The sequence below is a fragment of the Carassius auratus genome, chromosome 31, assembly GCF_003368295.1.
Source record: "Carassius auratus strain Wakin chromosome 31, ASM336829v1, whole genome shotgun sequence".
Classification (NCBI taxonomy): Eukaryota; Metazoa; Chordata; class Actinopteri; order Cypriniformes; family Cyprinidae; genus Carassius; species Carassius auratus.
In genome coordinates this window covers 2,413,663-2,485,751 of record NC_039273.1, presented here as the reverse complement: position 1 = coordinate 2,485,751, position 72,089 = coordinate 2,413,663, and the positions used below count along the sequence as shown (strand labels likewise).

Sequence of the window (72,089 nt, the reverse complement as noted above, 5' to 3'; positions counted from 1 at the left end):
TTTTGTCACGTGATGTAACAGCCATATTAGATACAGAAATTATTTAATTATTCCCAACCTTCCTTACAAACATGAGCATAGTTCGGGTTTTTTTTTTTACTCTTATGGTTAAATCATGCACTTCTGGTCTCAAATTGTAGTATCTTGTGATATGTTTGAACTTTTGTCATGATGTCTCTTAATAAAGAGATAGTAAATGGTTTAACTTTATCTATATGATGGATAAACTAATTTTTGATAATTCCTAAATATAACATACAACAAATACAACATCGCATACTTTTACTTGTAGTAGATGTGTTGGGGAATCTGGCTATTAATAGGTAACATTTAATTATATTTTGCTAAAATGAACCAAATTAACAAATTGACTTGAAAAATTGTTAATTAACTTTGCTAAACAAGATTTAAAGACACCAAAAAAAAAAAAAAAAAAAAAAAGATTTGATCCTCCATCACTAGTGGTTTCATTACAAACATGAAATGACATCCAAAATCCATTGTACTTTTTAAATATTATTTTTATATTTTCAAGGTTATTATAAAAAATAAATGATTTAATATTGATTCTTCTGTAGAAGTTGTTTCATAACTCATTTATAAAATTTGATGAATAAGTTTAAGGTGATTCAATCCGAAAAAGAAAATGTACAGCGAGACTTTCGATTTCATGTTGATTGCTCTTGAAATGAGATCTCTTTCATATCTCATAAATATAAAGTTGGATATATAGCATATCTAACTTTATCCATACTCACTAAATATACTCACATAAAGCGATTTGAACTATATAATCACAACTACTTGATTGTTTATTTTCTTGCAAAATGCATTATACAATTACATTATCTTTCAGCTCTCTCTCTCTATATATATATATATATATATATATCAAATCTCAATGACTTGTTTGTTTGAATCACAAAATGTATCTACTGTATATTATCACCCAGCTCTAATCTGCTTAATGCGACTATAAGGCATGAAGATATTTAGATGATATAAACATTACCATCATGATTTTCTGTAAAGCTGCTTTTGAGACATTGTGAAAAGTGCTATGCAAATAAATTTGACTTGACTTGACATGTTTCTTAGACAGCGCTGAGATTAAATGAACAGCAAACGGAGTACTTTACTGAATTCTCTTGCTTCTCAAAGGACTGTCTGTGAAAAAGAGCCCAGAAATCTCACATGCATCTCCTCTAGAATTAAAGAAAAGTGCTCAGTGTTTCAATCTGTGTTCAGATTTGTCAAGATAGCAAATGCATGCAAAACTCATCAGACCAGATGATCAGAGCCATCCGCCATATCTACCATAAATCACCATTTGCATCTAGTTTTATTTCTTCTTGTACATCATTTTAGGAGAAACATCTAAAACAATTCAAGGGTTTAATGAAACATAAAAATCTGAGAAATGAAGAGCAACCTTTGAGCAACAAGAAATGCCTTCAGGGACTCCAAAGCAATCACAGACAGCCTGTTTAGTGCTGGTTAATTACCATCGAAAATCGACTGCGTTCCACTGAATGGCATGAAAATGAATTATTGTTAATGTACTTGTATATATATTGTTTGTGCATCTGCCATAAAGCACAGCGGGCGACATACGGACCATTGACGGAGCAACAAAGCAGAGCAGCTCTCTCTCTCCAGAAAAAAACACATGCATGTCTTATGCAACTCATCAAAGAATCCCATGTGAGACATTCTAACATGTATTTACTGCCATATCCTCTGACAAATGCCAACTCATCCACCAAAGCTAAATTACCATGGTAACATGCTACTGGACGACCAACATTAAGAAAAATGATCAAACTGCACTCTGAAGCCAAATTCACATCCTGTCAGTCAAAACTGACAGATTTCACATCCATTAATGCATCATGCAACATTTACCAACACAAATTATAATATCTGCAACAACTGGGGTGAAAAGACAGATGATATATTTGTGAATTACAGTCTGTACAGAGAACAACTCATTTGCAACTATCTGCAAAAAGTGCAGAAAGCACAATGACGCAAATAACATTTATGAATCATAAATCATTTTCATAAATTAGAACTCAAAACATTTCCTTCACAGACATTAAAATCTAAAAGCAGCAGTCTCACCATGTCTTTCTGCCGCTACATGCTAAATATCAATAATGTATCATGCACAATGTTTTGGGGGCTCAGTTGCATGCAACAACAACAACAAAAACATTTTCCATATTCAAATAAAGACTCATTCTCAAGGATCTGAGTAACAGTAATACAGCCTGACAGAGTAAAGACAGTAATTATTGAATTATTGTTGTGGTGCTCCAAAAAAAATAATAATTTGAAAAGCCACTTGACCTGCATGTAATTACAGTCACCTGAAAAAACAAACAGCTTTTCATTTAATTCCACTGCTGTATGCATGCTTCACTACTGACGACACAGGGAATAATGACAGAGGCAAATTTGGCACAAGTTGAGACACTGCGTTCATTCTAATAATACCTTCTTCATTTCAAAGGTATAGAGCCTTGTGGATAACATATTGAGAGTGAATTGAATGGAAAATTAGGTTTAAAGGCAAATATTCTCAAATCAACATTCCTGTGTGTTAATCCAGCCGTTCTGATGCATGTGCTGTCGGTGCAAAACACGCTCTGCATCTGAAGCTTTTATAATGCAAACAAGTGAGCCATTGTATTGGCAAACAATCTGCTCTTGCTACATTCTCATGTGGATTTGCAACTTTTCATGATCCCATCAATGTATAAAATCAAATCTAGCTCATTTTCTCATAAAATATTCTGAAATATTCTAAATTGCGTCACATTACAGGAGAAAAATTAGTCCATTGGTGCCTCTAAACTACTCACTTCTGATGTAGTTCCCATTCAGACAATACATACATACACGTGCTAGTCATATAATAAGAAAATCATTGAAACGTTTGTTTCACTAATTCCATTCAAAAAGTGAAACTTGTGGATTATATTCATTCATTACACACAGACTGATATATTTCAAATGTTTATTTCTTTTAATTTTGATGATTATAACAGACAGCTAAGGAAAATCCCAAATTCAGTATCTCTGAAAATTAGAATATTGTGAAAAGGTTCAATATTGAAGACACCTGGTGCCACACTCTAATCAGTTAATTAACTCAAAACACTTGCAAATGCCTTTAAATGGTCTCTCAGTCTAGTTCTGTAGGCTACACAATCATGGGGAAGACTGCTGACCTGACAATTGTCCAAAAGACGACCATTGACACCTTGCACAAAGAGGGCAGGACACAAAATGTCATTCCAAAAGAGGCTGGCTGTTCACAGAGCTTTGTGTCCAAGCACATTAATAGAGAGGCGAAGGGAAGGAAAAGTTGTGGTAGAAAAAAGTTTACAAGCAATAGGGATAACCGCACCCTGGAGAAGATTGTGAGACAAAACTCATTCAAAAATGTGGGGGAGATTCACAAAGAGTGGACTGCAGCTGGAGTCAGTGCTTCAAGAACCACTACACACAGACGTATGCAAGACATGGGTTTCAGCTGTCGCATTCCTTGTGTCTATTAATAATTTGCATAGAAATTATTCTTTATGCTGGAATGAACAAACCCAGATGATCACCAGCATGCTTTGTGCTTGAATGCAAAAAAATAAAAAAAATATCTATACTTTTGTTTATTTTTTCTGGATCATAAAACTTAGCATGTTTCCAGTTTTAAATGAAAAACCAAATCCCAGCATTTTAATGTGATCTCAGACATTTTCTGATTCTTTCAAGGTGGCCAACACAATGGAAATACGTTTTGCTGAGCAGGAACAAATTAAAGGGGAACGCTGGATGCAAATGTCATGTTGACTTTCAAAAAGCTAACAAAGCCTTTAGATATATAAGGATTTAATCAAGATTTAATTTATTTAACTTTATGAAAAGACAAAGCTGTTATCAGTGCTAAATGTTAACCAAACTATTCAGTTCTGCTGTGAGACTTCACAACATTCATATCGCCCACTCTGCTTCACAACAACAGTGAGAAAGCAGCCGTTGTTTAACGGGGAACTGGGTGAAAAGCCCACGGGGAACACGGGGGGTCGCATTCCTTTGGCATGAGCCGGATCTCGGAGCAGGTGTGGGATCATAACACAGCGTATATTTTAAGCAAAGGTCTGCGGCAGAGGCACCTAAAGCAGGTGTGAAACTGCAGCGGCGCTCCCTGAACTCCACCACCAGACTGAGATCAATTAAAAGGGCCTGATGGTCCGCCTTCCAGGAGTCATAAAACCTCTCTCATTTGTAACACATATCTGTCATTTCCACCGCCCCTCAAGCAACATACATCAACTTCCCCCACCCTCACACTCCCGCTGCGCTAAGGTTTATATTCAGACTCAGTAAAAGGTAATCAATGTTGTCCGTGGCATGTCTCTTCTTCCACACGATCTATCAAAGAGGCCCGCGTGTCGGGGGCCCTGAGTCTAAGGCCCCGAAGGCGACGCAGCTGTTTGCGAGACATACATCACGATGAATCTATAACACATTAGTTCATGTGAGTTCGCAGCATGTATGTGCTTTTATGGAAAAGCGCTGCTGACAGGCCTCTGCAGTCGCATTATGTGCGGCGCGGTGGTGCATGAGATCGCATATCAACACACCTGTCAATAGCACTCAGCAAATACATAGGAATGCAATGACACTCATATATATATATACAGCCACAGAGTGAAAGGTGAAAGCAGCCGATAATTAACATCACGCTGTTTATAATTGCGCGATGCATTAAAAATTTACGTGATAATTAAAAGTTGCAAGGTGGAATGCGCTGACGCAACTCAGGTTTCATTAGCGGCGGATAATCCGAAGGGTGTGACGCGTTAAGGCATCTCTGGACATACATCAGTCGCTTAATTGGATAATCTAAATCACTGATTGGATATCGAGTTCCAACACGGGCTCCAAGGGGCCCAGTGGGGAGCTGGGTAAATGACAACAATCAGCGAGAACAGAGCCGAGACGCTTGAGGATTAAACTGAGATCATGTCGGCACACAACGAGGGGCAAACAGCCACCGGTTCATGAACGAGAGAGGAAATACTGTCAACTTTCACACAGGGCCTCGCTTGCTACACTGAGTTTTTCCCACACACGTAGAAGACATGAAAGTCTTGTGCTCGCTCAGGAGACAAACCTTTAGAGATGTCGACTTATCGATATGGATAGATACCACACGGTCAAAGCTGCCTTGCTCTTCCTAGAAGCTACAAGATAAAGAAAGTGTGTAAACATGCATTCGGGAATGTATTTATTAAGCAATCCAAATGCATGCAAAATCAAGAACAGGAATCATGGATGCAAACATAGCCTGCAACTAACAGCGCCATGTTTTACATTTTGAAAAAAATTATTGCATTGAACAATGATTCAGTCATGACGTGGCCAATCAGCCAAAATTAACATAATTAAACATTCCATGCATCAGTAAGTTTATGCATTAGATGTTTAATGCGTGTAAGCATGCATGCATGCATTAACCAGACACGGGAAGTTAATTACTGACTAAATATAAACAGAAAGAGGTGTTCTCATTGTGATATTCATTAAACACTCAATTATCTACCAAAACAAAGCATGGGGAAATTCAGTTCATCAAAGGCTGTGCTAAATCAACTTACTGTTTTGGTGATATGCCGAAATGCCATTTTGGAGGGTTTCTAAACATCATAAATCCTCTAACGCACAAAAGAATCAATTTCCATTGAGTCAAGCACATGAGATCATCACTTGTATATATATATATTGCAGAAATCATTCCTTCTTTAAATTCTGAAGTGATTCTAAATAATGTTACACAAGCCTATAATATATGCACTAGTCAATACTAAGAAATACAGAAATGTAATTTTTCAGAATATGCACATGATGCTGGTTGAGATTTGTAGCCCTTTTAGGCAAAATGTTATTGGCAATACTCAAAATGATCTACCAAACCAATAAATCCAACCAATAATTAATCATTTCCGATTAAAATTCTGATCAATAGGTGACACGTCAGTAACACTCAGAGGAGCCAAGCCTCGGTTCACTCAAGCACATCAAGACTGAAGTTCCCTTGATAATCCTACAACACACTGTTCAAGTTTCAATACTGGCGTGATAATAAAATACTGCCAAGATGAGTTACAGTGGTGGAAAAACACAGCCCATGGTCTCTGTAAAATATGCATCATCAATAAAAAGGCACAGAGAAACTCTATTTCAGATACAGAGAGTGCATCCAGGTTAAATGTGACAAGATTAATCATCATATTTATCATTTGTGTGTATTCTTCCATCACAAAAAAAAGATAGATAGATTATAAAATAGTATAATAATATTGGACATAAAAGGTCCCATCTGTATTCACCCTATATATATATATATATATATATATATATATATATATATATATATATATATATATATATATATTGGTATATACAGTTGGAAAATAACCAGCAAGTTGACACAGACACCATGTTTTGAATGATCTGCCAAACTAATCCTATAAATCACTGCCATAATCAATCATCTCGGTCTATATCAGCGGATTTTGAAACTGAACCATAAATGACATCTCAATAACACGTCAGCCGGTGTCTGTACAATATCTAGGCAACTCTTTTCAACTTTTCGTTCAGGTAAATACACGTATCGATGATATCTGAATACAAATGATGCATTACAGATTAAACGGATTATTGATTCAGACACAAACTACCGGCAACAAGTTGCGCTTAACCCTTTCTGTATATGATATTATCTGCCTTACAGACACATCTCCAGCCATGTCACACATCTCAATAGATGCTCTATCTAAGAGTTGGACACATTCAGTGGCTATAAGTCTCTGTAAAAGCATAAGTTTGTGGAGAGGAGCACTACCTGAATCGCAGTCTCACTGAAGCCTCTGCTGTGGATTTTACGCACCGTGTTGCGCGTAATTGATGATGTTTCTCTATAAAGGTACGATCCTCAATGCGGCGCGATGTGAGCACTGGGGACAGACGCGGTGCGATGCGATGCGTTGCGATGCCTGCTCTGCTCTCCCCTCCGTGCGTGATGTGATGAGAGTCTCTTCTGTCTCCAGCGCGCGCGTCTGACAGCAGCGCGCAGCCTCGTGCGGCGATGAGCAGAACTGACTGAATAAGAGCAGGACTGAGAGTTCACGTACTGCTGCGTGCACACTTGTGTTAACACTCTACATATGCATTATGAAAGAAATGTTTCACTTGGTTTTATTGCATAAAATGGATCTTATTCATATCCTTTATCTCCGTTGGCACATGCATTGTTTACTGACAAGATGTTTATATTGCTTCTTTTTGCACAATAGTGCTCATGTAAACCAGAAAGGGGGGGGGGCATCAAAAAAGCTCTTCTGATTCTGTCGACTTTGCATTTTTTCTAACTGTCACAAAAATGCATAGTATAAACTTCAGTCAAAAGTCAAAAGCAGTACACTTCTCATGCTACACACGATTCTAATAAAAGTAAGCAAAAAAAAAAAAAAAAAAAAGGTTATTGCGACTATGTTACAATTCTGACTTTATTTCTTTGATTTTATAACTTGCAATTTCTAGTTTGTATCAGGCAAATATGGGGGGGGGGGTCTGAACTGCGAGATGTAAATGCGCAATTGAGAGGAAAAAACTCACATTTGTGAGATAAAAAGTTGCAATTATGAAATTTTCTCTCACAATTTCGAGTTTTTATTACGCAATTCTGCGTGTTCTGAGAAAGTCGCAAGAATTTATTTATTTATTTTTTTCAGTGGCGGAAACAGGCTTCCATACAAATGCAACAGTGTACGATAAAGGTAAATCGCATTCTTTTTTAAAAAATCATTTAGTTGCTTACTGAAGTTTTGACCATTCCGAGCCACTGTTTCTAAATTGATAGCTACAGTAAAATTGATAGGAAGGTATACTACTCATATTATATGTAAGTTATGGCAAAAGTAGTAAGATTAATATGACTAGTAAGACAGTATGTGGTTCCGAATTCAGCAAGTCATTAACGTGCCATAACTACAATAATCCAGAATCAATTTAATGACAGCGCCACCTGATGGAAACATTTAGTAGTTTAAGTAATTTGTCAAAGTAAGCATTGCTAAGACACGGTTCCTATTAGCACCCTTATCATGGAATTATATATGGACTATTAAAAAAATATTTCCACAGCTTTTGGCCAGCATTGTCTGAAGGCGATCTGACCCACATTTGGTGAAGATTTGATGAATGCAGCAGAAGAAGATGGAAAAAATTGGGTTCGCGATATATAATTAAATATGGCGGACATGCAACATACTCTATTGCAGATGAGCAAACACTCTCAGCCTGGGTGGTGGACAACATGAACAAATACAAATAGCCTAATAAATTACTAATGTAAACATGTATATTTAGGATACTAAAAATAAGTAGCAAAAAAAATATATATAATAGAAATAAATATGGAAGAATTTTGTCTCCTTTTTAAAGTTGAAAAAGCTTATTTGCTGTCCTAGCCATGCACTTTATAATTTGCAATTCAAAAACCAACTGTTCGTAAAAAGAGGGTTCCTTGTTGATGCAAAGAACCAGTGAAGAACCTTTATTTGTACTGCTGTAGTACATTAAATAAACAGAAAGGCAGTGAAAGGGGGAAGGATATCACAGACGCGACATTAGATTTCCTTTTCCCCCCGACACGAGCATCACGGCATAACAAGGCCAGCAGATAGAGCTCGCAGTGGCATCATTTACTGTGTGTCAGGGGTTAAGTACCCAGCTGAGGAGGTCTCGATCAATATCTCACCTAGCGGTGAACCCACAGAGGCAGGCAGGCACTGAGTGAAAGGTGAAATGCTTTAGTGCGTCACAGCCAGAAAAACCAACAACAGTCCCTTGAGATTTTATCTCGCACAATGTTCCTGTGTAGTCGAGTACTCGCTTTTAGAAATGTGGCAGAACCAACAGACCTTATTTTGGGTTGCACGGCTAGCATCATATTCACAAAAATAAGGCAGTGAGGGACTGAAGTACAGTGCGTTTGATGGATTGCACTGGTGTTTAGCAGCATGCAGAATGTTCGGCTGATAAAAAAAAAAAAAAACTTTCAGTAGATGAAACTCCATAAAACGGTTTTGAAAGTTGTGAAATATGTGTTGAACATTCCCTGAACAAACCGGTAAACAGTATTAACATAATATTATATGGAAAGCATCTGCTGTGTACAAACATCCATGTTTTAAAAACATTCTGAATCATAAACATCTTAAAGGCACATTTTAATATCTATTTGATATCTGATAGGAAACGTCCTGTAGACGTATTGCAGATGAGCGAACACTCTTACGTCTTGCAGATGACGTCAAACAGACATCTCCGTGATGTATGTGTGTTATCAGGATATCTTGAGTAAAACAGCTCTGTTTTGAATGAAAAGCGATGCAACATGTTTTAAAGATTTTTTTGCATGTAAACTCAATACGTAAACATGTAATGAAATTCTGTCATTAATTCTACAGTAAAAGTACCGTCACATTTATCGTGATGGAGAACCATCAAATTCAAACTTTGGATAGAAGTTTCAATATGCATAAGAACAACCGAGAAATAAAATATGATAGATTTTAAGCAAATAAATTCTTACAAAAAGAGTAAAAACTCAGTATTTGAGATCCATTTGCTGCATATCCAAGAAAGGATTAGCTACATGCCAGAGTTTCTCTTTTTGTGTTCTACGGAAATAAATAACAGACTACAGGCTTGGAACAACATGAGGATGAGTGAATAATGACCGAATTTTCATCTTAGCATTAATAAATATAGCAACATTGTTCCGTATTGGACTGTTTGTTCTGACTGACAACATTTATGGGAATATAATTGCATACAGCTTTTCTGTCTTACTCAGAACCTCACTTTTATTGAAGTACAGCCCTTTGACACGTGACAACTAGCCCCAGTCAATCTCTGTATCTGGGGAAGTCTATAAAACTAATTCTAGTACAGACAGTAATCTAGTGTAAAAATCTCTTAGATTGGTGTTGCTAGAGTGTCTCTCTCTCTCTATCTCTCTCTCTCTCTCTCTCTCTCTCTCTCTCTCTCCATCCTCCTCCATCGCTGAATGTTAGAAGTTAGTTACAGCCCTGTTTTACTCATTACACACCTTGACTTACGGATGTGGTTCATCCATCGTCGTCTTGCATGAATTCATCTGTCATTTTTCATCCCTCTCTTTCTCTGAAGCCCTAAACATCTTGTCTTGGGAATCGCTGACTATAGAAATAGCTTTTGAATATTACATGTATATATATTTTTGTTTGCTGGATGTTGTAGCCGTGGAGTCTGTAATCCCTCAAACTAAGTAGCGTATGAAATTCAGTAAACCTGCATAAACATGACCAGCAGAGAAACACAAATAACTCTCGTAGTGATCAGAGACTGGGTCTAAATCTGTTTCTGTTTGGGATGTACTCCACCAGAAAAAAAATGTGGATTTAACACTTGACTTAAACAAGTTCAAGTAAATAAAAAATAATGAAAAATAAAGAAAGAAAGAAAGAAAGAAAGAAAGAAAGAAAGAAAGAAAGAAAGAAAGAAAGAAAGAAAGAAAGAAAGAAATTCTAGACCGAAATATTTCGTTTTTGATTTTTATGAGCAGTGAACAAAAATATACTGCTGTATTTTTCATCTTATTTTATTTTTAAAAAATGCAGTTAGGAACATGGTTCCTTAAAATGTTGTGCATTGTGAAGTCAGTTCATTTTAGTCAAATGATTTGTTCCAAATAAACAACAAACTGTTCAAACAAATGATTCACAAATCATTTTAACCCCTGTGTTTTCTAGTTTGAAGTAAAATGATTAGTTACTGTAAATCCTGATGTTCAACACTTTGTTTTCAGCTCAGTTTTAGAAAGATTCATGTTACATGTCACATTAAAAGTTAACTTGAATGCTGCCACCTTAATTTGTGCTAGATGAATTACAGATTAAATATGCATTTTAATGCACTTTTTAAATATGCATTAAAAATCAATGGTAAAGGTTTGGTGTAAACCTAAATAATTTTACTAAAAAGTAGATTGGCTGCCGTTTAACTACTTCAAATTATAAGAAGCTTGGTAAATAGTTTCCAGTTTCCCAACACTGCTTCCGATGCAGAACCAGTGTCTGAACCTGAATTTACATCCACTTTCTAAGAGAAACTGTGACAAGAAGAAGAAAAAACTTCTTTTCGTAGAGTGCTGCTTTGCCTTTTTAAAGTCTGAACAAAAGGAGAGAGAAATATGGTAAATCCCTCGACATCTTGTAGAAACTGTGTTATTCATCGACATGATGTCCTCAAAGTCAGCAGTGACAAGAAGCGACAGGTCTGGACTGATGAAACAAAAGGACCATGGGGATCAGGGACTGAATGGTCCGAAAGGTTCTTGTGCACGTCTGAGGTCCAATCAAGCAGCCACAGCAGAGATCCTGAAAACACTGCGAAATGAATATGCTTTCAATTTTAAAACTATAAAAATTATAAATAAGTGTAAAAACCACCTACTTGCCCAAAGACAGAATCCATGGAAGAGTTTGTGTGCTTCATTTCTTGCAGAGCTAGGAAATCTGCCAGACCAATCTTAATCGACACTGGAAGCTGCATGTTGATGCAGAATACTCACATAAACGGACAAATCAGCCATAACCTTGTGGGGGGAAAATAAATAAAGATTTTTGAAATTGAAAATAAAATAGTTTAAAAAAAAAAATAAAAAAAAAAATTTCTGTCTTTCTACTTTATAAAGAAATTTTAAATAAACGTGTCACTTGCCATTGTTTGTAATTATTTGCAAAAAAAAAATAAAAATAATAATAATATAGATTCATAACGATATTTTCTTGTGGTTCCTTAAACAATACTGTTATGAGCTCTGAACAATTTTAGCATAATGCATGATTTGTAAATTAGCACATTTTGATGTTTGCATCTCATAACTAGCTCATATCTGTGGCTTTTTTGATGAAGTAAACTTGCTCGGTAGCGCACCTGGTACAGCATTGAACTCGCGATAGGAAACACCATAAATTAGCTCAAAGACGTGTAGAAGCAAGATAAAATGGCATTGGTTTCTACAGCAGATGTGTTTTATGTCACATTTGATTTTGTTTAACACTGTCTTTCAGTTTTAGGGTCAGGTTTGTTGTAGATGGAGTGTTTAATTTTTAGAATTTTTTTTAAAACCTTTTAGCATCTCTTATTTCATTCAGATGATACAACATTGCTAGATTCACTTTGATCTGTTTCGTATAAAACCGAACATGCTTTTAGCAGCACATTTTGAAAACGTGCAAGAAGCGGCGGAATGTCATTTTTCAGATATGTCACCACATTCATGTTTTTTTTTTTTTTTACAACAAGCCTTGTTTATTAAAAATGCTTAATTTAATTTCTTCATTAACAACAGGAATCTATTACTATGGACTGTGAGCTAACTTTGAATAGCCTATTTTATAATCACATATACAAACTGCATTAGAAGTATAAGAAATTAAATATTAGTAGGGCATCAACATGACAAGCCGGCTGAAATGGGACATCTTTTGCAGTGAAGGCACATCAACGCATCAAGCACTTTTGCTGTAGACATCTCCCTTAATTATAACAGCCGCTATCTAGTTTTGTCATGCCGCATGTCCGCTCTTGACAGTATGTTAGATTATTAAAGGAGAAGTGTTTTTTCTTAACATGCAGAGACAATTTAAAGAAAGACATATGTTGACACTGAGTAGTGTTAGCGGCCTGACATAGAAAGTAGACACTTGTATAATAATGATGCTAACTAATATGCTAATGCTATAACATTTCATTTTAGCCCAGAGTTCGTCCAAAATGAAATCAAAAACAGTAAAATCATATTAATGCCACTGTTAGACTAAAGGACAGAGATTTCGTTTTAACTTTCTTTGATAGCACAATTGATGATCCCATTAGCATTTAGCAGCAATGCATTGGCTGTCAGATTCTAAATGTGCATATTTTCCACTGAGCTGCCTGCATTTACTTTGTCTTTCCTGTCATAGATTAACTGAAGCAAGGATCGTGCAAACTTAAATCAGTTCAACCAATGCAAGCACTCTGAAAAAGTGACTGAAAATTGGTGCGTAACCTGAAGTAGACATTTTCCAGTGCATTGAGGATTAACGAACATTGAGTAATTAGTCTATTAGAGAACTGTCACAAACAATGAGCAGACTGCATCAATATATCTGGGAAAACCATATAAATATAAAACACTTTTAAGAGAGTGGCAAGAATATCAATCTGGGATCAAAAAGCTCCATCTGTTCATGTTGACTTACCTCAGGATTATCTAAATCAAATCAGGAAGAGATGGACTCTGCAAAAATATAAAGTAAAAGAGTTATTTTGTTTTAAAGTGTGTCATTTAAGCTACACATTCTACAGTAGCAGTTGCTGTTATTGTAGTCAGAATATGGAGTAGAAGAAAAAAAGATGACATAGGTTCAAGATGCTCATTCAGTAGGTTAGAAAAGCTCATGTGCTGTCATTTTAAGATTAAGACTGAATATGAGGCTTAAATATATGCTGCTAGCATCATCAGAAGAAATTGCATCCATGCAATTGCATGCAAACTATTCACATGAATGGCATGCATAAAAAAAAATAATATTAAAAATACATGCAAAATATTCATTTAAATAAACAAACTAACTAATAAACACATTCAGTTCAATGCATTTTAAAGTGATTTAATGTAATGCCAAGATCACCTTTTAAGCATTTGCTCTCTCTGATTTAGTGGTTGCTTATCTTTTGTTTATTCACCAAAAAGTCATCAAAAGCTCTGAGGATTTACCACATCAACATATTGTTTTAACAGTCAGCCTGTTACAATTTTTGGGTTAATGTTGCCCTCTGGAAATCTTTCACAAATGTTTGTTCCGTCAAAGCTGGCCGAGATAAAACCTTCTCTACAATGAAAAAAAGAGAGAGAGAGAGAAATGTCAAAAATGAAGAGCTTTCAGGGGAGACTACTGTTGAATCATCCTAAAAACCCCTTATTAAAGTCAACATGAAATCTAAACGAACTCTTATTTGCTTAACAAAGATTCATTGTATTGTTGTACACGATTTATCAGTGCAATTATTCCAATGATACTCTGTTTGAATGGATTACTTATCACAAATAGTAATTCCCAATTAATAAAATCAAGTCCAACCTTGCTTTGCACTTGGAAATGTCAAATTGCAGAGATAAACTGGACTGTGAACATTGTTTCTTGTTGAATTCAAGCAGCAGTCAAACTTTTACATTATTGAATATAATAAAACTCTCCAGAGCAACACGCTCTGAGAAAACATCAGCACAGTCTCAAACGTGTGTATATGTGTGTGTGTGTGTGTGAGAGATGATACTCTGAAACAATGCAAGCCGGAGGCTTGTCAGAGATATCTACAGTTTGACAGACACAGACAGGAAGTTCCACCTCTATCGTTGTTCAAGATCTGTTTGAGTGTATCTCAAACATTAGAAAGCTTTGCTATCTCCTGTCGTTCCCCACAGCATCCACACTGACACGACAGCTCAAGTCAAGAAAGGAGGAGCTTCAACAATTCTGCCAAATTCAGCTTTATCACCTTAAAGATGCTGCAACTCTTTCCAGAAGGAACCACATCATGCAATCAGGATCAGAAATTATGCAATTTACAAATATTTCATGTCTTTGGAGTATATGTGTTCAATGACTGTGCAGACAATGTATGACTTGTGCACTCAAACTTTACATTATAGAGATTAGGACTGAAAATATGGCATAAAGGTGAAATGTGTGATACCTGCGTAACCAGCAGTGGCGAAAAAAATAAATAATTGCATGCATGCAATTGCATGCTAAATATTAATATGCATGTATATTGTATGCATAAATAAGTTAAATAGACAAAAACTGCTTAATGTATACACACATAAATAAATGCACTTAAACTGGTGCATGAGAACATATTTAAACATGAAAAATTCCAGTATCACACAATTCTTTATGCGTAATGCATTTTATAGGTAAACATAATGTATGTTGTAAAAATGCATTACGTCTTTTCATAAATTATTCTAGCTGAAATTAAAATGCATTATAGTATTTGAAGGTTTGTTTGTCATTTGTAATGAATTATACTTTCTAAAGGTGTAACAAGGAATAATGTTTTAGTTGTAATTATGCACAAAATCTAGTATAGTGATATAGTGCATTATGCGGTGCATTACAAGGCATAATCAATACGTTTAAAATATTTGTATAATGCATTACATATAAAGGCTTTAAGTGTAATCAATATATAGTTTTTTTTTTTTTTCACTGACTGTACTGACTGTATCATTAAATGGTATGAGACATTACTACATTAAAATGACAGTCAGTACATTATCACAATTTTTGGGTTAATATTGCTCTCTGGAAGTTGTTCAAGAATGTTGTTTTACACCCAAGAGACAGTTTTGTACCTTTTTATTTATTTTATTTTATTTTATTTTATTTTATTTTATTTTATTTTATTTTATTTATTGTAGCTGTTAGATATTTTTACAATTGGCTTCTTTTTTTAAATGAGAGTGAATAATTTATAAAACCATTACAAAATATTTTATTTATTTATTTAGTGTGTGTGTGTGTGTTTTGCATTGAATTAAACATAACTTAATGTGTTCAATTCTATGCAAAAATGTATGTCATAATGCTCAAGCCATTTATGTATGTGCATTTATATAGTAAGACCAAAAAAAATGCTTATATTGTCCATTAAAATCTAGTGCAGACCACACACTCAGGGTGAGAACACACTTGATTTTTATTTATTTTTTCTGTTTATATAATAAGGCAAATTAGATCTTGGAAAGTCAATGAGTCATTTTCTAACAATCCAGCATCTAAAAATAGGTTTACTTATTTAACGCATTAATCTTCATGAGACACTGTACAGCCTATGTAATACAGTTATTTTAGTCACATAACATTAGAAGGCAGTTGCATTATGGCATGCACATTTGTGGCCGAACACAAAAGGCAATTTTCTGTGCTTTTCAGACTACTTATACATAACAACTTTTCACCCCGTGTGCACTCACATCATTAGGATATGCTGGAGAGAGTGTGCATGGCAAAACCAATATTGCTTTGTTATATATCTATCTATCTATATTAGGTGCAGTGAGCAGCTGTTTACAGTGTTATTTCAGTCAAGCACCCCTTACAAAACATGAGCTTCAGTGGACCTCATGAGTTTAGAGTCACAACTACAATATGCCTGTCAAAGGCATCAAAGGTTAATGCACGGCATGCATGGAGAGTGTTTACCTCCTCGTGTCGATGCTTAATTGCTATTTAATAGTCTGACAGCTATTGTACATTGCACCTATTGAGAACACAGACGGGGAGGGGTGCACTGAAATAAACCAGTTATTAATGCAATAAATTGGTTTCTTTGGGGGATGAATTGAACAAAGGCAATCAACCAAATGCTTGCAACTAAAGAGACGTTTCAAATCTTGCATGTAAGCACGATAAAAAGTCGCACAGATGCTGATTGTTGTACAATTAAGCTTTTTTTTTTATTAACTAGTGAGTGCTTGGCATGCAAATCTGTAAACTGCCCTCTATACCTCTGTATTAATTTACCATTGGCTTCATTTGAGCTTCTGCACTATTTTGTGTGGGAAAAAAACTGAAGATGCATTAATTCAGAACAAACTGATCGTTGAGCTGAAAACAAAATGCAAAGCATCTTCTAATCTAAATAAATATAGTGGACAAAAGTAATGTTTCCAATTTTTGATAATAAGAAAGCATAAGAAATTTATAGGCAATTTTTTAAAAGGTTTGTCATTAATAAACAGGAAAACAACAAGGGGAAGAAAGTACATTTGTGCATTAAGTAGACACTTTTATCCAAAACTACTTAAATTGCATTGCTAGTGCTAGTGCGTTGCTAGTGCACACTGTACGATATTTACATTTAGTTATACATAGTATCAATTATTCACTGTCCCTTATTACTTAAGAAATAATGATTAGTGTATTGCATTCATCCTGTAGTTCAGATTTAGCTCAAAGTGATCACGTCAACAGCACTGAAGCACATGACATCGCTGCAGGACAAACACACTTTCACTGTTTGACCCTGGAGTCACGCCGCGGTCCAACAAGTCAATCATGTGTGTTATACACACACCTCATGAGACTAGCGTATGATTGTATGCATCAAGGATGAGCAGGATGGCTTGACAGAATCTTAAATCATTACCGTAGATAGATTTTTTTTCCTTCAGAGTAACATGATAAAGAACAGTTTACACTGATTTATTCCAGACGAGCAGGAGATTAAAATGCTACATTTTCTGGCAGAACACTTTTCCTTTTCCCTCAGGATTAGGTTTTGCTAAATGAATGCACTTGCATGCTGCTCTAAAATATTGGAATAGCTGTTTTTTATTATTTTATTTTTTTTACAAAAACACTAAGCCTTATATGTATTTCTCTAAATGATAATCATCCGCATATTTGTAGTCAACCAGAAACAAAAGCTGTTATCTTTTTGAGACACTCTCATGAAAAATAAAAAAAAGATTAATAGTATTTAATGTGTGCTTGTAGTGTACTTCAAATCTTAAAAAAGTATAGTTTTAAACACCTGTACTTGCAGATAATATAATATCAATGAAATTAAAACCCACTTAAGAGTATTTAAAAAGCACGCTTTCATAATTATATCTCTGAAAATGTTTAATTTAAAAAGGGCACTTTTTTAAAGTTTTATTTTAAAGTTACTGTATATGTAAATCACAAATAAAGTGTTTTCATGTTAAAATTACATTCATTTTAATGTGTTGCATATTAACATATTAAAGCACATGCAACATTTTAACTGTATTGTGTTTTTTGCATATTAGATTTAAAGTAAATATATTTTAAATGCAAGTTAAACATTAAAATAAATTACATGAAAGTTTCAATAGAAATGGCTTTAAAAATTATATGTAAGTTTTCCATAAATGTTTCAGCAGTATTTTAACAATATTTCAAAGTAATTATGAACAAAAATGTCCTATTAGTATGTCTTAAAGCACTCTAAAGATCAGCTGATTGCATTTAATGTACGTTTTAAGTATAATGCTTTTTCATATAATTGCAAATAACATGCAATTAATAGAATGAAAACATCACATGCAGTTCGCACTAAAATACACTGTATTCTTTTAAAGTAGTCTTTTTAGTATAAATCATAATTACAAAATATTACACCTTATTACTGCTGATTCATGGTGTTTGCTAAGACAAGCGTGACTTTTACAAATATTGGAATTGGTATTTAGAGCAGGTGAAAATCCCACAGAACCAGAAGATCTAGAGACTTGAGGGTGCAGGACTCTTTTGACCCAGACCAGCAAAAAAACTAAACAAAACCAAAAACACCCACAGCACCCTGGTGAGTTTCACCAAGGCTTTTTCTTCAGAAAATGCTAGAATCCAGTTGTTCTCCTGCAGCGTTAATTCACAAAAGTACAGTCAGCAAACTGTGGGAGTTTCGACTGAAGTCTCTGGTTTTTGCAAACCTTGCCGAGGATGGATAAATCTCAGGTGGTTTTATATTTGGCATAGGTTCATTCTGTGCTCAGATTCAGAGAGATTACTCACAGAGTCCTGTGGGTCGAGTCCTGCTGCACGAGAAGCCTTCACACCGGCCGTGCCTCGATAAGACAGACGTATCATCTACAGCAAAACTGAGCGATGGAAAAATACCTGTTGTCTTTTATGGAAGCAACAGCGTGTGTGCGGGACGTCCCGGGAGAAGCGCAGCCTTGAATGCATAATGGATTGTTTCTTCTCAATGCAACATTTTTATGAACAGATGTAGTTAACGTCCACGCAGTCAGCAGCATGTGTTCGATGCGCTTGATTCTAGGACATCTGAAAGTCAGCTTGAGATAAACAGAACAGATTGTGCATGAAGAGATGCAGGTTACACACATGCACACGCATTAAAGACATGACAAGACCTGTTTAAAACCGTCCTATACATGATTAGTTAAAGGTGAAGTGTGCAATGAATAAACATTAGGTAAACATTCTTAAATCAAGATGCACTTACATGAGAAACAAAATAACATGAAATATTAAGTATAGTAAGTAAATGTATCACGTTTTTGCTTAAAACCATTAAGTCCCATTAGCAGATTTTTTATTTATTTAAAATAGTACAAATTTGAGTCTGATGTTATGTAAATATGCACAGTCACTAAAAAGTTTTCAATTGGTAAGATTGAATGTTTCTGAAAAAACAAAACAAAAAAAACAGTATATATATATATATATATGTATTAATTTAGTCAAATGTTCTGCACATTATTACTGTTTGACATAAGAAAGACGTTTTCATTTCACACTGCTCGTGAAGTCTTCATCTGATTGAATTCACTGGATTATGTTGTTCGAGATATTTCATTGCCATCAATTTCAGGACGTCAGAGATTGGCTGGTTAGCATGGTCCAGTTAGCCCATTGATGGTAGATGTTATTATCATTCTGTGTGTAAAAAGAATTACATGGATGTAACAAAGCAAAAAATAAAATTCAGACTCATTCATTGCTTTTGGTACTGAAGGGGAATAAAGTTACTTACTGAATGTTTCAGCACAAAGCGTCTGGATTTTATTCCCGCGGTTGGATGAGTCAGTGTAGCAAACCTAAGAGGCTTAGCCAGATTCACAGCTCGAAACGCTTAGAGACTCCCACTCTCCAAAATACAGGAGAAATTATTAATGTCCTCTGATTATTTGAATCTTTTACACAGAATATGGACAGTTTTTTTGCATTAAGAGACTTCTGCTTCCCAGCAGCCTTCATTTATTGCATTCATAGCCTTACTGTATCTCAAACAGTAGAGCATGATGCTAGCAACACCAAGGTCATGGGTTCAATTCCCAGTGAAAGCAAGAACTGCTATCATACAAGGTTGTATCAGAAATCAAAAGTGGATACTGAATGCAATTTAAGTCTCTTTGGAAAAGTGCCTCCCAAATGCATACAAATGTAAAAAAGCACGTAGAATAGAAGAGCCTTCAGATCCTTCAGTCTCAAAACTGCAGAACGACAATCATGTTTGCAGAATAAAACAATCATTTAATCAATAAACACCTTGGAAAACGTGTGAAAGTCATTAGATTATATAACAAAATATACCTAGCCCATTCAAATATTTGTTTGCAGTATGTGTAATACATTTTTGGATATTGTATGCCATGTACGTATATATCCATCCAATGCATGTTGATATTATAGAAGTAAATATAAAAGATAATATTATAATATTTTTTAAAATATTTAAAAACAAAAACATATACAAATGTTAATGATTTCCACATATATGCATTCTCTGGGTCAATGAAAATACATATGACCAAATAGGTAATATACAGTATATATGGCAATATCACTTTATGTAGGCAATATATGTCATATATTAAATTTTTATATGGGAGGTGGTGAAATAAATGCATTTTTTACTTTGCATTTAAACTGACAAAAGAGCAATTCATCAACTACTTAAATTAATAAATATTTCTATGTTGTCACAATCGAACATAAATTAAAACGTAGGTTAGGCTGCAATTATTGTTGTTTTGTGTCACAGAAAAATTACACTATGCAAGTTTATTAATCATCTAAGAAATTTGATTTATAGCTCAAAATGAATCTGCACCTTTTAATATCATTCTTCTTCGAGATGAATGAGGCTATTGTAGTAGCTGTAGTAGCCATTCTGCCAATTTCAAGCAGAATCGATTCATGTAAATAAGACCATTAGATCCTGTAGCTGCTCATGCTGATGAGAACGAATGATTCACGTGGATTAGACACAGAGAGGGAATGTGCATCCACATGAAAGAAGGGCGGTTTGCAATGAAATTCTAGTTTACTACATACTGAATACTGAATACAGCTTACATTTTTGCAGTCTGATCAAATAAGTCAAAAAAGACATTCAAAATCATATCTGTATTTACTTGTGATTAATTTATCGCAATGGAAATAGATTATTAAGTCAAGTGCATTGCATTGGGATACTGTCAATGTTGCACATATATTTTGAAATTGATTGTTGTGATCAAAGCTGTATTTCCAGCATCATTCCTCCAGTCTTGAGTGTCACGTGATCTTCAGAAACCATTCTAATATGATCTGCTGCTTAGGAAACATTTCTGATTTTTATCCACGTTGAGAACAGTTGTGCTGCCAAAATATGTTTTTTTGTGGAAACTGTGATGATTTTTATTTTTCAGGATTCTTTGATACATAGAAAGTTCAAAAGAATTTCAAATAAAAATGTTATGTAACATTTTAAACATTGTTACTCTCACTTTTGATCAATTTAGTGTCCTTGCTAAATAAAAGTGTTATTTAAAATAATAATAATAATAATAATAAAAGTACCCCGAAGTTTTGAATTGTAGATGGTTTCGGCAAGAATATGACTAATATTTACTGTATTTGCACATCCTTGGTGAAACTCAAATACTGGCTATTCTGTCCTTGTTTTAAGTCATAGTTTGCAGTAATGAGATGCATCAAGGATTTTCGCATCACAAATAAGATCTCTTTAACATTTCAAATGTGTGTCCTATAGACAGGAAAAAAAGCGAATTTTGCTGAAGATCTTAGAAATGACTCAAGCTGCTCTCGGATTTGACAGGATATAAAAATATGCAATCAAACGACAACTGCAACAGTTTTGATGTATTTTATTGTATATTTATTTACTCTTACATCTGCACGTCTACACTTGTTTCCGCTAAATCTGTTTGAGCAATTTATATGAAAGTATCACAGACAATGTCAATAATTAAAATAAAACTGAGAACTCCTTTGAGTCTCTTGAGCCGTTAAACCTGGGATTGAATTTCCTCTGGGACTGAAAAGCATTATTGTACAACAAATGTATTAAAGATGTGAAGATTATCAGCTAAGCAAATTCCTTTTAATCACATGCATTCATGGGAGATGTTGTTTTGTGAAGTGTGCATCACATCCAAAGAACGGTTTACTCTTTTCTCCAGAAGAACAAAAACTGCTGTTCACTGATCTTGCTCTTAAAGATATACGGCAATCCAGCTCTAATCTGTATGCATGTACTGAGAATGAGTGTAAAGAATCAGTCTTACATGCATTGGGCTTTGAAGTGTTGAAGTGTTGTCTATGTACAGCTGTTTCTGTCAGAAGAACAGAGAGATATAAAGTTTTTCAATAGTGCACAATGTGAACAATGTTGCCCTTGTTAGAATAACTCTTATAAGAATTAGTTCATCCTCATGAAAGATTTTTGTATTATTTAGTCATTTACTCAATATAAAATGGTTTTATCCATCCAGCGATAAATATAAAGTTCATAGAGTGCACATGTGTGTCAAAAAAGATATCAACACCCTAGAAACCACCTAGAAATGCCTTCCCAAAACACCATAAAACAGCCTGAAAATGACATAGAGACCACCCAAGACTGACATTCACAAAGCGAGCTGCATACGTGAAAAATGATTGTCTCTAATGTGATGATGATGCTACAAACGCAAATTCAAGAGCACTTTTCACTTCTCTACAGCTGTTAATTCTTCATAGCAAGACTCATATTTGTGAAGAAAATGAATTATGCTGACTGATTTGCTTTCGTAATGGCTAATAGTTTGCCAGTGGGCTGTGCGTTCATCTGGAACAGATAGAGACGAGCGTGTATCGATTGAGTGGCGTACATAGCAGCTGATTTAATACAAAGATTCATTTTGTATTCAATTTTCCACACGACTCTGATAATAAGACTGAAGGGGAGGGACTGTGTAATTCCCAATGATGCAGTTTTATTTGATTCGCAACCTACGTGAATACAGTTTGAATGACAAGCAACATGACAGGCTACTGCATGCTGAAAATAAATCCTCAAAGTTGAAGTACAATAACTGTAAAAACGTGTGTGTCTGTGATATTCTGGTTTCTAGATATGAAACGACAAAATACTTTCTCATTTGGAAGAACATGAATGTTCATCTACAGACATGAAAAGCCTTTTTCTTTTACTGAAAAGCATTCATCCTCCCTGAAAGACACAATAGACACATATCCTACTATTTTTTGTGACTTCAGAATCTATGTAGAAGCTTTAAAGACTCTCGTGTTTTCTCATGTGTCCTGTGATTGTCGTGGTTATTTCGCTGAGCTCTTCAACCTCCGAGTAAACCATGGCATTGACATCAGCCTCTTTAACACCTGTGTTATGAACACGTGCAAGTCACAGTCACAGCTTATTCTTTCTCTACTGCCTGCAACACAACACTATGATGGGCCTCGGGAACATAACTTGTGATTCCTGTGACGTCAAATCATTGCACAAGTCTTATGAAAAACATGCTGGTTTAAATTATGCCAATGCCATTACGATCAAAAAATACATTTTCATTTTCTAAACCTGTGCTGCATTTCGTCTTGTGTTTAACGCAAACGGAGAAAGTTCATGCTGAGACTGTGAGGAAGAAATGGGAATCAATTTAGAAAAATGTCCTAACAAGTAAAATGTTAAAATCTCGTGAGTGTTCTGTAAATGTATTCCATTTAAATGTCAGGTTTTCCTTAAGATGTAAAATAAAGCGTATTCTGTCTTGGTTATTATCTGAACATATCTGAAGGGTCTCATGGGTAAAGCATACAATGCAAACCCAACTTTTGTTGTGGAAATGTCGCTGGGAATCTCCTCCTTGACGTTTTTGCTGCACTAAACACTCATCATTTAGCTGTATCTGATTTGTCTTGAATGCATAAAAAAAAAAAAATTAAATAAAAATTTAGAGATCTAGAATTCGGTCAGGTATTAATAAATGCTTTATAAGGACTAATTATGCATGCTAATTAGCAACTAGCCCTGTATTTCTGTAGATTCATCCATAATCATCTGAGAAAGAATCATGACACACTGTTGCTTTTAGATTGATTCACAGATGCATCGATGTCCAAAACAGACACAAAAGTACATCATCTGATTTGTGCATAATATATTGTGCAAAATATACACTCTTGGCTCATTTGATTCATTTGAATCATCGTCATGCACCAAGTAAAAAAAAAAAAAATGCCTCTGGTCACTTTATGTTTTTGTTGGAAAATATCTAATTTGTGCATCAATCTACTTTTGTGTTACAGTACAAAGTCGCACAGGTTTTGGAGCCACATGATAACAGGCTTTTCATTTTCTGATGAACTCTCCCTTTGGCACTAAACACACAGGCATCGTTTTAATTAAGTGTTTGTGAAAATCACAGACATCATGTGAAATAATTAATTCAAGGTTGTTTTCATTTTGCCGTGATGCTGAATAACCAAACTCATTATTAGAGTCAATGTTGTCTCGTCGCAGGCCTGTCAGCTGTTCTCCAAAGAAATGTCACCTCACTGCGACCGCATCGGTCAGAGCTCTCTTTTACCATGATTGAAGATGTCAATGATGTCGAGGGAAAAAATGGCAGAGTCAAACTGTGAAGTGCAAGCTACTGTACAATCATTTGATGGAAACAGAAGAATGAAACCCTGAGCTCCCTGCTGCATGCTGAATTATACACTGTTTAAAATCAAGCATTCATGCTCCGACGCGTGTCAGGAATATCTCTTCTGGCCACATGCAGAAAAATAAAATAAGATTAGAAGAAAACTATGAATAAGTGATCGACCGATATTGATTTTTTATAACCGATACCGATACCGATTATTTGCATGTTTATGTACCCGATAACCGATATGCAGAACCGATATTTATTTACTGTTATACTTCTGTTTCTGACAATTATTACAACACAAATGAGCTGAAAAAAAAACATTTTATTTATAACTATCACTCCCTCCTTGCATACAAAAAAAAAAACTTTTTATTTATACACAAATAAATAGAGGGGTCTGAGTCCAAAAAATTTAAGTGCACTGTTACTAAGTGTCTTTGTTTTAAAATAAAAGCTTTGATGAGGTAAAAAAATAAAAACGGGTAAAAAAATAAAGCACAAAAAATGATTCTAACATATTGGTGGGGGCGGGAGGGTTATTTAGGAGTGCATAGCTATTTAGTAGTGTAACTTAATACTCCCAGTTAAGCAGAACTAGGTTTTAGTGTAGAAAACAGAGTCTTTCAGCATTCTGACCTGTAAGCCTGCTTCCTTCAAAAATGTCATGCAGTGGCCGTGCTTGAGGCTTCCTGATCATCAACCCAGTCAGGTGCTGAGCAATATGAACAAACTTTTATCCCGAGACTATATAAAGTTAAACAGCACTTGTCAGTTGGCATTTTATGATCTATATTCAATCTAACGTTAGATCATGAAATGCCAACTGACAAAGTGCTGTTTGACTATAATTTAATCAACCGCGATCGCGCATGGAGATAATAAATAATTAATTTCCACAAAGCGGTATATGTATATGTGTATTAGCGAAATAATTGTTATGTAGTAAATGATAATATAATCTAGTGTGTTTAAACAAGATAATCTTGTCAAAAGTTTCATTCAGTGGCATTGCTTGAGGCTTCCTGATCATCAACCCAGTCAGGTGCTGAGCAATATGAACGAACTTTTTTTCCCGAGACTATATAAAGTTAAACAGCACTTGTCAGTTGGAATTTTATGATCTAAATTTAATCTAATGTTTAATCATGAAATGCCAACTGACAAAGTGCTGTTTGACTATAACTTTAATCAACCGCGATCGCGCATGGAGATAATAATAAATAATTAATTTCCACAAAGCGGTAGGCTATATTTATATGTGTATTAGCGAAATAATTGTTATGTAGTAAATTAAAATATAATCTAGGGTGTTTAAACAAGATAATCTTGTCAAAAGTTTCATTCAGTGGTGCTTAAGCCTCCAGATCATCCGTCAGTTGCTAAGCAATATGAACGAACTTTCTCTTCTAGACTAATGCTGAGCAAATACAACAGATAGAGAATTAAATTCAACGCTTTTCAGAATCAGAATCAGAATCAGAATGAGCTTTATTGCCAGGTATGTTTACACATAGCATACGAGGAATTTGTTTTCGTGACAGAAGCTCCGCAGTAAAACAGAATAACAGCGACAGAACATAAAACACATAATAAAAGAATAAAAAAAACAAAACATTTTTTTTATTTTCAACATGCACTCATTCATGTCTGTTTTATTTAATTCATGTAAAGATACGTCTTTATTGGGGCAGGACATGACGAACACTACGTAACTCAATGAGTTCGTCTCAATTGTTTAGAAACAAGCTGCATAAATTAACTATATCAGGAATTTATGTCTCAGATCTCATTTGTGCATGTCTTTTATGTTAAATAAAGTTGATTAATTAAAGCAAACCAAGTAGAACATATATTTACCTGTGCACTGAGTTGTTGTTGACTGATCTCCTCAGACGCCCGGGCTGCAATGGCGGAAATCTCAAAACGGCCACAAGATGACGCCGTAAATCGGCGAATCCGATATTACAAAACCGATACCCGATTATGGAAAAATGCTTAAATATCGGGAAAAATATCGGTAAACAGATACATCGGTCGATCACTATTCACAAAGGAATACTGGAATAATGTGCAGTGTGTACAGTATATAATGCTATAAACTTTTCAAACTTGAGCGCAATGCATTGCATGTTTAGTTTAAAGGAACACTCCACCGTTTTTGAAATAGGGCTTATTCACATTATTTCCTACATTTAGATAGGTGGACAAATGCATTTTTGTGTCAGTGCATGCATTGTTTTAGTTTGACTGGGTCGGCGTTAGCTTAGCTTAGCACAATGAATGGAATCCTTTGTTGCCAGCTAGCATGGCCTGAGTAAAAGTGATCAAAAAAATAAAAAAACCCACCTAATTACTTCTTGTGGCCTGCGTATTCACAAAGAGTACAAATAGCGATCCAGATTAACACTAGGCGATTTCCTAGGCAGATATTGATTTGGGACTATATTGTGGGGAAGCACAGAAGAAAGCACTGCTACTTCGGCGCAGAGATATCACACAACACATGAAAACATCAACTCTATGTGAATACAGGTATAATATGGGTCGATCTATACATGCGTCATGATTAAAATAATCACTTACTCTGTGGACAGCTGTCCATTTGGTCCATTCGGCGTGGGGCGTTTTTTCCAGTTCACTTTGTCACACCGGGAAAAAAAATCGAGTACTGCAGAATGGATCAGCGCCGTGAAATCCTCTGTAGATGTGACACAACTTCGGGCACGCTCATCTTGATCTGATGTGTTGAGCCTGGTCATCAATGGCAAAAACATGTCCCACTCTCTACAGCACAGACACTCTATTTCCGTCGGCATAGATTGGCATATTCCCCCACACTCACACCACCAGTTCATGTTGGCTCTCATCCTCACGTCCTCAGGCTGTTGAGCGATCGCAACTAATACACGCGCATATAAATTTCACTCGCGGCTGGCTTGACGGTGTTTTTCTGAAGTGCGGCTGGCTTGAACGCAGTCTCCTACTGTCGTTCTATTTCCAAAGCACGCAGCTCGTCTTCTGTAAACTCTGGTTCAAATAGGTATGGTTCTGGTTCTTGACTGTCTGAGAAGTCACCCTCTTCGTCTCTCTCAAAATCAGCCATGTTCATCGCCATTCGTGTACTGTAAGGAAAATAGCCAGGCAGCTACTATTTACGCCGGTGTGTTGACGGAAGTCGTGGGATTTCATGTGTTGCGTGATTCTCTGCGCCGAAGTAGCAGTGCTTTGCCTAAGCAGCAGTGCTTCGCCTGTGCTTCCCCATAATATAGTCCCAAGTCAATATCTGCCTAGGAAATCGCCTAGTGTTAATCTGGATCGCTATTTGTACTCGTTGTGAATACGCAGTCCACAAGAAGTAATTAGGTGTTTTTTTTTTTTGTTTTTTTGATCACTTTTACTCAGGCCATGCTAGCTGGCAACAAAGGATTCCATTCATTGTGCTAAGCTAAGCTAACGCCGACCCAGTCAAACCAAAACAATGCATGCACTGACACAAAAATGCATTTGCCCACCTATCTAAATGTAGGAAATAATGTGAATAAGCCCTATTTCAAAAAACGGTGGAGTGTTCCTTTAACAAGTGCTATATAGTAATTACCTCAAAAATCATTTATTAATACATTATTATTAATTTAGTGTTTAAGGTTTAGCTTATGCATTTTTCATTGAATCGTACATAAAAAGGACCACACTTTTTTAAAAGATTAAAACAAATAATAAAGTTTTCAGTTACAATTTAACATTTTAAGTTGCTAGACAATTTCAAAATTACAAAGAAACAGCAATATTAAATATTCAATTTTGGATCTTCAAAAAAAAAATATAATAATAATAATAATAATAATAATAATAATAATAAAAATATTATATATATATATATATATATATATATATATATATATATATATATATATATATATATATATATATATATATATATTTGTTTTTTTTTTTTTTTTTTTATAGTGTGTTACACTGGAAATGGAATGACATTGCATTGTGGGATACAACATTCCTCAGATGTAGATTTTTAACAATTGCACAATAATTGAGTATTTAATTCATAAAGAATGTGGAGACAGTATGCATGCAGCAGAAATGGTGCGAGCAGCACTTCTGAACGTGTTTCAGTCCTGTCTCACATCCATTACCCACAATCCCAATAAACGATTCTGACTTATAATGACTCTCTTAGAAAAGAGGAGAGAATTGAATCCTTCAGGATTCTGGATGGCATTGACTTTCTATCATGTTATCACACTCTTGCATTGATGTCGTCTGTTCATGTTATTACACGGAGAGCAAATGTAATTTGTACGTTTAGCCAATGCTGCTTTCAGAACAGACAGATGCTACAGAACAAGATACGTTATACATACTCATCAACATTTGAGTTATCATATCCGCAGCACTGTTTTATAATTATACTGATTTAACATCTTTTATAAATGGATTAAAGATAGGAACTTAAAAAACAGTTCAGTACTTGTCAACACAATATGAAAGTAAAACTATTGTCATCAGTGCTCATTATGGTATTATACTGTATGGGGTATTTTTATTATTATTTTGAACCATTTTAGTTTAATATGGTCAGTTTTATTTATTTTTTATTCAGTTTAAGTTCTTCTAATCTTAAGTACTTTTGTCATTTTTAATGGTAGCTCTTACAATTTACATTAATCTTCCAAGTGCTAACTTCACTTAGCTATTATGAACTGAGAACTATCAACAAAAAAATACTTCTAAAGCATTTATTAATCTTTATTAATTATTAAAATCAAAAGTTGTGTCTATTAATATTATTTGATCACCCTGAGCTAACATGAACTAACAATGGACAGTAACATTTTTATTAATGTTAACAAAGATTAATAAATACTGTAACAAATGTATCACGTGTTATTGATACTTTATGCGATAACTAACATTAACTAATAGAACATTATGTTTTTTTTTTAATTATTATTATATTATTGTTTCATTTATTTTTAATAATTGTAGCACTTAAATAGTTTCCAAGGCAACATTTTTCATTATTTTTATTTCTTTTTTTTTGTAAATTTACATTTTTATTTTATTTAGAATTTCATAAATGCTGTAAATGCAGTATAATATTTCCTTAAAAACTAGAATGATTGAATCTCCCTCGTATCTTCACAACCAATGCCAGCCGAGTTCAACATGAGAACGGGTTGATTTTGAATTCATATCTGAAATTAGAAAGAAAAATAAAAAGTGGTTTGAGGACGATGAATGCTGATTAATCCACGATCCTCGTGCTCCTGTGAGCGTCAGTCATTAATAAAGATGTTTGTGTGCTGAAGTCATTATGACTCATGCAGGTTAAAGGTCATCTCTCTGCCATCAGCATCAAGCCATTGACTAATTAGCCATTAATTAAGCAGGGAAACTTAATCTAGAATTATGATGGAGGACAACCAGAAAGACCAGAAGCATACCTCAGTCTAGTAAGCAAACGTTGCATGCATTCAGTAAACTAGTAAGTTTAACTAACATTAACTACCCTGATTCTCTTTCCACTGAACTTTTGCTCTGCTGTGATCTGAAAGAGAAAGGTTATGGTAGAAGAAGACAGTTTGCATTAATGCTGCTGTAGTGCTGAGAGTGCAATGCAGTGATTGATAAATGCCCTGAATGCAACCCAACTTATTTTGCATGATCTGCAGTGTCCAAATGCTTCTATATATATGCAAAATATAAAATTACAGCGCTCCCTTTAAATCCATTACTGACTGAACCAAAACACGGGGCGCGCTGTACGCTGGCCTCTAAAGCAGCGTTTGACATCACATAATCTATTTCAGCAGCTGTAGCAGGGGTCAGACTTCATGATGTATGTGGCGTGTCAGGGAGTAAACTATGACCCATTATCTTTGATAAATGATCGGAGGCTGCGTTGTCTCCTGTATGTTGCCATCGCTAAATGTAATTTGTAAAATGGTATTTATCATGCTCCCACTCCACCTGCACCCCAACACACTACAGGAGGACAAAGCACACGTTAGCAATGAGCAAACTAGAGTGTGCAAAATACACACTTCAATGAGTCCAGCTGGTCTCATCACACACTGTGTTATACTTCATCTTCTATGGTCCATGGCAATACTTCTCAGCGCCAAACCATCTAACCTCCACAGATTTATCTGATGCTGATGCAGCAAAAGCTGACAATTATTAATAATTCATATGAAACAATTATTAATTGACTGGTTATTGTAAATGCATTTTTTATGTGTTTAAATTAAATTAAGGGAAAATTCAAGGTAGAAATTAAATTAACTAACGTTAACTAATTAACTTTATTGGAAAGTGTTACCAAAAACAATTTTATGAATTCAACTACAGTTAAAAAAAACTATATTAAATGTATTTATTTTTTACAAATGAAGTTGAAAAATCTTAACCTCAAAGATTATGCTTAAATTAAATTAAATTAAATTCTACATTGCAAAAAAATCCAAATTCCAAAAGAGAGAGAGAGAGAGAATTCAGTCACAGTATTAAACATGATTTTTACTTTTACACGCTTTTACAATCAGCTAAAGTAAATTCAGTTAAATTCAATATTATGGATAAAAAATAATAATAATAAATTAAATGTTTTTTTTTATATATAAATGAATTCAAATCCTTACCTGAAAAATCCTAAACTCAAAGATTAATTAAAATAAAATGTCAAAAGATTTTAACCTTTGAGCACACGCTTTTAAATTTAATTTAATTTAATTTAATTTAATTTAATTTAATTTAATTTAATTTAATTTAATTTAATTTAATTTAAATTAATTTAATTTAATTTTATTTAATTTTATTTAATTTTATTTAATTTAATTTTATTTTATACAGTATTTTGCAACTTAAACTATTTTTAATGACTTTCCAATGCTGAGTTCAGAGCCATAACTCAAACCAAGCAGTTCAGACATAATATCCCATTTAATAATAAAATAAAATGTAATCAAAAAGTATGAAACACTGAATGAAAACCTTTTATAATGAAAACCTATAAAAGATAAAAGGTACATTAATCCACTGTATGATTAAATAAACTGTAATTCCATAAACCATTGCAAGTGATGTAAATTAAAATGACAGCATAATAAAAAACTAGTTAGCCTATATACTCTTTTATGTGTATAAGAGCAAGACATTGAAAAATGTTTAGATACTGTATATGCATATATATTTTATATTGCTCTTGCCTCTGTAAAAGTGACGTCTCTGAATGCTGAACCTTTCTGGTTAGTTCTTCTATAAAAATTAGATTAATCATGATTTTTTTTTACAAATTAATATGAAAGATCTGAACCTCAGAGCTCACAGTAGGTTTGTTTTTTAAAGGTTCATGTGTTATCCTTAAAATTTAATTTCTCTATGGAGAAAATGAATGGGAATTTTTCTTCTAGAGCCGACGGCTGCGCTCTCCATAGGGGAACACGTTGAGTTTTAATTATTTTAATGCACTGAGTCTTCATTTATTTAATTAAAAATACAGCAAAATCAGAAATATGGTGAAATATTATTAATATTTTAAATAGCTGTTTTCTATGTGAATGCATCATGAAAATATACTGATTGGCTGCTCAGAAAGTATTTTGATAACACTTTACATTAAAGTCTGTATGCATTATGCATTCAAAAGTTTAAAGTAATTTATAAATTGTCTTTGTAACCAAAGTTAAAATGCATTGTTATATTTGAAGGATTGTTTGTCGTGTTTTAATGCATTAAGTTTACTAAAGGTGAGAAAATGAACAGATACATGTAAGTATTACAATATATTATAACTGTGGTTACAGTTATTCATGAGATCATGCAATGCATTATAAGGTGCATTAAAAAGGCTCAATTTATGCATTCAAACTTATTTTATAATGCATTTCATATAAAGACTTAAAGTGTTGCCTACGTTTCTTATTATTATCAATGTTGAAAACTGTTTTACTGCTTTATTGTTTTTTTTCTTCTCTTTTTGTGAAAAATGTGATACTTTTTTTCAGAAAGTGAAGAGCATTTATTAATATTTAATGACATTTTTATTGTTTTCACTGTCACTTTTGATCAATTTAATGAGTTTGGGATGAATAATTTCTTCAATTTATTTGTATTAATTTATTTGATTAATTTCTAGCCCTAAATTGTTTAATCATTATTCATTTTTATTTGTTTATATTATCACACTTACTGTAAATGCATTTAGTATTCTGTCCATTTAAATATAGAGAGATAATCAAGTGTAAAATATTTTTTTCAAATATAGATTTTCTGTGGTCCAGGGTTATTATGTTTACTAAAATTAAAACCATAAAACCATATATATTTTCATTAATTTAAATAAAATAATAATTAAAAAAATATATTTCAGCTAGTTTCCAAGTCATTTCCAACATTTATCATTTTTATTTAGTTTAACTTGATGAATTACTAAAAGTTAAACTGAAATAAAAATTAATACAAAAACAAAATTACTAAAACTTTACCTTAAATTAAAATATAAACAAAGAATATATTGAAATAAAAAACTGAACCTAACACTGCTGTTTTGTGATTAAAACATTTAAATGAATGCAGATTAAACAGATCAAAGTCATTTGTGATCTCATAAAACAATTGGTTTATATCTGAAGTTCACGACTCATGATTATGTCGTTCAGCCGCAGGGCCGGAGTCGTCTGAAGTCATCTGTCTGTCATACGTAATATCACACGCACGTCCTGATGTATTACAAACTGTCAGCGGAGGAGAATTTACACGCAGCTTTTGAATTAATGACAATAGAGATCACAAAATCACTCAGCATATCACGCAGACAGAGATAAAAAATAATCTCTACACAGACTAGAATCCATGTTCAGACAGCAATGAAACGTTTAACCCGCAGGGCCTCGCTAAATCTTTATCTCTCTGTTGAGAACTGCCACACACACATAAAAAAACAACAGACATGCATATATTTAGCTATATATATATATTCAGTTCTGATGCTTTATTTGCAAAAAAAACAATGAAAAACATTTACTCCAATGCACTAATCTAATATTTTATGCAGTTTGGTCCTCAGGTAAATGTAATTTAATTTATTTATTTTTAGAAAAATTATATATATTTTAACAAGTAAAAAAATGGCAATACTGATAAATGTATTTATTTATTTGTTTGTTTGTTTGTTTGTTTATGTTTGGTTGTTAGTTAATATTGATGATTTTATCAGTCAGAATTTATATATATTGAAAAATAAATAAATACATTTATTAAAAAAATTATTTATTTATTTATCAGTACATTTCGGAAATTTGATTAATCAGCAAATCATTAAATTATCTGAGTATGTTAAATGGATTATATATATAGACTATATATATATATATATATATATATATATATATATAATCGTGCAATTTAATACTCAGATCAATTTAACTTGTTTTATTTATTTATCTATTTTTATTTACTTTTTTTACAGTTTTATTTATTCGTTTATAGGTTTTACAGGAAACAAAAAATATCCAAATAATTGTATGAATCATCTTTTTAATGTATTTTTACAGGAAACTAAATACTGATAAAAATATGATTGTTTGATTGACCGATTTAGCAGTAAATCTTGATAATTATGATTAATAGGCAAATAATTAAATCATCCGATTATGTTTTAAATGGATTTGAGCCCTAATATCTAGTGCAAATATATTGTAATAATCATTGTAAGGCACCCTGACATAATAACAGTAAGGGTGCTTGAGTTCAGGTCGCTCTGTAGTGACATTAACCCAACAATACAAACATGCTTACTTTTAATTAAGCTTTTAATGTCTCTGCTTCACAAACCCTGTTTTCTCCTCCCTGTATCACTCTGAAACGCTGAATAATTAGCCCAACTCGAAGAGAACGAGGTAGGAGGTGGAGAACCGGTGAAGCACTGGGACCTTCGGCAAATAATGTGGAAAGAGAGCAGATGAATTATTCAGGACGGTGTTGGATGTGGCCACGAGCTACAGCAGACTGCTTGAAGAAAGATGCTCAGTTAATGCCTTTAAATATACAGCTCTCTCTCTCTCTCTCTCTCACGCCTCTTCATGAATGACTGTATCAATAATCCCCACAGCTCGGCTGCTGCTGCTCTGAATGGGGCATATTTCACCTCCAAAATAACAGGAGGAAATATGTAAGCTGCTTTTTTATGCATGCATTTATTTATTCATTCATTCATTCATTGTAACATAAGAATACAGCAGATCTAAACTCAAAAAGAAAGAAAGATAGAAAGAAAGAAAATATTTATATATTTCTAGTACAGTAATAATATTTATTCTGTCTGTAGATAATTTTTTTAAACTAATGATCAGCATAAATAAGCACAAAAATAAACATGCTTAATTGTCATGAAAATAACATCCCAGTAAGTAAACAAAACCGTCCAGTATAGACATTATTATTATTATTATTATTATTATTATTATTATTATTATTATTATTATTATTATTTAGTACACAAAAAAAATCCTGCATGGAAAATTATATTTAAATTTTAATAAATAAAATAAAGTATGCATGCAAATAAATGATAAATAATACATTTTAATTTATTAAGTCTTCATATTATGGTTATGATACAATGCATTACCGTAAATACAATGCAATACAATATGGATAGTATATATATATATATATATATATATATATATATATATATATATATATATATATATATATATATATTCCTTATGTTTATCTGTTGACTTTGGGTTTAAAATGACCCAGATGAAGCCATTCCTGGAAAGCATGTATGAGATTTACCCTATTAAAAAAGACTTATGTGGTTGAACGTCCTCTTGTACTTGAAGCATAACTGCAGAGGGACACTATGCGAAAATGAATTTGCTCTTAATGTTCCTCTCAGCACGATGCAAGACATTAATACGTAAGGCCCGTCGTTTCCAAAGCGGTGTAATATTCAAAGAGATGCACCTCTTTCCGAGCGGCATTATTCCTTTAGCAGGATTGCATGACTAGTCACTCGTCTAACAACAAAAGTTTCGACTAGAGCTTCTCGTAGGTTATTTAAGGTTGTTGTGTCTCATTCTGCTCATGCAAATAAGAAGATCAGTGACACTGAGAGTTAAAAAGATTTGTGGAGCATGAGATAAAGCATGCTTTTGTTCTCCCTGTTATAAAGCAACAGAAGCCAACCCTTTGATATTTCTGCATGAAATCCAAAAGTGGAGTTTTCTGTTTTTGTGAAGAGTCCAAAAATCTCAAGGTCGCCACCAGAAAACCCATTTCTCTTTCTCACTAAACTGTCTGGCCTCTAATCTAATCCAAATAGAAGTGACTGAAGACGTAATCTACAGCTCGTCCTTCCAAAGTGCTTTAATCTCCATAATCTGACATATTCATAACTGCTTTCTCTGTGAAAGCGTCTAAAGTTAGGATGAAGGAGTCTAACGGATGACCTTTCCAACACCAAAAGAACAATTACAAGCCGCCGTCACCGAGTTTATCCACTAATGGTGTTCACAATTATTTTTAATTATCATAATATTGTAATTGAAAGGCGATCTGAAGGCCGCTGACAGCTTCTTTTGAAAGTGCGGACAGAAATGGAAGCTTTAGCCTAAGTTCTGCCAGGAAGACTCAATCACTTCGTCACTAATTACCTTCATCATTATCCAATCACGTCTTTATACTCCTGTATAAAAGATCGTACTTACACATGTTTGAGTTCGCAGATGCCAACGCGACAACAACCGCAGATTCCGACGCGATTGTACTTGCTCAAGCTGTTGTGTTTATTCATCTACTTGCTGTAATTAAGTTCGTGCCCCGCAAACTATCTAGAGTTTGACGTTCCTCTAAGATGCACACGGGATCGTTGGCTTAGCTCCGCGTGGCGGCGATCATCTGCAGTCGTTTGTGTTGGATGATTTACAAGCTTTTCTCGGCAGAGGATGTGAACATTGGCGGAATTCCGTGTGCTTCCAGGCCAGGGTTGCCAGGTTCTCAAAACCGCCAGTTACTATTAAAAAAAAAAAAAAAAAAAAAAAAAAAAAGCCCAATCGCGTTCAAAAGGGATTTATCTGTAGAATTCACATTCTAGGGGCTATATATAACACTATTGGGGTCACCTCAAACCCAGGACAGAAAAGGCATCCAACAAAAAAAAAAAAAAAAAAAAAAATACGGTCTTGGCAACTCTGGTGCTTTCCGAGATGTCGCGTCAGTGCTGCTTGGGTCTCAACACCTGAAAAGACTTTGCTCTCAATCAACAAATATTCATCTGTACGCTCACGTGAACCTGCACGAATGAAGTCTCTCCGGACCAGCAGACAGAATTAAGGCTGCCGGTCTCTTCGGCATCTCGCCTCCATCACTTCACAAGTCTACAGCATTATAAGTATCATTTCGTTCTACACTGTAAAAAATTATTTAGCAGTTTAGTTGTTTCAATGAATTTTTTTATGTTGACACAACTTGCAGTTACTGAATTTGTTCATTCAACTAAAAATTGTAAGTTTTCAGTGTCTCAACTAGTTTGAAAGTTGACTGAACTAGGTTATTTGTCCTCATAACTAAAAAAAATTTGTTGACTCAATTCAATAGCAATATCACGTTCACAACATCACTTATCGCGAGATCTCGTCATTCTCGTGAAGGCTGTTGAAGAGAGAAGAAGGTCGTCAGCCATTCTAGTCAGTTTCTCCTCAAAGTTTGGACATTTTACTAGAATACAACTTTGGTAAGTAAAATATTCGTATTCATTGGCTTAATGTGTAAAATTACATTTGTTGTCTCAGAAGAGTAAGTATGGTTTAAAGAGTCTTACATTCTGTATATAAGTTACTGTATGTAAATGTTCGTTTCGCGGCACTCTGAAGCCTCAAAATACAGGCGGTTCCACAGTATTTTCCTTATAAATATTAAAACAGATATCCCCCCATGCGGGACAGCGGAGCTGAACTTATGTGGAGAACAATAAAAATACAGTCTGTATGTATTATTTGAGCCCAGAGCTGCGTTAGAGACCGTTCAAACAGAGCGCGCGAGAGCTCAACGCGGATCACTGTATGGATTAAGAACGGCGGGAATAAAAAAAAGGAACTGCTCTTAACCTGACAGCGTAAGACATCCGTCAGAATATTCAACGATGAAAAATTTGGAGATAAAAAGAAGATTACTACTCGAACTGTGTCTTTTCTGTATGTTATAAGGGCAACGAATGAGCAGCACAGATGAGCACCTCCCTCAGAGTTCTTCTGGAGCTCGTATCTTAACGTTACATTTGATATCGCTGACATAAGCCTAGTGCTGATGATTATTTTACAGTCTACAGTTCAGATGAAGTTCTGAAGGTAGCGTTACAAACTCTTCTTTCAGTTTTCTGAAGTAACGTTAGTCATTCAAGTGCCTCACTAGAACCTAGAACCCAGTGTAATGCTGCGTGAATATCTGTTTTTATACAGTCTATGGTGAATATACGGTCATAAGTAAATTGCATACGTTCAAATCTATATATTTTAGAATAAAAGTAATAATAGCATATATCTTGTATAAATAGAGAATCAATAACGATCGACACAAATGTGTTAAATTTCCTTTTATTGTGTTATAAATATGTGTTGTGTCATTTAAAAGCATCGTCTGGATGGTATAGTTTGTCTTTGGCATTTAATACAAACTTGTCAATACATTTGACTTTATATGTATGTTTATTATTTTACAGTGTTTTAACATGTTTTTGTATTTTTCATGTTTATGATATTTTGGGATGACTGAAGATTCAGAGCAGAATTCAATAATCCTGTGAATGGACCGCAGCGAGTCCTTTTGCAGTTATCCATCAAAATGCTTTGCAGACATAATGGAAATGGCATTTACATTGTAGAGCTTGGACGAAGTTGTAAGTAAATTTATTTATTTATAAATGCACATCTATTCGAGTCTATATACTTTACAATTGTAAGGCCCTGTTTAATGCATCCCTTTGTTTTTATTAAAGCACACAGGCTCTGCGCAGGAATTCATCAAGGACATGACTGCTGGGATTACGCTTGTGGATGACCAAACTGAGCACCATCAGTCTGCAGTGATGTGGTCCAGGTAATAGAAGAAGAAGAAATCTGGGTGATCTGGGGTTGTAACACGTTGTGGGGTTGTGTACTGTGTTAGACGATCTGGGACTGGGTCTAACAGAAATAAACTAATTCAGGTTTAAAACAACTTGAGGTTTAGTAAATTACAATTTTCTTTCTTTTTCTTTTTTGGGTGAACCCTTTACGAAAATGTAGATATTTACATTGGAAAACAGCTTCAAATTTTAGAGAACATAATTTGACATTATTTTCCCTTCAGTTTTATTCCGTGAATTTTCTATAATTGGTATTTAAAATGTCTTTATAAAGTGTTGAATTTATTTTCATAAAACCACCAGAAACCCTGTTTATGGACATAGCCATTCTTTATTATTTTGCTGAATACTGTTTTGAATCCTGAAAAATGTTCAGTGCTAGCATATTGGCCATTAGCAACTTTGCTTAAAGGATTATTTCACCAAGAAGTTAAAATTAGGCCATGTTTTACTCATTCTCAAGGCACCCTATGTGCATATGATTTTCTTCTTTCAGACGTATCTGATCTGAGTTGAATTAAAAATTTTCCTGGCTCTTCCAAGTTATTTAATGGCAGTAGACAGGTGTGTTTTTTTCTCAGCAGTCCAAAAATAGTCAAATAAAATGCACCCATCCATCAATAAAACGTGTCTCACATGGCTCTGGGGAGTGAATAAAGGCTTCCTGTAGCAAATCGATGCGCTTTTTGTAAGAAAAATATCCATATTTAAAAAGTTGTAAACACTTTTTTTTCTCTTCCACTGACTATCATACGTGCAAGCCTAATTTTGTGATTTTACTTCATGATTGGCGTATTGTTGTCTCTCCTCCACTCTTCCGTGTTCGTCACTTATCATCGGTGCATGCATGACCCATATGTCCTATTTTCATCCACCCGGAATGGCTCTCACGAAAGTGAGAGAAAAGGGTTTAAATATGCTTTGAATATCATTTTAAATATGTATATTTTTTTACAAAAACACATGGATTCGCTACAGGAGGACCTTATTCACCTCTCAGAGCCATGTGAGGTACTTTTTATTATGAATTGATGCACATTATTTGACTACTTTTGGACTGTTGAGAAAAACACCCACCAATTGCCATAAATATTTTTTTATATAATCCGACTGGATTTGTCTGAAAGAAGAAAGTCATACACACTTACGATGCCATGAGGGTGAATAAAACATACATGGGTTAACCAACCCTTTAAGGGTCATGCTTTACTCTGAACATGCAGTCCAACAGACTATTATTTAAAAGGAATACTATATTTTCTGATCATTGTATAAATGGTGTGACAGATTAGACACTTAGAATTGGATTAAGAAAAAAAAAACTGAATATGTTGTATTGGTTTGTCACATTTTATGTCATTCAGAAATCATGTAGAATACTAGTGAAGAAAATAATTTCCCCCCATTTTTAGTATAGTTGTTTCTGGGGGTGTATTTTACACTTATCTTCCCATGGGATTTTAAACTCTTTGTGTTCAGCAGAACAAATAATTTAGTACAGACTTTTAACAGTTTAATACAGGAAGTTATTTTGAATGGTTCTAAACGAAACCGTTGAGGAGCACCATTTACAGTTGACTTTCATTTTTGGTTAAATTTTTCAAAATATCTTCCACTTGAAGGTGAATTACAATTTGCATTTATTGGTAGCTGTGCTTTTAATAAAACACACAACTTTAATAGTGTATGTACATATGTGTGTTCATTTGTTATTAATGTATTAAGTAATGTAATATTTTTTTCTTTTCCCAGCCATCCAGTGACATTAAGGATGTTGAGAAAGAAATTGAAGAGGGCATTCTGATTGTAACTGAGGATCAGCAATGTGATGTGCTTCCCAAGGAATAACCAACATTGGTCTCATTTGGACATCCTGTCATCACTGACATCTCCCATGTCCCCAAGGCATTTGGACTCCTAATGGGTCTGTATGCAGTGAACATCCACCACCTCCAGCCCATTAAATACACCATTGAGGCTCTGCAAAAACTTGTGAAGACCAGCTGCTCCCACCGTGTGCTCGCTACAGCGGCAGGAACTGTAGGTGTGGGGGAGTGAATGTCCAGCGCTCTCTCCACCCTCAACACCACAAATAAGGTGTCCTTGAGCAAGGCACAACTTCTCCCCGGGCGCTGCAGCATAAATGGCTGCCCACTGCTCTGGGTGTGTGTTCACGGTGTGTGTTCACTGCTGTGTGTGTGCACTTTGGATGGGTTAAATGAAGAGCACAAATGTATGTCATGTCACTTTCACTTTTCAGTGTTCATGATGTGTCCATCGGCTCCACAGCACTCTTTTTAGAATGTACATTAAAGTTTATCATGTCATGACTTGGAATATGCATGTTCTCATGTAAACAAATGTTGTTTCACCTCTCATTTTCTTAAACAGTATGTACACATTTTCAGTATGTAGCATTATGATGGGGGACAAGTTTGGAAATTTTCAAGATCCTTCTGATGTTAACACCTCTGTCTGGTCATGTTGTGCTATGAAATTTAGAATCTGACTTTAGATCTTTGTGCTTCCATGTGCATTCATTCCATTTATATCTTATTATACAGAAGTACAGTACACTCATTTTTTGTAACTAAGTGTGATATTATATACATATATCTTGGTTTCTTATTTTGACCATGACTTGCATTATGGTGGGGGGAGTGCATGTGAACTTGTGCAGGGTTAATATGCAGAGTTCAACCTTCTGATTTTCATATTGAGTTATGAAATTAAAAACAATCCCTGTGGTTTTGATCTGATGAATTGAAATGCAACTATTTGTTTCTCAATCCCATGCCAATGTTATTTATTATACATCACACTTTCAAGTGTCGGTTCAGATCTTTAGACATGTGTTTGTATTTTGCATTTTTTGTTTTGTTTATCAATTATCAGTTGATGTGTTGACAGCAAATTGCTTGTTCAATTTAAATGTGAATGAAAGTGTTGTCTCTATCATTAAATAAATGACATAAAAAAAAGTGTTTTGTCATCTTTATTTAAACATTTAAGGCAGTGGGCTAAAATTTGTTTATGATTATTGATCGAAGTAAAAAAAAAAAAAAAATCCCTGTTGACACAACATGATTTAGTTGACTGGACTAGAAAATAATAGTCAAGTCAACTTAAAGAAATTTGTTACCTGGACTAACTCCACTCTAATTTGAAGTTGTTTCAATAAGAAATTTTTTGTCAAGATAACAAAAAATTTTTAGGCAGCGGGGTAACAAAATATTTTTAGTTGACTCAACAAATTCTTTTTTACAGTGTATGCACTTGCGGCGCCTGGGCATTAATTTATTCTCTGCAAGGATTTATACTTACACGTTCAAATAAAGCACTGGGCGTTTCGTGCTTGTTTATCTAGCAGACTTGCACAGCATAATTAAGATGTTGATCATAGTGCATGCAATTTTCTGAATAACTTCTTCGTAATGAGGCACTTTAAGGCTCATCATAAACGCTACAATCTTTATACTGATAAAGCTTTTTCGCATTTCTTATAAAAAAAAAAAAAAAAAAAGCTCTGTCTAGCACACTTGAGATTCGCTGTTTTAATCCTATGCTTTAATATTTGTTTATTCAGTCTTTCATTTGCGTTATTCCTGAAAAGTTCATACTCTAATGGGATTCTATGGTTGCAGATGCAGGGAACCGCTGCTCTCACCTCATCTTTACATGGCTTACTCTTGGGCTAGTGAATCATGAACACCGGATCTACCAAGCTGATGCGTATGGACCCTTCTTTTGAGTCGTAGGTAAGATTCGGCTCAATGCTCAGTCAGCAGGCATATATTACTCCACGTGACACGAGTTGCTGCTGACCTTATTTCAGAGTAGTGGCATATCTCCAGTTTAAACCGAATATTAATTAGCAGGCATGGTTTGTTTGCACTCCTGGTCTCCGTCTCAAGGCGCGGTCACACTAGACTTTAAACATGCGAAATTATTTCGAACGCCACTGCGAATATGGGCGGGAGCAAGATAAACAGTCTCCCCTCAATTCACAAGATGGATTATTATGTTTCTAGCACTGTGTCTTTTGCAACGGCGTCGAAAGCGTTTTATATTGTAACGTTACTCTGTATCTCTCTATAAATATATACACCCTAAGGGGAGGAGGGGGAGAAGAGAGAGAGAAAAAAAAAAAAACATTATAAAACGTTGTCATTCCAATGATCACCTGTTCCCGTCGACACTACAAACCATGCAGCTTCTTTCTTTTATAAATCTGTTAATGTAATATAAAATAGGACGCTGCGCAACAGCTAAAGTTATATAGCGCTTCCTTTTTGAATTTTTGTACAGAGGCCATGCAGCAATGTATCGCTCTTCTACTGGTCCACATCCTCACGTTATGCAAATTCCCTGGTCAGAGTTCACCAAACTTGAACTTTGGAACGCAGCGAAATGCAAAATTTTTCGCATAAGCTTGCGTTTCCGGTCCGACGCATTCGCATGCGTATGAATGGAAGTCAATGGAGAGAAAAGTGCAGTGTGACCGCCATCACTCATAACTAACTAACGGCTGGAGGGGCGCGTAAGTAGGTTCTGCTCATGCTGTCAAACTGACGTCATCAGAAAAATTATTCGTTACAGGGTGGAAGTGTTCAGAATTTGATAAGATTGCTAAGACAAACAATGTTTAATTGTTTACATCAAGATTAGCAATGTGTGCTAGTAAGCTTAAGTCCCTTCGATTTATGCGTATTTTAAACTTAACCTCCGATACCTCAACTTAATATTATAAAGAAAAAAAAAAAAAAAAAAAAAAAAAAAATTGGGGCGTGACAGTTAAGGGGTTAAGCTACAATCAAGGCTTGTTTATATTCGCGCATCTACTGGTGTTGGTTCATCACTCTTACTCGGCTATTGCGGCTTTCACTTTACACTTTTAAACTTTCAGACAGCTGTGCCCTCAGCCAACCCGGATTCTTCAGTCTGCCTCCGTTAGCAGACATAATACTAAACGAAGTGCTTACGTCAGCTGGAAATCACATTTCTAAGGCGTTGCTCCCTCTACAATCAAGCCTACACGTTTGCATGGTCCGCTTCTAATGTTTTTCCTTCCAATTTTTGCGTTCCTATTCTAATTTCAACCGTTGCTCCTTTCTTGTTTAATAAAAAAAAAAAAAAAAAAAAAAAAAAAAAAATCGCAATCTTAATTTCTCTATTAGCAGACTCCTTGCCAGCATCTAATCCACGCTAAATTTTATAATCAAATTTTCAAGCCTTTTGGTTATTCAGTTCTATTACTACTTGAGGGGTTAGCTAAATCTTCCAACAAATTAAAGACAAATGTCTGCCTATTACCCTGCCCATATTGCAAAATGAATTACTTCCATCTGCTACGGCCTTCCTTCAAAGTACCTCAATATTCTTCTGGAGGCAGTGTTTATCTGCTTTCTACAGGTTATGCTTCCAGGGGAATTCACTTCAGACCAATCAATTTGATCCTGCTCGCGGCATTTCCTTCAGATCTATGATTCGGACCAAAATTCTTCACACTCTCCTCAAGCACTCAAAAACCAATGTGCAAGGTTCTGGAGTCACCTTAACAATTCTAAAATCAATAATCCTGTCCCTTCTCTGCATGGTGAAATTTCTTAAAAATCCGACCTAGAATTTCTAAAACGCACCAGCTCTATTTTTCCTAACGGAGCCCCCTTTCCAAGGCTGTTTAGAACTCACTTAACCACTGTTCTCAAAGCTGCAGTCTATCTACTGGCCATTCATTCAGAATTGGGGCAGCTACTTCAGCAGCTGAATGAGGGATCTCTACATCAGCTGTTAAGATCATGGGCAGATGGTCTTCCTAAGCATTTGAATCATACACCAGACCTGATTCAAAACCATTATTGAAGCTCAGCAAGCTCTCCTGTAACTAATCAGGTAAATTCATGCAATTACTGGTGGTGGTGTTACTATATCTGTATGGTCTTTCAAGGCCTGTCTGTGTCTGCCTATCGTGACTATTTCTGTACGGTCTATCGAGACCTGTCCGTGTCCGGCTATCATGGCTATTTTTCTGTACGGTCTATCAAGGCCTGTCCCATGTCTGCATATTGTGGCTATCTGTGTCTGGCCTATCGTGGCTATTTCTGTACGGTCTATCAAGGCCTGTCCCATGTCTGCATATTGTGGCTATCTGTGTCTGGCCTATCGTGGCTATTTCTGTACGGTCTATCGAGACCTGTCCGTGTCCGGCTATCATGGCTATTTTTCTGTACGGTCTATCAAGGCCTGTCCCATGTCTGCATATTGTGGCTATCTGTGTCTGGCCTATCGTGGCTATTTCTGTACGGTCTATCGAGACCTGTCCGTGTCCGGCTATCATGGCTATTTTTCTGTACGGTCTATCAAGGCCTGTCCCATGTCTGCCTATCGTGGCTATCTGTGTCTGGCCTATCCTGGCTATTTCTGTACGGTCTATCGAGGCCTATCTGTGTCTGGCTATAATGGCTATTTCTGTACGGCCTATCGAGGCCTGTCCGTGTCTGCCTATCAAGGCCTGTCCGTGTCCGGCCATCATGGCTATTTTTCTGTATGGTCTATTGAGGCCTGTCCTGTGTCTGCCTATTGTGGCTATTTCTGTACGGCCTATTGAGGCCTGTCTGCGTCTGCCATTGTGGCTGTCTGCGTCTGGCCTATCGTGGCTATTTATGTACGGCCTATCGAGGTCTGTCTGCGTCTGCCTATCGTGGCTAATCATGGTCTATCGAGGCCTGTCTTGCGTCTGCCTATCGTGGCTGTCTGCGTCTGGCCTATTGTGGCTATTTATGTACGGTCTATCGAGGCCTGTCTGTGTTGGCTATCATGGCTATTTCTGTACGGTCTATCGAGGCCTGTCCGTGTCCGCCTATCGTGGCTGTCTGCGTCTGGCCTATTGTGGCTATTTCCGTTGGTCTATCGAGGCCTGTCCGTGTCTGGCTATCATGGCTATTTTTCTGTATGGTCTATCAAGGCCTATCTGTGTCTGGCCATCATGGCTATTTCTGTACGGTCTATCAAGGCCTGTCTGCGTCTGCCTACTGTGGCTGTCTGTGTCTGGCCTATCGTGGCTATTTATGTATGGTCTATCGAGGCCTGTCTGTGTCTGGCTATCATGGCTATTTTTCTGTACGGTCTATCGAGGCTGTCTGTGTTCTGCCTATCGTGGCTATTTATGTACGGTCTATTGGGGCCTGTCCGCATTTGCCTATCGTGGCTGTCTGCGTCTGGCCTATCGTGGCTATTTATGTTCGGCCTATCGAGGCCTGTCTGTGTCTGCCTATCGTGGCATTTCTGTTGGTCTATCGAGGCCTGTCTGTGTCTGCCTATCGTGGCTATTTCTGTTGGTCTATCGAGGCCTGTCTGTGTCTGCCTATCGTGGCTGTCTGCGTGAGGCCTATCGTGGCTATTTATGTTGGTCTATCGGGGCCTGTCTGTGTCTGCCTATCGTGGCTGTCTGCGTGAGGCCTATCGTGGCTATTTCTGTTGGTCTATCGAGGCCTGTCTGTGTCTGCCTATCGTGGCTGTCTGCGTGAGGCCTATCGTGGCTATTTCTGTTGGTCTATTGAGGCCTGTCTGTGTCTGCCTATCGTGGCTATTTATGTTGGTCTATCGGGGCCTGTCTGCGTCTGCCTATCGTGGCTGTCTGCGTCTGGCCTATCGTGGCTATTTCTGTTGGTCTATTGAGGCCTGTCTGTGTCTGCCTATCGTGGCTGTCTGCGTGAGGCCTATCGTGGCTATTTATGTACGGTCTATTGGGGCCTGTCCGCGTTTGCCTATCGTGGCTGTCTGCGTCTGGCCTATCGTGGCTATTTATGTTCGGCCTATCGAGGCCTGTCTGTGTCTGCCTATCGTGGCTATTTCTGTTGGTCTATCGAGGCCTGTCTGTGTCTGCCTATCGTGGCTATTTCTGTTGGTCTATCGAGGCCTGTCTGTGTCTGCCTATCGTGGCATTTCTGTTGGTCTATCGAGGCCTGTCTGTGTCTGCCTATCGTGGCATTTCTGTTGGTCTATCGAGGCCTGTCTGTGTCTGCCTATCATGGCTGTTTCTGTTGGTCTATTGAGGCCTGTCTTTGTCTGCCTATCGTGGCTGTCTGTGTCCTGCCTATCGTTGCTGTCTGTGTCTGGCCTATTTCTGTAAAACTTAAGAAGTTTAATCTAACGTCATTATACTGGTCATGCTAACTCTCTTTCTATTTCTTCCAGGAACCTTAGGATTCACAACTGGTGGGTATACTTCATCTACTTTTTTTTGGGGGGGAAGGCTGGCCCCGTCTGGAGGTCTCATAATCCACCTAATTTTGGGGGTCTGCTGCGCCCCTGCCTTCGTCTTCAGGCAGGAAATGCAGATTCGCTACCCTCGGATTACGAACCATGGACGGGGCCTTCCGCCAAAGAAATTTATAATTGTGCTCGCTGAGCTGTCAATAAATGTATGCTTCGTACATTCCTCTATCTCCCGAGTCTTTCTGGTAGAAATGGAAGCTTTAGCCTAAGTTCTGCCAGGAAGACTCAATCACTTCGTCACTAATTACCTTCATCATTATCCAATCACGTCTTTATACTCCTGTATAAAAGATCGTACTTACACATGTTTGAGTTCGCAGATGCCAACGCGACAACAACCTCCACCCTCCCCACCACCACCAGGATGGTCCTGTCCTTACCTTCCAGGGGGGGTCTGCTGCGCCCCTGCCTTCGTCTTCAGGCAGGAAATGCAGATTCGCTACCCTCGGATTACGAACCATGGACGGGGCCTTCCGCCAAAGAAATTTATAATTGTGCTCGCTGAGCTGTCAATAAATGTATGCTTCGTACATTCCTCTATCTCCCGAGTCTTTCTGGTAGAATGATGTTTTTTCTCACCCTCGGCGTTAATTAGCTTCTAAGTCTCCATGCACTTTTCTACAAGCCGCTTTCAGCCGAACTAACACAGATGGGTCTGACCTGCAGCTTTGTTTCTACCTGACGTCGCTCTAATGGGTCATGCTCGAGCTCTTTAAAACACCCCTTGTTAGCATTACCTCATTTTCTGATCTTATAACTCATAAAACCTCTTTATGACTATCATGCATGTCAAGATCTGATGGAAGGCACTAATGCATTAAAGCAACATTTAATCGCCCCAAATATTGCCATGTTGCTCCAAACCTGGACGCTCTCTTTAACTACTAGAAAAGAAGAGACAAGCAAGCGATCACGTCTATCAAGCTCCAAAAAGGCAATGTTACACTTAGTGGAGAGTTTGAGCCTTATACATATAAAAAGAGACATTGTGTTATGATTCATAAAAGCTATAAACTTTTGCATTGCAGACATGCACTTCTACACTTCCCATGTAGGGAAATCGTGACTGAAATAAGTAAGAAAGCAAAAGCAGTCATTCCAAAAAATATCTGGCCGTCGTTTCAGTGAGTTAGTTAGAATATCTCGACTTAAAGTTAAAAAATCTCTAAATAAACCTCTCTAAATTAATGCAACTGCATTGGCTATATATGCTTACTGAAAGTGTCCATACTTACAATAAAAGTGCCCATCTCAACAGATTCAATGGTGAAGAAGTACTAATTAAACTTTATTTTGGTGGGTAACATGACAATAGTTTTATTGTATTTTATATTTAAATTAATTACTTAATTAAATATTAAGAAGTACTGAAAGTATTAAAGGTATTTTGCTCAGAGATAAATACATTATTAAGGTGCAAAAAACAAGACATCATAGCTTTAGTCAACAAAAGAGAAAATAAATGATTATAGAAAATTTTATCTGAACAGGATTCAATTACTAAAGCATACTTAAAGGAAATATATATATTTTTTTTTTTTTTAACCAAAAGTGTACAATTTGGACAAGAGTAAAATTAAAGCATGTTTTATAAATGCAAATTTACCTAATAATTTCAATGACAACTAGTTCAAATAGCTTTCATATAATTTAAGGTTTTTCTAGCTTTGTTAGCTGAGTTTAGTGAAAAACCAGCCTAACTGAGATCCTTAGTGCCAAATTAATAATTTTAAAAATTAAAACAGTCCACAAAAATAAAAATAAAAAATAAAAATAAAAAATGCTCCCCTGAAAAAGCTTTAATAATGTTATATACTCTGTTCTTAGTATTTTGTAGTGTAGTTACTTTGAGGAGTAGCTTGTATGTAACTTATGAATAACTCAAAGCATCTTCCCATCACGGTTTAATATATTTTCCCCTGCGAGGTGCACTAAGGTCCCCCGATGCCTCTTTCACAATGATTTTATAGCCATTCTTAAATACACATCTAGGCCATTGCCCATTTTATAGGACTCATTATCAGGGTGTTGGGGAAAATAACGAATTATTTCCATTGGGCCTGTAGCTTAGGGCACGTCAGGGCCGGTCGATTCCAGTGGGCCGATGTTTAATGTGTGCCTTCATTCCAGCATCAGGCTCTCAATTATTCATCTCTTATAGTCTTTCCATCTGAGGGACCCCATGCATTCTTGATTTGCAAAGGCGATTGGTGAGGATGCAGCCACACAACACACCACTAACAATGGCATTCTTTCTAGAACCAGAACTGAGAAAGAAAACCAGCTGTTGCACACACCGACATCGTCTTTAGGCATCAAAACTAGAGGTATATAAGCAACAGGTAGGTTTGACTTACCTGATGCATGTTTAATTCAGAAGAGCATCCAGTTATCATCCAATAAATTAAAGATAAGATTAAAATTGGAAAATAAATGAGGAGAATATAGATTTTTCAAGCTCTGCCCCAATAACAGAGGTCGTGGAAATTGATTGGTAAGGAAGCACATATTTCTCCTTGAATTTGATGTCAATTTCTTACTTTTTTATAAAAATGTGAGTCTGTGGGGTAGAAGGCTTACTCCTGTTTCAGAAGTGAGATATCAAAAATACAAAAACCAGCTATCGACTTTATTCATGTGGAGTTCTGGCTCGTTGATGTCCTTCACCTCTACATTCAGTGTTTTAACTGAAATGGTAAGAGGGTTTCAGCTGAAACTCAATGATTTTTTAGATGTGCAGAGCAAAATAATTTAATTGGCTGCACATGCGACATGAACCAATCAGCTTGTGCCGAGTAATTTAACTCTCTAATGGCAAAAGAGCAAAGAGATCTCAAGTGGGTCTCCTCTAGAGCTTAAAAATGAATTTTTATTTTGATTTGAAAGAAGTTTCTTCTGCTCATCAAGCCTGCATTTATTTGATCAAAAATACAGAAGAAAATGTAATATTGTGATATATTATTACAATTTTAAATATTTTAAAAAAAATGTATTATACTTTAAATTAACATTTATTTCTGTGATGCAAAGCTGAATTTTTAGGATCATTATCACATGATCCTTTAGAAATCATCCTAATATGATGATTCATTATCAAAGCTGGAAACAGTTCTGCTGCTTAATAATTTTTTCAGAACGTGTGATACTTTTTTAGGATACTTTAATTAATAAAATAAATAAATAAATAAGAAGCTATGTTTTTAAAATATAAATATTTTGTAATAACAATATACACTGGTCAGTAATTTGGGGTCAGTAATTTTTTCTTTCTTTTTTCTAAATAAAACCAATACTTTTATTCAGCAAGGATGTGTTAAATTGATAAAAAGTGATAGTATAGAAAATATATTATTAGAATTTTTTTTATTTTATTTTGAATAAATGCAGTTCTTTTGAACCTTTTATTGATCAAATATATTAGACAGCAGAACTGTTTCCAACACTCATAATAAATCAGAATATTAGAATGATTTCTAAATGATCATGTGATCGACTGATGTTACATGTGACACTGAAGGCTGGAGTAATGATACTGAAAATTCAGCTTTGCATCACAGGAATAAATTATTTTTTAAAAGTATATTCAAATAGAAAACTATTATTTTAAGTTGTAATAATATTTAACAATATTACTGTTTTTTCTGTATATTTGATCAAATAAATGCAGGCTTGACGAGGAGAAGAAACTTCTTTCAAAAACATTAAAAATAGTAATGTTTCCAAACGTTTGGTCTGTACTGTAACTCTATATGACAACCATTGAGTCATTTATGACTATTTTTGACTTCAAAACAACAGCAGGAGAAACTCCACAAGGTTGATGCTTAAATGAAACATAATTCAAAACTCATACATTTTTTACTCTAGATAAACATGGAGCTTTTTACACCCGTAAAGCTTTAAAAACGGCAGCAGATGTTCTAGCCTGGAAGTTACGCTCCATATGCAATCTTAATCAACCCAGAACTGCCAATTTATAGAGCCTGAGAAAGCATGTGCCATGTTTATGGTGAGCATTAGTTACTGCAACCTTGCACTTGTTCCCGATTGGATACCAGAGTAATCAGAGGACAAAAGTCTATTGTATTGCATTTCGGAGACAGGTAGCGATGTTCAACTTGACCACACTAAAAGAAAAAACACAGGCATGTTGTCAGTGGTGCAGAACTAATTTATATTTTCATATTGCACTGTAGATGTGAGGGAGAAACAGTCTAAGGGGGGTTATCAGCGAACAACAAATTCATTTGAGGATGTACCGTATTGGACACACTGATGCAGCTGCTCTTATCGGGTTCGCTGGAACTGATTGGTTAAACTGGCGTGGTGAATATACATCAGGGAGAGGCAGCGCTTTGCATGCTAAAGCTCAACCTGTCTGTTTACCTCTCTCCAGAGAACCGGAAGGAGGAGAGATTACAGACATGGAGAAAACAAATGAAGGAAATGATCACACGTGTGGACGGCAGGACAAATACTGGAGCTGTAAAATAGTAAAAGAGTCCCGAGGTGATGCGGCATCATTGCTTCCTGAAGAGAGGAGACAAGAGCGTCCTGTGCCAAATGCATTGTGCCACGTTAACAACAGAGGGTGGAAAATTATATGCATGAGGAAGAATCAGAAAATATCTTGTGTATTGTTTCTATTCAAATATATAGAATTTAAAGTCTATGGAAAAATTGCAGATAAAATTCGATTTAATGAGTCTACCAGTTTATTAAACTACATTATAAAATTTATTACCAGACAAATAGGCTATATTAATCAAATTTAAAAATAATACTGTATTTTTATACTGTATTTTGATTAAATAAATGCAGCTTTGGTTAGCAGAAGAGATATAAGAACAATATAAATAAATAAATAAATCTCAGATTTGGAATCTCTGATTATTTCCTTTAAAAAACAAAACAAAAAAAGATTCTGTCAATGTCCGAATATTTTGGGCACCACAGAAACAGACCCAGAAATAAGACTTAATAGTCGGTCCTAATGACTGATGAGTCATTTTCTGCTGCTAATTATAACTCTTTTCATAAGCTACTCACAAAATAAGGGTTTTTATTTATTAATTAAATTATTCACTGTGTGCTTGAGCTGTGGCACATCTCTCTAATGGACATATGCTGTGAAAGACATCTTTTCTGTCTTTGAGAAAGAGCAGGTGCTGTTCACATCGAGGGCTTTTAGCAGAGGCAAATGCTTTAAAAATGTAAGTTTGACAAAATGTAATATTGAATTTAAAATTCTGTCAAATCTTTTATTTATATTCCACTAGGAGAAGGACAAACGTAGTTTAAAAGAGTTATGATTTGGTTATTATATATATATAGTCTGGAGATCTACAAAAAGTAAGACAACAATAACACAGAAAACATACCGTTGTACAAATGAAATAAAAAATACAAAAAGGGCTAATATTTTAAATGTTTTGAAGAATTCTACATTTATTTGATCAAAAATGCATTTAAAAAATGTAAAATATTATTAGAGTTTTAAATAACTGTTTTATATTTAAATATATTTTAAAATGTAATTTATTCCTGTGATGCAATGTTGAATTTTCAGCAGCTAGGTGTTAGAAATGGCAAACCTGAATTCACTATTAGTCAGTTCACATAAAGTCACAAAAAGTTATTATTAAGAATTAAAAAAAAAAAAGTTTGAATATTAAAATGATTACTTAAGTCACAAAATTTGTCAAAATGAATGCATTTTAAAAAATATTAAAAATCTTCTTCCAATTTAAATTGCATTTTGTCTTAATGACCCATCTTTGTATTTTAGGGCTGACAGGCCATCAGTTAGATGCTTATGATACAAAGTGTGAGTGAAAGCAGAATGTGTAGAAGTTTTTATGCACAATTTGTTGTTGTTCATCTAATAAGTGCATGATGTCTTTATAAAGGCTTGCTTAATTGCCATGTTGTATTGAACATCCCTGATGGAAAAGCTGGACGATAGAATCCTATACACGCTTATGTACAACCTGTACCTGCTACAGACCATTTAACAAGCTATAAGCAGTTTTCTGAAGCATGAAACACTAACTAGTCGCTCACACCACAACAAGTGCTCTCTAACTTATAAGAAAACAATCAAGTTCGAACTTTTCAGGACTTAGAGAAAACACATTTTAGAGCTGTCCATTGTGTCTGTGGACATGCATAATTTAAGTGATAACGAAATAGCAGAAATAGTTGATAAGGACAAATGGCGAATCCAAGGTCTATTAAGAATTCCTCAGATGCGCTCAGCTGCTATGGATGGGCTTTTAAACTATTGACAAACCGATAATATATACGCCGCTGTCATCTTCTGAGAGTAAAAACCTGTAAGACTTCGATTTAAAGTGCTCACATAGTTGGCATAGATGGGAAAATCATGCACCAAATGAATTTCACAGATCTGTAAATGCTTCATTTGAATTGCATGTGCTTCGAGAACAAAAAAGCAATTAAACAAGTTGAAGGTTGTTGCTTTGACTAATCAACATTCTTTTAATGATGTAATTCAAGTTATCATCTAAGCAAAGAATAATTGGTTTGATGCATGTGCAAAACAGCTGTAAAAACAACTTGGTGTTTGAGAAATATGAAGAGGGATATATTACTGTCTCAGTGCCATATATTTGAATTGATATTTAAATCCATGCATGTCTCTTATGGCTCCTTTGTAGAACTTAATAATTTCTCCACAGACAGCCGATTTATCGCTTTGATCATAAATCAGCATGAGAGGTCTATTTAGTAATGTAAAGGATAAGAAAGCTACATAAAAGTAGTGCACGTGACTTCTGAAGTCTTCTGAAGTTGCAAAATGTGTACAGTAAGTTGACATTCCTGACTGAGATTTTAGATCTTCTCAAAAGAAAAAAAGAAAAAACAACGTGTGTTTCACTAAAACAAATATCTCATTCTCAGGTAAAATATTAATCATGTTTGCTAATATTGTTAATAGGCACTTTTAGTGTGTGTGTGTGTGTGTGTGTACTATTAAAGTTATTAATATTTTTAATTGGCTTTTTAGCATTTTTATTTTCAGTTTTAATAAAGTTATTAGTTTTATTTCATTTTAGTTTTAGTAATTTGATTTTGCAATTTTGTTAAAAAAATTTATCAATTTTATTAATATTATTATTTATGTTCACATATTTTTTTACTTTAATTTAATTTAATTTTAGTTTTCATTTTTTTGTAATTTTCCATCTGCTTGTACCTTTTTTTTTTCTTTTTTTCATAATTTTTTTTTTTTTGTACATTACTATTTATATTTATTTTATTCATTTATAGCGGAAAAAAAATAAACAAATTATAATACATTTTCTGATTGCTTTTGTCATTTTTATTTCTCTTTTTTTTATTACTATTTAGGTTTTTTTTTTCTTCTCATTTCCAGTTTATTGTTCAGCATTTTAGTTCTTCATATTAAACAAATTTCAGTTAGTCGCCAAAGCAAAATCTCTAATTTACCTTTAGTTTTCCATCAAATATTAGTGTTTTATTTCAGTTTTATTTCAATCAACATATTTACTAATATATATATATATATATATATATATATACATATACATATATATATATTAATAGTTTTTGTTAACCATGATAACCTTGAAATCAACCTAAGCAGTGTTCAATTGATTTGCCTTTAGATTTGCATAAAAGAAACCCCTGGCAGCATGTTCTCATTCACTTCCTCTCATTGTTGTGCCGGAAAATGTAGGATGAGTCAGAGAACAGGACAATTACTGTATCTCCGTCACTCCGATGCAATTAGTATTGATAAGAAATACCCATCTAAGAGTGAGCAGCCATTACCAGCGGGCTGGTGTGTGTGTGTGTGTGTGTGTGTGTGTGTGTGTCTTTTACTATCCCTGCCTGTCAAGTCCATCAGGCACATGTGCTACTGTGATTGGGCCAAATGGAGATGAAAGTGGTGGCAATCATGGCCCATGACATTAAAACCTTTTATAGATTTCTGTCAGTGGAGAGCTTTATGACGGCAGACTCTCAATGGTGCCTGATTGTTTCTGTCAGAGGTGCACAGGTGCTTTTGGCCACATAGAGCACAGAAACTGAACAGAATTTCATTATGCAGCGTGTAAGTGCTCGGGGTGAGACTATGTATGATCTTCTGGCACACTGATAATTATTATTTAGCATCGTCTATAAAGCACATGGCGGTTCTAATGGGTCATCAGATGTGTGTAGGCTGTGTTGGTCTTAAGTGAACAAACATATATTACTTATCCATTAACTGTACATCTAAGAGCTCATTATCATGCAAAATGACATTTTCCTTGCTGCTTTTTAAATAAAATCTAAAATTAAAATATTAATATTTGATGATATATGAAATATTTGAAAAAGAAAGAAAGAAAGAAAGAAAGAAAGAAAGAAAGAAAGAAAGAAAGAAAGAAAGAAAGAAAGAAAGAAAGAAAGAAAGAAAGAAAGAAAGAATTTAACTGTCAACTGAAATAAAGTGAAGAACTAAAATTACTAACTGGAAATAAAACCTAAAACTCAAACCATAACTATAAACTGATTTAAAAAAATAATTAAAACCTAAAAAATTCCCTTTTAATGGATAACTAATAAAAATGACAAGAGCAATATGACAAAATTACTTGAAAAATTAACTACAATTTAAATGAAAAATATAAAATAAGAAAATATAAAAATAAAAAATAATAAAAGCGCACAGATTTACTAAAAATGTAACTAAAATTTAAATGAAAACTGAAGATATAAAAAAAATTTTTTAATAAAATGACAAAACTACATAAGCTTACAACAAATTAAAATTAAAACTCAATATGTAAATATGTAAAAAAAATAATAATAATAATAATAAAAAAATGACCTAAGCACATAACAAAATTATACTAAAAAATTAAACAAATGAAAATCTAAAAAAAATGTCAATTCAAAATATTAATAGTGTTACATTGATAAATAGTATATACATAAAATAACAGATTGTGTGCTTTTATTTGAATACTGTATTGTAATTGTCACAATTCCCAGTCTGCGTTCCACTGTCTTGTATTTCAGGACTTTTATGCTGAAGTGTTTTTTGCCCCCAGTGATTATGTTTTCTGTTTTCACTTCCTGTTTCCTCTTCTATCTTGTTTGTTGTCATAGTGATTCATTGGTTCCACCCCCTTATTAACCCTTGTATATACACCCGGTGTTTGCCTTGTCTTAGTTTCCTGGTGTTGATCCTGTGCCATGTTAGTCCTTTGTTTATTAAAAAGCTTTTTAAAAGTGCTTTGATTGTTTAAAATGTTTATTTTCCCAAACATGTTTTACTTTAAATAATAAATAATAATAATCTTAAGCCATAAAAGTTGCATTCCAAATTTGAAGTCGATATCCCAAAACTGAGCTTTCAGTAAAGATTTTGTTTGGGCGCTTCCAATTCCCTTTTTTTTTTTTTTTTACATGATTATTTAACCTTTACTGACGTGTGTGTGTTTACATAGCACCAGCCAAAAGTTTAAGTTTTGTATCATACCAGTGAAGTAAAATATTCTTAGAAACCTAGACATGGTCAAAAATGAGTGAACAGAAGGGTTAAATAGCCTCAAAACTACAAAGAGAATGACGTGGAAACAGTTTTCACTCAGAAATTAGTAAAATTCACAATCACAAAGAAATGCATTGAGAAAATCATTATTACGGTGTACAGTCTTGCACCGAAAGCCACACAACTCAGATTTTGTGCTTGGTGAGTTGACCTCCCTGTCTTACTCATCAAAACCTCTGTTTCAGCTTTTAAGCGAATGCTCAAGAGCCACAACAGAGCTGTGAGTGATGCTCAGAAGATCGACTCTTAATTCCAGGTCTGGTTGAGAGTTTTGACAGGAACAAACCAAACAATCTGCATTGGTGACGAGGAAGAAGAGCATTTCACAGACACTGCAACCATCCATTTTCACATCCATTTTAGCCGATGACATCAGAGTTGATGTGCCAGCAGCGGATGGAAGATTGCACTTGAGTTTCACAAGAGTTTTCTCATGCACTTTGGTGTATTATTCATTCCGTTAAGAGGAGAGACAATATAAAAGTATAAAACAGAATCCAATACTGACTACAGCGTTTGCACCAGGCCTCTCTCACTGCAATAAGAGTTGAAAAATTAAGTCAGCTGACCTTGGCATTTTGCCCTTTCTTTCTGATGTGTTTCTAAGCGTTAAAATAGTTTGATCTCTGGCTCTTGACTCTCAGCTGAAGCTCTCTTCTCAGCTGAGCTCAGGTTCAGTTTGTTAGATGAAAATAACACTCTTTTGTTTTATTACTCACTCGTGCATTGTAGTTTATTATGTTCAGATGCATGATGGCAGATTTTTGCATTAACTGCTGTACAATTATATTTCATGCATATTTTTTAGCAGATATTTTTAAAGAAAGTTTGTCACTATCCATTACTGGATATACATATAAGTATATATAAGATGTAAGATGTTTGACCAAGTCTGCATTTATTTGATTTAAAAAATCCAGTAAAAACAGTTATATTGTGAAATATTACTGCAGTTTAAAATAACAGTTTTCTATCATAATATCTGTTCAAATGTAATTTATTCCTGTGATGCAAAGCTGAATTGTCAGCATCGTTACTCCAGTCTTCAGCATCAAATGAATCTTCAGAAATCATTCAATTATCATCAATTTTGGGTAAGCTGCTTTTCTTTTTTTAACTGTGATTCTTTGATGAATAGAAAGCTCAAAAACATTATTTATTTGAATCAGACATATTTTGCAATGTTTCAAATGTCTTACTGCCAAGCAATTAATTTTACAGGTTTTTTTTTAAATTTGTATTTTATTTATTTAATTTTTTTGATCACACAGTCATGGTGACTTCTTTCAAAAACATTGACAAATCTTAAGTATTTCATACTATTGATCAGAAGTGTGTGTGTATGTGTATATAACCAAAACTCAAAAACTACCTTAGCAATGCCCCAAAATCCAAAGGCAAACTTCCACAAACATTTACTACAGAAAATCAAGTTATTCTGCTTGAGTTGCAGAGTAAACAGTGCGCCTTTCTTCAGGGACTACCAATGTCAGCGACAAAATAAAATAAAATCATGAGATGTCATGAAGTGACACGAGTTGATCCTGACACCCACTTTAAACAGAGATGAAAGCAAAATGAAATGTTTGTCCCTCGACTTCGTTTGAATTCATAATCGGAGCTACACACAGCGCTTTCCTCTTGAGCAAATGCTCCCTGCAAACATAACCAAATTAAACCGAGTACATTTTCAATCAGATCTTCTCGAGCAGGCAGATTTGTGGACTTTAAGTAATTCAAACACATCCGTTTGCTCAAATATTAACAGGCTCCCCAGATATTCAGAGAGGATCTTGATCCTAGGAAACAAATTGAAGGGAGACGCTGTGAATTAGCATTTCATGAAGGCTTACGTCTCTAATGAAGCCGCTTCAGACAAGAGGAGCTGAAGAAGTCGTTTGTTTTCTGTCTCTCTCTAACCGTAAGCACATTTTCACCTGTCTGGAAATGAACTATAATCTTGCTTGGATTCCCACATGGCCGTAATCTCTCGCTTCCCCGGCGCTGTGCGGCCTGGACCTGGGAATAGTGCTGGAATCTGTGCTGAATGACGGAAGTATGGAGTGTTAAATCTCTGGACGCCTGGAGCCCAACAGAGCCTTTATCAGCCACTACAGGGACCCGACGGGCCCTCGGGCCATCAGACATACCTTATCTACACCGAGAGAGAGAGAGAGAGAGAGAGAGAGAGAGAGAGAGAGACCGACCGAGAGAGAGAGAGAGAGAGAGAGAGAGAGAGAGAGACCGACCGAGAGAGAGAGAGAGAGAGAGAGAGAGAGAGAGAGAGAGAGAGACACCGACCGAGAGAGAGAGAGAGAGAGAAGAACAAGAAAAACTAAAATGAAGAATAAAAGAAAAAATACAAACCAATGTGTGAAAAAATAAATAGACAAAATTAATTGAAAATACAAACAAAACAAAAAAAAAAACACAAAAGTCAAACAAATCAAGTAAAAACTACATGAAAAAGGAAGCATAAATGAAAAATAGAAACAAATGTGTTTGAAAGAACAAAAACAACAATAACAAACAACCAACTGAAAAACAACCAAATTAAGAATGCAAGAAAGGACAATAGAACAAAAAAAAGAAAAAAAAGAAAGAAAGAAAGAAAGAAAGAAAGAAAGAAAGAAAGAAAAAGAAAATGTGAAAACTAAGAAATAAATGAAAAAAAAACAAGAATGAAAAAATTACAAACTAAAAACAAAAATAATGTTTTAATGAATAAACAACAAAATACTGACTAGAAAAACAAAAATAATACAAGAAATAAAGAAAGAGACAGTGTTTATAATGATATTTGTGCAGTAGACATGTAAATATATACATTTATTCTATTTTTTCTATTATTTTTCACTGACTACCTAGCATATATTCTATTTTTTGCCACAGTGACCGGAATTAAACCATTTCCTTATTAATCCAAAGCACAATTTCAAACTGTGATGCATGAAGAGTACGTGATGATGTCATCAAATCATGTGGGAATGTTGTAATTACAAGCGGGAAACTTTCTTTGAGTCTCGACTTTCTGTGTCATGTATTACGTGTGTGTGTGTGTGTGTGTGTAATTGTTGACTACAATTTAGTCTGTACATATTTTGTGTACTTATGATTAAAATATCATATTCATATACTCTTTTAGTATATCCTAAAAATTAAAGGACAAACATGAAACATAACAAGATGGCGTAATGTAGCACACCACTGTTTGAACCTTTAGCATTCTCCATACATGTTTCTTTTGAGTCGCTTGCAGTATGTACAGAGTATGCATTAGGTAAGCTAAAACTTTTATTATTCATAGCCACAGAAATAATAATATGGTTTACTTACAGGTTAATGGCACAGATATTTGAAGGAAACGCCACTGTAGCCCACGTTAAGAATGTAATTCCTTGGCCAAGTATTGACGTCTACACTGTGCACTTGTGTAGAATCCATTTCTGGCCTTAGTTCTCCACTATTCAGTTCTGCAGTTCAGAACAGAAAGCCACCTGGGATAGAAAAATCAGAGGAACTGTTTTAATAAAGTATTTCATCTTTCCATCCACTTTCCACAACCTCCCTGACCTTCTGCTGTCAATCCCAACCGCGTGCATTTCACAAGGTGAAACAGTTCAATTAAGCTTTACTCTTCCCTCTGAAAATGCTTCCTTTCTTCAATTTAGGGCTGCTGATCAACCACAGACTCCTGAGGAGCACGTCTGAAACTATCTAGGTTTAACAGAAAATACCTGGATGTTCAGAGAAATGTTTGCCGAATATGCTGTAGTTTTGTAGGAAACATGCTGGAGCAATTAAGAGTTTTATTTCAGAGCCATTTGATACCGTCGATATAGAGCAGTCATTGTGGTTAAAGGCCTTATTTTAATACAAATCTATTATTGCACCCATCTGAACTCACCTCTACCTGCTGCATATGACAAAAATTGTTTCTTTTTCATGACGTCATGCACAAAGTCCCCCGTGTATATCTCTAAATAATAGCGATGCTATTTTTTCAAACATATTTTTGTCTTTATTATCATTTTGATGGTCTTATTTTTATAATTGTATATTTAAATTTTACTAATATATATATATATATATACACATATATACATACATATATAAAATATACCAAAAATGTTACAAAATTAGCATTGAAGTACAATTTCGAAAAACATTGGCAAAAATAAAAACATTTAGTAATGAAAAAAATTTGTAATTTTTTTTTCTTACATAAGTGAAAGTTTTAAATTCACAACAATTCAGCACATAAATTACATTTTGATATGACCATTTATTAAGTAATGTAATATTCACATCAAAACATCTCTTACATTTATGCATTTTAACAAGACTAAAAATAGGTTTTTGTATCACATTAGAAAAGTGGTCTCCAACTTATGCAAGTTCAAAAAGTCATTGCATGAGAACCTTTTTCTATTACTAGAGAAATAACAATAATAATAAAAAAATAATAATAAAATAAAACAAAACATGGTAATTTGATCTAACTAAAGGTTGAAAACCTACTGGATCATGTGCACCATCCACCAGTTAGATGTATGTATGTATACAAACACACAAATACATACATTTCAGTAAACCTAATTTAATAAACTAAAATGATTGACCCATCGGAGACATAAAAAGTATCTTAAACATACTTTTTGTTGCTTCCACATGTATACAATGCATAACCATCTTGCTGCATCACTTACTTTCCATTAGCATTTGCTCTCGATCGCAGAGACTCAAGGGAAGCAGCAGCAACTTCTACAAAGTGATTTTAAACTGGAAAACACATTTAGCATAAACTCCTGTCTGGTTGCTGTGTGTAGTGCTGCCAGCGATCACACAGCAGAGCTTCAAAGCACAGCATCGGGACACGCTGAGAGCCGTGTGTTTACCGCGAGACCCTCCTGATTCCAACAACAATCCACCGAGACCAAGGCTAGACTCAGTTTAGCCTAGCCTGGCCCAGGTTAGAGAAGCATGCCAAATCAAGTCTGAGACAAGCAAAATATGCAGGGAAATGCATTTTACTGCTTTTACAGACATAAACATGGAAAAAATACACAGGGTTTACATATGCAATAAATTACATAAGTTTTTGCATGATTTTGTGCTTGCAGAAGGAAGGAAATTGGGCCTAACAACTCGATCAATAAAGATTTTCTTATGTTATTTTTTATTTTATTTATTTTTTCTTCAACTGTAATTCATTGTATTCATTATGGTTATATGTTATTTAAACAAACATTACTAGATTTTGGTCAATTTATGTTTAGAATAAACTTAATTGAACATATAATTTAAGAATGTTTAACAATGTATTTTGAAAAAAAAAATACTTCATTTTTGCGAAGCCTTATTGGGCATTACTGATATACTCAAGATATGAGTTTTATTTTATTTACTTACTTCAGCAATCCCCTTCACTCCCATTTCAATTAAAACGTGGCAATTCTAATGTCGCCATGCTGTTGCTAAGCTATTCTAGGTATTATCAAATGCATTGCTTTGTGGTTGTTTGACATTTTCTCTAAATAGCAACTCACAATAATAGCTATCTTTTAAAATATAAAGTTTTTTTCTGACATATGTTTTTTATCAAAGTTTAATCACATTCATCACTATTATATCTACTAAAGCATCGATGTATGTAGAAAACATACTTAATTCAATATATAATTGTTGGAAAAATACTCAATAAGAAAATAACTCTTTGCAAGGCATTATTAGTAGTTATGTTTGCCTGGCTCTCCAATGATCCCCTTCACACCCGTATCAGCTACATTGATTTCAATTTATTTAAAACGTAGCTGGGGCAATTCGATTTTTATTTATTATGACTATGCATTTAATCCTTATTGATATGATACATACATTATAAATTTGGCGACATTTTTTGAAACTTTAAACAAAAATCTTGCCAAAATTCCAATGTTGCCAGGGCGTTGCTAAGCTGTTCTGAATGTTTTCTCTCTATTTTCTAACATAGTGTTTTTTGTTTAATTTAAATTAATTGCATTTATTATAACAATTTAAGCATTGATTTGTCAATTTACACAAAATAAAGATTAATTTAAGATATAATTCCAGTTTCATACATACATTTTTTTCAAGGATATTAAAAGTGTATACTGTAAAGAAATGCGGACCCGCTTTATATTAAGTGTCCCTAATACCTGTGTGGAGATGGGTAGGTATAGGGGTGGAAATGGGATCCAGGGGTTGGAGATGGGTAGGTTTAGGTGTGGAAATTGGATCCAGGGGGGTGGAGATGGGTAGGTTTAGGTGTGGAAATGGGATACGGGGGAGGGGGGGTAGGTTTAAGGTTGGAAATGGGAGGTTTAGAGGTGGAAATGGGATCCAGGGGGTGGAGATGGGTAGGTTTAGGTGTGGAAATGGGATACGGGGGAGGGGGGGTAGGTTTAAGGTTGGAAATGGGAGGTGTAGAGGTGGAAATGGGATCCAGGGGGGTGGAGATGGGTAGGTTTAGGGGTGGAAATGGGATCCAGGGGTTGGAGATGGGTAGGTTTAGGGGTGGAAATGGGATCCAGGGGTTGGAGATGGGTAGGTTTAGGTGTGGAAATGGGATACGGGGGAGGGGGGGTAGGTTTAAGGTTGGAAATGGGAGGTTTAGAGGTGGAAATGGGATCCAGGGGGGTGGAGATGGGTAGGTTTAGGTGTGGAAATGGGATACGGGGGAGGGGGGGTAGGTTTAAGGTTGGAAATGGGAGGTTTAGGGGTGGAAATGGGATCCAGGGGGGTGGAGATGGGTAGGTTTAGGTGTGGAAATGGGATCCAGGGGTTGGAGATGGGTAGGTTTAGGGGTGGAAATGGGATCCAGGGGTTGGAGATGGGTAGGTTTAGGTGTGGAAATTGGATCCAGGGGGGTGGAGATGGGTAGGTTTAGGTGTGGAAATGGGATACGGGGGAGGGGGGGGTAGGTTTAAGGTTGGAAATGGGAGGTTTAGAGGTGGAAATGGGATCCAGGGGGGTGGAGATGGGTAGGTTTAGGTGTGGAAATGGGATCCAGGGGTTGGAGATGGGTAGGTTTAGGGGTGGAAATTGGATCCAGGGGGGTGGAGATGGGTAGGTTTAGGGGTGGAAATGGGATCCAGGGGTTGGAGATGGGTAGGTTTAGGGGTGGAAATGGGATCCAGGAGTTGGAGATGGGTAGGTTTAGGGGTGGAAATTGGATCCAGGGGGGTGGAGATGGGGTGGTTTAGGGGTGGAAATTGGATCCAGGGGGGTGGAGATGGGTTGGTTTAGGGGTGGAAATTGGATCCAGGGGGGTGGAGATGGGTAGGTTTAGGGGTGGAAATTGGATCCAGGGGGGTGGAGATGGGGTGGTTTAGGGGTGGAAATTGGATCCAAGGGGGTGGAGATGGGTTGGTTTAGGGGTGGAAATTGGATCCAGTGGAGTGGAGATGGGTAGGTTTATGGTTGGAAATGGGAGGTTTGGGGGTGCAAATGGGATCCAGGAGGTGGACATGGGTAGGTTTAGTGTTGGAAATGGGATCCAGGGGGTGGAGATGAGTAGTTTTATGGATGGAAATGGGATCCAGGGGTTGGAGATGGGTAGGTTTAGGGGTGGAAATGGGATCCAGGAGTTGGAGATGGGTAGGTTTAGGGGTGGAAATTGGATCCAGGGGGGTGGAGATGGGTTGGTTTAGGGGTGGAAATTGGATCCAGGGGGGTGGAGATGGGTAGGTTTAGGGGTGGAAATTGGATCCAGTGGAGTGGAGATGGGTAGGTTTATGGTTGGAAATGGGAGGTTTGGGGGTGCAAATGGGATCCAGGAGGTGGACATGGGTAGGTTTAGTGTTGGAAATGGGATCCAGGGGGTGGAGATGAGTAGTTTTATGGATGGAAATGGGATTCGGGGGTTGGAGATGGGGTGGTTTAGTGGTGGAGTTGTGTATTTACACATGTTACAGCTGTAGACACTATGTACCCATGCATAGGGACACAATATAAAGTGATACCAGATATGCTAGTAATTTTTTGAAAATAATTATTTGATTAAGTTTGCCTGGCTCTCCAGCGATCCCCTTCACACCCGATTCTGTCCCATTGATCTAAAGCTGTCGAATCATCAATATTTCGTGGCGTGCTCTCTCTGAACAGCGGGAGTTTTGTTCTGATCTCACTCCAAATACAGAGGCTGCACTGCCTGGCCTTGGGATGAGCAGGCAGAGCGAGCGGAGGCGGCGTACAGCAGTGGAAAGTGCTCATCCTGTCTTTATAAAGCTGTGGCTTTAGAGCTGGACCTCAGCAGAACTACAATCTCCACAGACACATGGCCTTTCCTTTTGATTTTCAAGGTTGGCAAAAAGAATTTGGCTGCTCTTTAACCCGCGCGAGATTCAGGCCCGATTACGGGTCACGTCACACAATCAGCATCAGAATAACAGTGATGGAATATCTCACATTGTGAGAGTCAAAGAAATCAACTGATGTTGCATTCATGTCTGTCTTTTAAAAAAAGTCTTCTTCATAGTGGCTTTCATGACTGTTATCAAAGAAAGAAAGAAACCCTCTGATCTAACATGTATTGTACTGTATTAAAAGTATTGTCATATGTATAAAATTCATTTATTAAATAAGCGACCCCATAAAAAATATAAATACAATAGTTGTAAGGCTTTTACTCCATATCTTTAGAAATTATCTATATGTTATGGCACTCATAAAATTTCATAAATGTTTAGCAGATATTATCCTAAAAAATTAAAAGTCGTTTGCTGAAAAATCTATCTATATCTCTCTCTCTCTATATATACACATATATATATATACACACACAGCTATCTATCTATCCATCTATCCATCTATCTATCTATCTATCTATCTATCTATCTATCTACAGACAAATCTGAGAGCAAAAAGCATCTTTATTTATGGATGACCATTTAAACGTAGCTGAGCATTGTGATGAAATAAATATTGCAAAACATTATATTGTATAATGTTTTATCAGTGACTGATTTTTTTATTTTACTTAAAGTTAAATGGACTGATTTTCCCTGTCTAGATAAAATAAGTATTTTTCAATGAAAGTAATAAGTAGCATGCTACACGTACTCAATCACAAAATTCTGAGGGCAGAACTTCACTGACAACCATTTAAAAGTAATGGTGCATTGTTATAAAATAAGTTACAAATAAACTCCTTTTAGGTGCATTGCTTCTTAGTGGTATGTCCTTGACTGTACTTTGTAATTAAGAGGCAACCCCAGAAAAATAAGTTATCCAATTTTAACTAAAGCAGCTATGATTTCAAGGAAAGCACAAAACAGCTTTCTATTTATATTGAAAACACCCTTCTCAACAGTTTGAGTTGCACATCATATTCATTAGTCTTGAGCATCTACAGACGTCTCTGACTGGAGGAAGGACTCTTACCTGAAGAGACTAATGGGAATTGAAAGCAAACAGCAAACACCTGCCGTGTAGACATTTTTCAGCAGTGTTTAAAAGCCTTCGTCTGTCGAAGCAGATTCTGTCACCGGGGATGAAACCGGCTCTGCAGAAGAACACAGGAGAGGCGGTTTCACACCAGAGAAGAGGACGAGTGCTCAGGAGACAAATGTTTCAGTTTGCCGTGATCGGAGATAAAACAAGCTTCATCTCTGTGTCGGCTGAAGCTTCTCTCGTATAGTCTCCCCTGGGATTAATTGGATCTGCCATCCAATAAAAGTGGAAAGAAAACCCGAGAAAATAAATTGCAATGATTTCCAGCCTCCTCTCCTCATTTGTCTTATTTCAGTTTGAGAGTCAGACTTAGAACAAGGCCTGTCCTTCCGCTCTCATTCTCTTACCTTAGGATTTACCCTCCACACAAACTGCTACATGCAAACAAACAATCATTAAATATCACTGTACATTTCGTTTTAATAATATAGTTTTAGATTTTAAAACAACTTGGATCCTGTTTACCATAAAACTTCTCAGAAATAGATTGCAGGTCTGTTTTGATTGGATGCATGCATGCAAAAAAAAAATACAACTTGTGCATAAATGAGAAGCCAAATAAATATGCTTATAGTATCTACTTTTTTTTTTTTTTGATGGCACATTACATAAAATGCAATTAAAAATGTAAAATAACCATTTTGTTTGCAACAAGATCACTATACAGTTGCATGCAAGAGTTTGGGAACCCCTTGAGAATCTGTGAAAATGTGAATAATTTTAACAAAATAAGAGAGACCATGCTAAATGCATGTTATTTTTTTATTTAGTACTGTCCTGAGTAAGATATTGTACATAAAAGATGTTTGCATATAGTCCACAACACAACACCTTCTGGAGCATCAGTGAACGTTTGAACCTTTTTTAAATAGTTGTGTTTGAGTGCCTCAAATGTCCTCAGTGTGATAAGATGCATCTCAAAATCATAAAGTCTCTGCTGGAAAGGGTTCAATATGCTGGAAAACTGAAGAATCTGCAGGAGCTTAAAGATTTTTCTGAAGAACGCTGCTCAGTTTAACTGTTCAGAACAAACAAGGGACTCATGCACAACCATCACAAAACAGAAAGACAGTCGAGGATCATCAGGTAACAGAACACAGTACTAAGAACCAAGGGTTCCCAAACTTTTGAAGAGGTTAATTTTAATAATTTCAGCATTTTTTGTTTTGTTTTTTGTTTTGTGGACTATATGCAAATATCTTTTATGTACAATATCTTACTCAGGACAGTACTAAATAAAAAATAACATGCATTTAGTATGATCTCTCGTATTTTTTAAAAATAAACCCGAATGCAGTTTAATACCAAACATGAACAGACACAAAATAAACAGAAATCTAGCAAGACATGGCAAACTCACCAATGATGGTACACAACTAAACAAGACAATGGATAATGAAACATGAGGGCAACATGCACAAAGAGAATAATGACAAACAAGGAACACCTGAAATAATCAAGACAATAAACCAATGGAAACACAGGAGACAGGACTGAAACCAACCAACCAATCAGAACAAGACACTTAGAACAAAGGAACCAATGGCAGGATCGCATGAGGGAAAAGGAAATGCATGACAAACAGGAAATATGACAACAACAAAAAAAACTAAATGAAAGACATGAAAAAAAAAAAACAGACATGACAGTTGCCAAGTCAACATTTATGATTTTCAGTTAGTTGATGTACTAATATAATAATGTGGTGAGAAAAGTACTTTTAGAGCTTTTTTAATGTCTACATTGTTCTTTAAGGTGGGATTTCATCATTAGGTTCATGCCTTAAGCGTTTCCACACGTCTTAAGTCAACACTCATGAATGCATTAATCTCTATGAAGAGAAGCTTCAAGCAACAGCATCTTTTTTCTTCTTCTTCTTTTTTTATGCAATAATGAATATTTGATGAGACTGAACGTCTGAAGGGGGAAAGTAAAAAATAAAATCTATACATAAAAATCATAGCAAAAAAAAAAAGATGCAGTGATAGTAAAAACATTTCCCAGATGGATTCATGTGTCCTTCATGTATCAAAAAATCTGTCAGTTTTAATAAAATATAAATCCTTTGGATATAAAAATGTCTGAAGAAGTTGAAGAAACATCCAATTTGCGAACAAGTGAAAATATGTCTCCATTATGATATGGCAGGGACAAAGCCTTTTAACGCTGCACTTCTTCAAAAGATCAGTTGTCTGCTTTTGCAAATTCTTACCAGCGGATCCATCTTTGCTCCTGGATAACGGAGTGACATCAAACGGACGTCTGAATGAGACATCAAAGTGGCCTTCATCTTCCTCTGGTCTCCTCTAAACCGCATCGAGAGCCACAAGTCAGAGGATCGGGTTTTCACCTCACTATCTGCTACCTGCTCGTGGATCGAGGAACACGCCGAACATTCAGCCTTTGAAATTATATTCAATTATTTCTTCTTTCACTCGGGTTTCACAATCTAGCTACAAACTCCAGATATGTGTCAGACAATGCGATTGCAAATGAGAAGAACAGAGAAGAGTGTTTTTTTTTCTTATGAAATGCAAATAGAGAGATATCTTAGAGAAACTGACTGTCAAAGTGTGAAAAGAGAAGGACAAACACTTCTGTGAGGTACGAGCTACTCTCAGCATGACTGAAAGAGAAATGTACACATATATTATACATCATACATTATATATTATAAACATATCTGCCTTATGAAAATAAACTACAGCGCGATGAGCTTGAAACAAAACAGTCATGTATATTTCATCCACAGATTTAATCAATATAAACATTTTTTATCTATAAACTTGCTAAAAATTCTTATTTGAATCCACATCATATCTCAGTAAATATTTCTCATTTTTTAAAGCAGTGTTATTCTTTTAGTTTTGTTGCCTGTGTGCATTTACTGAATTATTGAAATACACAATGTTTTATTTGAATTCCCATCATCTCTAGATATAGCGTCTCAATGAATATTAATCGTTTATGTCAGAGTTTTGTGGCCTGTCCATTTTGTCCAAATCAATGTTTATCTGCTACTGTAGAAGAGAATATATTGCACTGAAATATCTAATGCATTAAATACTGTATTGCACTAAACATGGATGCAAAGGAGTCTACTGAGACAAAAAATAATAATTACAAAGAAGAAGAAGCATAAAATACTGGAACAATTCAGTTTGAAATGCGATTTTTGTTAATTTATTTATTTTTCATTTACAAAACAGTTCTTGCTGGTGATATCAGATGTATTTTGATATATACTTTACCAGTCAAAAGTCTGGAATATGATGCTTTTGAAATAATTATATTATGTCAAACAAGGCTGAATTTATTTAATTAGAAAATATATATATATTTTTTGCATTTCAAGAAATAGTTTTCATTGCAATATATGTTAAAATACAATTGATTTACTCTGAATTTTCAGCATCATTACATTCTGTCACACGATCCTTCAAAAATGCTGATTTGCTGCTCAGTCATTATTTAAGTTCAATTACTAATATTAGTGCTTATTATTGCCAATGTTTAAAATTAAACATAAAATAAAATATCCTAATACTTTCAAACTTGTGAGTATGCTACACTACTTTTCTGATTAACACATATTTGTACAAATACAAACAGCTATTAAAATCAAATAATGTACTTGAACTAAAATGCATAATATTAAATGACTCTTTTGTGTGGACGCATCTCTCAAATGCCTTCTTTATAATATTTGTTTTGTCTATAAAAAAAAAAATACTTTGAAAATTAATTATTTCCATTTAGTTCCAAGGCTGTTCTCCATTGCATAATGACGAAAGAAAACATGTCTGTCAAATATGGCAGAAGTAAATGCTAGCCAGTGCTGTGTTGGTCTTGAAGTACTGTAGAGCTTCGTCTTGGTGTGTGAAGGTCACATTTCCTGCTCTAATCTTGGAGGAAGGACCCGCTTTGTGCTCCCTTCAACAAACCAATCCTGTTATAGGCCTCCACATCCTCCCAGCAATTTACCTCTGATTAAGCAATTCGTCTGTGAGAGCGTTTGTGAGACACGCTTCCCCCAGAGCTGCTCTGTGTGCCCGGCTAAGTCCTGTTGCTTTGAATGCGTCTCCAGAGGGGAATTATCTAGGAGCAGAGAGCCTATGCACGGAGAAAGGCCAGATTTCGCAGGCTTATCTTTTCTCCCCTCCCCGACCCTGAAGGAGGAAGCCTTCGAAAGCCCTCCAGAAAAACGCCGGGCGATAAAACCAGAGTCCCAATCAATTTACCACCTTTGCTGGACAGAGAGCGTGGAGAGCAGAACGGCTTTCTTGAGGAGAAACTACACCTTTACCAATCCGTTTGGGATTTCAGGAGGTTTGAGGTGCTACTCCGTTCCGAATCCTAGTGAGCTGACTACAAAGAAGCCATTTTCACAAAAATGAAATAATTAATGTCATTCCAAAAATGTACTTTCTTTCATGGACTTTTTATTGTGTTTTTTTCCATTCAATAAAAACTGTCCAGCTAAAGTAACATTGCATGAACAAAAATAGATACTATATAACAAAATATACATTTTGTTACAAAAGTGACACACTATACCTGTCAAAAGTTTGGAGTAATTAAGCTTTTATTTTATGTTTTTCAAAGAAGTGGATTCTGCTCGGCAAGGCTGCATTTATTTGATACAAATGCTGTAAAAACATTTTAAAAATGTTAAAAAAATAAAATAAAATTATTGCAATTTAAAATAAAATATCTGTGTGAAGATAATGTAAAATGTAATTTATTTCTGGGATCAAAGCTGTATTTTCAGCATCATTACTCCAGTCTTCAGTGTCAGAAATCATTCTGTTGACGTTTCTTTCAAATGTTTTTTTGTTGTTGTTGTTTTTAAATTATTCCAAACTTTTGACCAGCACTGTATTTTGGGACTTGGAAACTCACTCTGGGTTGGAGCCATATGTGGAGGTTTTGTTTAACGTTTTAGTGCTTGAGAAAGTTGAAGAATTCTTCAGAATTGTCCAAGAACTTTGTTCTGCATGTCTTTTTACATAACTTTTCAGAAATAATAGTTTTATTTGGCTTATTGAATCATCAGTTAAAAGGATCAAAAGACATTCAGCCTTCAGAAGCCATGAATTCTTAAATGTGCTACAACTTACAAGTAATATTTTCCACTTTATGGGCTCATATCACAATTTCTTTGATATTTTGAGATAAAACAGCTCATTATATTATTAAAACACGTAGTGCTGGAACTTCTAGAACTCAGAACACTCTCAAAAGTGACCAAAACCAGGTTAGTCTACATGCAATTTAAGTTTTGTGTCTCTGTCTCAAATTCCTGTTATTTTAAGTGATATATTGGCTTCTGTCCATGTTTTCATGTCAGTCTTTTCTGGCTTTTTATGACATTGTTGGCCAAAATTGTCAGTGCATTTACATTTACATTCACACACACACAAACACATATATATATATTAGTATCTACAGATTGCTGTCAGCTGATATTGTTGTTACTGATATGTGTGTGTGTGTGTGTGTGTGTGTGTGTGTGTGTGTGTGTGTGTGTGTGTGTGCTCTTGTTTTTGTGTCATATCAGGACACAACTCTGTATAATGACATGGGTATGACACAGGTATTACAAGGAGAGGGTGACTTGTGAGGACATAACCCATGTCCCCATTTTTCAAAACACTTATAAATCATACAGAATGAGTTTTTTTGAGAAAGTAAAAATGCACAAAGTTTCCTGTGAGGGTTAGGGTTAGGTGTAGGGTTGGTGAAGGGTGATAGAATATACAGTTTGTACAGTATAAAAACCATTACGCACTGACAATATCGGCCAACAATGTCAATAAAAGCCATAAATGAATATCCATGGGGCATTTTTACAGAAAGCTTGCACAGCACACTTTTCAAGCAAAGAGTTTCAAAAACAAATTCCTGCAAGCTTTTCAAACAAGTGGAAGAGAGAAGTACTAGTTGTTTCCAGGCGTGGAAGTATCGCCCTGTGAGACTGTAGC

General features: G+C 35.3%; 1 protein-coding gene and 1 long non-coding RNA gene across 3 annotated transcripts in view; both read right to left on the bottom strand.

The window, feature by feature from the left end:
• The window catches only part of LOC113050204 (cadherin-22-like), a 124,974-nt gene extending 117,685 nt beyond the window's left edge, over positions 1 to 7,289 (bottom strand). Inside the window, exon 1 of the mRNA XM_026212966.1 lies at positions 6,917 to 7,289. The gene's annotated coding sequence lies outside the window, so the exon portion shown is untranslated. The remainder of the gene's footprint in view (positions 1 to 6,916) is intronic.
• A 50,684-nt stretch (positions 7,290 to 57,973) lies between these two features.
• Positions 57,974 to 68,619, bottom strand: LOC113051082 (uncharacterized). 2 transcript variants are annotated; one of them, XR_003276844.1, is made up of 4 exons: positions 68,318 to 68,619; positions 66,037 to 66,157; positions 59,968 to 60,128; positions 57,974 to 58,786 (listed from the first exon to the last, which is right to left on the bottom strand). It is a non-coding gene; the product is annotated as an uncharacterized LOC113051082 (long non-coding RNA). The 2 variants fall into 2 exon arrangements; XR_003276843.1 differs by lacking the exon at positions 57,974 to 58,786 and having other exon boundaries at positions 59,533 to 60,128.
• Between the last annotated feature and the right edge of the window lie 3,470 nt (positions 68,620 to 72,089).